The 50982-nt window shown below is 45.7% G+C and overlaps 1 protein-coding gene and 3 long non-coding RNA genes across 6 annotated transcripts; 1 reads left to right on the top strand and 3 right to left on the bottom strand.

The window, feature by feature from the left end:
* Positions 1 to 1693: 1693 nt before the first annotated feature.
* LOC116240229 (uncharacterized) lies at positions 1694 to 12317 on the bottom strand. Of its 2 annotated transcripts, XR_016463316.1 has the most exons (4): positions 11978 to 12317; positions 11192 to 11285; positions 4446 to 4574; positions 1694 to 2671 (listed from the first exon to the last, which is right to left on the bottom strand). It is a non-coding gene; the product is annotated as an uncharacterized LOC116240229 (long non-coding RNA). The 2 variants fall into 2 exon arrangements; XR_016463315.1 differs by having other exon boundaries at positions 11192 to 12317.
* Positions 12318 to 12418: 101 nt separating this feature from the next.
* LOC149911448 (uncharacterized) lies at positions 12419 to 17376 on the bottom strand. 2 transcript variants are annotated; one of them, XR_016463317.1, is made up of 3 exons: positions 16471 to 17376; positions 13924 to 14011; positions 12419 to 13071 (listed from the first exon to the last, which is right to left on the bottom strand). It is a non-coding gene; the product is annotated as an uncharacterized LOC149911448 (long non-coding RNA). The 2 variants fall into 2 exon arrangements; XR_016463318.1 differs by lacking the exon at positions 12419 to 13071 and adding an exon at positions 13407 to 13712.
* Positions 17377 to 23147: 5771 nt separating this feature from the next.
* Positions 23148 to 33216, top strand: LOC116241881 (maestro heat-like repeat-containing protein family member 2B). Its single transcript, XM_090133780.1, has 29 exons — positions 23148 to 23264; positions 23426 to 23591; positions 23727 to 23825; positions 23978 to 24129; positions 24470 to 24613; positions 25003 to 25095; positions 25380 to 25449; positions 25565 to 25678; positions 25764 to 25837; positions 26169 to 26288; positions 26432 to 26539; positions 26723 to 26882; positions 27010 to 27050; positions 27227 to 27368; positions 27759 to 27811; positions 28123 to 28230; positions 28506 to 28625; positions 28797 to 28919; positions 29043 to 29198; positions 29420 to 29545; positions 29851 to 29930; positions 30337 to 30472; positions 30588 to 30680; positions 31065 to 31160; positions 31334 to 31457; positions 31659 to 31768; positions 32234 to 32386; positions 32641 to 32795; positions 32939 to 33216. The coding sequence occupies exons 1-29, from the start codon at positions 23148 to 23150 to the stop codon at positions 32988 to 32990; spliced, it is 3285 nt and encodes a 1094-aa protein (XP_089989906.1). The 3' UTR covers positions 32991 to 33216.
* Positions 33217 to 38077: 4861 nt separating this feature from the next.
* On the bottom strand, positions 38078 to 44428 carry LOC149911449 (uncharacterized). The gene is made up of 3 exons (XR_016463319.1): positions 43722 to 44428; positions 42607 to 42670; positions 38078 to 38216 (listed from the first exon to the last, which is right to left on the bottom strand). It is a non-coding gene; the product is annotated as an uncharacterized LOC149911449 (long non-coding RNA).
* Between the last annotated feature and the right edge of the window lie 6554 nt (positions 44429 to 50982).

Genomic DNA, 50982 nt, shown 5'->3' on the forward strand with positions numbered 1-50982 from the left:
CTCACATAATTAGAGCCTATTAGATAACTGGAAGAAACCTCTTGTTTGCACACTCTAATAAATGCAAAAGAGACAACGCAGTCCAGCACAGTCAGAAACAATCCAGATTTCTGGAGTGCACTGATGATCCTGACACAGGTGATCAAAAGATCAAGTGTAGATATCCTGACTAAACTCAAATATGAGCAGCAACAGATGACCCAGGACAAACATAGAGTCATTATTCCAACCAAAGTCCATCTGGAGGTGAATCTGGTGAGTGACATAAAAGGCAACTGGAAAGACTTCTACAGGTACACAGGCAGGAATATGAAAACTAGGGAAAATAAGGGCTCAATGCTGAATGAAGAAGGAACCCTTTGCAGAACACTGAAAAGAATGAGGTATTCAGTGCCTTTCTTACCTCAGTCTTTCCTGGTAAGACTGGTCTTTAGGAATTCCTGACCCTTGAGAAAAGAGGGAAGGTCAGAAGCCAAATAAAGACCTATCCTGAGCAGAGGACAATCAGGTTAGGATGCATGTGAATAGGACGTGTGCCCAAGGAACTTGATGGAATGCACCTAGTGAAGGGAGCTGCTCATGGTAAGGCCTCTTAATTATCCTGGAAAAGTGGAGCAGGTTGCCCTGACATGTGTTGGCATCACTATGCAAATAATATGGCTATGATGGCTTTAGATACTCAAATGAACAAAGCCCTGAGCAACTTGGTCTGACCCCAAAGCTTGTCCTACGGTGGGACAGAGACTTCCTGAAGCCCCTTTCCAATCAGATTACTGAGAGGTAGTAGCATCTCATGGTCACTTGCTCTCCATAGTCACTGGCATCACCTGGATAAAGAAAGGCAGGCAGTTGCATGGCTTTCATGCTCTGCTTACCTACTTAGGTGTGGAATTTCCACCTATAGGCATCTTATCTTACAATAATCAGATATCATACAATATCTGATATTTTCTGTAATTTATTCAGCCTCTGTTCCATGAGCCTCTGTTCTCTGTCATTCCTATGTGATTTGTGCACTGTTAGTAGAGTCCTGAAAATTTCCCTTCCACCTACTTTCTAAGCTGTCCACAGTCTTTTTTAATCTTTATCCCACTTTATCTTATTCAAGTTCAATTCCTCAAAAAAAAAAAAAAAATCCATGTTTAAGCTCTAAGAAGTGATCCGTGTATTTCACAAGTGTCAAAGTAGCTCACTAATTTCCATATGAGCAGCTGACTGTTATTTCCATATGAGCAGCTATAGGAAACAAATTCTTCAGACACTTTGCTAGGGCTTTAGGCATTCATAGTTGTTAGAACAAAGAAGAGAATCCCAGTCTGGAAGCCAAGCTGTAAACTTGGCACACAAATGGTATTAAGGAGATGAGCTTTAAAAGCCATATGCCTCAAAACTAAATACTGCAAGCATGGATTGTAAGACCTGTAAGACGTTATGAAGCACTGTATAGTTTCTAGCTTTTAAAAAGGACACATGCAACATCACACTCCAAAAATAGTTTTGCTCATCTAGAAATAAGATGATTTGTAAGTAGTCAATAAATAGACAGTATTCAAATATTCCTATAAATGAAAAGGGTTAATTTTATCACTTTGAAAAAGGGTATAATTATACCCTTTGTTTTAAATTTTAAATATATTATGTACCTATATTTTTAATATATAGTACTTAACAACAGTGCTTGTATAAAGCTGGATTTTTTAGTAGGAACATAATTCTGAAAGAAAATTAGAGAAACATAGAAAATTACAGAAAAATAGGAAATATTTCAGTAGCAATTAGTGGCAATGCAGAATGCCTATGGGGTCCAGGAAAATGTGACAATAATGCTGATCAATATATTACTTCAATAACAAGCTGAACCAGATACCTCTAACTAAAAGCCTTCACCAAGATGTTTTTGGTTTGGTTTGGATCAGTTCTGTTGTGTGAATTCCTTTCATCATATAGCTGTGTTGCCTGACCTGTACTTAGTGTAGGAATTCCAGCCTGCTGTGATTTTTGGTTTTGCTTTTGTCTTTGCTTATTTGTTCACTGAGTGGAAAAATGTACACTCACAGGAACTAATGAGATAATTTGTAAACCTGCCAGCAAAAGACATCAGAATTAATCTAGTGGTGGTCTGGTAAAAGAGGAGAAGATAATCTCACATGAAACTTCCACATTTGCTCTGCCTATTTCCTCCTTTATGCCTCTTTGCCTGTAGCACTATGCAGTGTGTAAACTCTGAAGCACGTGTGGTATTCCATCTCCAGCACTCCTATTCTTTGCATGAGTGTCTGCTTCAGAGCAGAGAGACTTTAGGAGACTTCTCAAGGATACAGCTGATCCAAAACCCACAGGGGCGATACGATTCTTAGCAACAATAGCTACTCTATGAAATTGAGGTGAATGGGATGCTTGGATAGCTACTGTCTTATTTGTATTATGAGTTACCAGAAAATTAATGGCCTGTTATGATTAAGAGCAATCTACATCATTACTCTGTTAATTGGCACACCTTACTGGTATCTGCAGGGTTCCACACTGGATGATTCATCGGTGTGCACAACGACAGGCCTTCGGGATGGTAAGAGTTTTTTGCCTTGCACTGTTTGCAGGGCCCAGAGATGAGTGACCTTTGTTTCATCTTTTCTCGGGTCCTTCGTGTCTCGTGGTACAGCCATCATCTTTTCTAAAAAAAACAGAGAAAAACGAATATTTAGGAATCCTTACAGATACTGTACAGATGGCTGGTTTAGTGACAGCTGTTAGAAGAGACTTTAAGCCACTAGTTCTATGCCATGTTGTCATTTTCTCAATTCCTTGAAGACCGACAAAATAATAAAGATGAAAAAGAAAAATATTAATCATTAGGATTTAAAGAGAATCTTCACAACTGGCTTACACGATAGAGAGGAGAAAGCCTTGTAGGGAATAGGGCAGGAGAAGCCCATGGCATCATGCATACATATTACGTATGGATTACATAAATCCATTGACAGTAAGACAAAACATGGCTTAAACTGAAGTACAGAAGAATCCTAGCAGACATGAGGAAGAATAAACAGAGCTAATTAAACAATGAGATGTTTGTTGAACCAACAGTACAGGATCTACGTCATCTGAGAGTTTCAATAACAAGTTAGACAGTGGTAAAGAATGATATACCTCTGTGGTTGATCCTGTCTTTCTAGGCACTGATGGAGTAGATGGTATCTTAAGGCATATCCTGACATTTCATACTTCATAATATGTATCTTCAGCTTTAAGTACTGGAAGCATCTGAGCTCTTTTTAACAGAATGGACTCCTCTCGAACATTTGTGAGCTGATGAAAAGTACCTTATGAACTTTTTCCCCAAGAAAAGTTATTTAATTAATGTTGCATTACTGCATATTGTTATTTTGCTTTATTTTAACCAACATTTTGGTTTTCAAGGGTTGGGTTCCTTCCACGTGAGGACTCATTCCCCAGTAAGTAGTAAAGCTCCTAGAAAACTTTCTGTGTAAAATTCTGACAGTAAAAAGCAACCTGATGTAGGAACCTGCGTGAACATTTACATCTGAGATGTCACTGATAAGAAAGATTTAGAGACCTTGGAAGTTATATTTTTTGCCACAAAGATTTCAGCGAGGCCAGTGGCAATATAAGTTACTACCATATCATCCAGATGATTAAATGCCACTTAAATGTTTTAAGGACAAGGAATAGTTCTGCTGCTTTATCTATTCTGTTCATTATCCTTCTCCTTAGCTCGTAAAGCAATTGGATAACAATTTCATTTGTATGACAGTGATAATTGTCCAGCAGGAACAAGCCTGAGACCATCAATTCATTTCCCAAAAGCCATCCATTACTTAATCACAGCACGTTTAACACTGGGATTCAGGTGAGTCACATATATTAACCATGTTATGCTTTCCTAATTGGAGACTTTAGTAGATAGTGTTTACATTAAATGTACATGAAATTCTGTTAATGAGTTTCTGATTCTTCCTCATGTTTGATACTTATACAAACACTTTAAACGTGGGCAAATATTGCACAATGATATCTGTATGTCTGTAAATTCTCCTTCAACACATTGTTCATGTTCTTTTCATGTAAATTTGAAAGCACACTCTATGGCAGTTTGTAAGCAGAAAAAAAATTAAGATAGGACTACTTCTATTCTCTGAACATAGATTTGTGAACAGAAAGTTATACCAATGTACTCACATTTATAGTGAAAGCCATTTGTGGGATTAATGAATCTCTGAACCAAGGAAAAGATATCACACAGGTGATTTGGATTATTACACATTACAAATTAACAGAAAGGCTGACAGTCATAGTAATTAACTCAAAAGCAACTCACAGATCGAGCATACACTGTGGCAAAGCCCACTTCCAGATGATTCATAAATAGAAGAGAGCAAACTGATGAATCATTGTCCTGTGAAAAAAAGTTTGCCAAAGTCTCTTACTGTACTTCTTTTCAGCTCCATCATTCCCTTGCATCTCTATTCCCCTTTCTTCACAGCAAGGACCTCGGTTATCTCCAGTGCGTGGACCTGCAAGGAGGTACTCTTGGCTGTAGCTTAAATGCAGCTCATCTATGATAAATGAGAAAGAGTAAAGCTAAAAAGAAGCCTAAAGCTTGTGGTTATACTAACTTTGATGAGAACAGAGTATGGATGAAAGGTGATTGTGTGAAGGTCAGCAATTTCTGCAAAAGGAAAAGACAAAAACCATGAAAGACAGCACACCAGTATTGAGAAATCAGCCGTACAGAGTGATCAAAGGGAATGAGGGGAAATTGAGCATGAGACATATTTGTGACACACTGCAATATAACCAACAGAATGTATTACAAATTAAAAAGTCATTAATTTGAATCAAATATAGAAATTGACAATCATACAGTAAGAGAAGCATAAAAGGTCTCAAAAAATCACATATGTAAAGCAGTTTATGTAAAACAACTAAAAAGATGTAGAAGAAAAGAATACTACAGTAAAATACCTGTTCGTCTTTTCAAGAAAGTACAACAGTCACATTAAAATCTTCTAAAGTGAAAAAGATGACGTTGCTAAAGAGTGAATCCTTCAAAGATGTATTCATGTACATGAACAGTCCCACTTTAACACATGGAAACACTTACGTGAGTAAAACTCTCAGCAAATGTTTCAGGACAACTTTGTGTCTTCTAACTTCCCATTTTTTCTTACATCTATTCATTTACCTCCATCAGCATTAGCAGCAGTATTAATATTGGTTGATGTGCTGTAGTATCATTTACTCACAATTTCCATGTACTTCTATGGACAGCAGAGGAGTTACTGAACTCAGGTAGTCCCTAAGAGAATGCCCAGATCTTCCAGGAAGATCTTCCAGGTTGTGGATGCCCCATCCCTGGAGGTGTTCAAGGCCAGGTTGGATGGGGCCCTGGGCAGCCTGGTCTAGTACTAAATTTGGAGGAGGGTGGCCCTGCCCGTGGCATGAGGGTTGGAGCTTCATGATCCTTGAGGCCCCTTCCAACCCAGGCCAGTCTATGATTCCATATTCTGTGATTCCAAGCCATGGTAGCATAAGCTGCTTTTCAGGGACAAATAGAAGGCCAGCTGTCTGCTCAGTTCCACCATTCTTCCCACAAAAACTGCATACCCAAACTGACTGCTAGCAGACAGTCAGACATCATATATTCACCATTTTTTCGCTACTGAAATAGAGGTTCAGTGTGATCCCTGTTGAGCAGACAGCCAGGTGAGCTTTCTGACTGCCTCTCACCACTCATACCATGAAGCAGAGTTACACAAAGAAAATACTGCTGCCAACATCCTAAATACACCTGCAATTTGGGGCATCATCACATCCACTCTTACAGACAACACCCCCCAACTCCTTTTCACCTTTTCCCAGCAGATTCTCTTAGTACTTTTGCCCCAGTGTTTCCCTTGTGGAGGATTCTTACCCCACTAGTCTTGACAGAGAGTGGAAAAAATGTGATGAAGCAAGCATACTCACAGCGTTTGGTAGAAATCCATGGTGCTTTAGTCTGTAGGGGTAAAAATCAATGATGCTTTTTCACTTAGCAGAGGCATCTCACATGTGATATATGCAAATTTTTGGCTCAGTGTATGTGATCTGAACACTAAACTCTTCATTTCTTTCTCCTTTTCTCCACTGCATTACATTTAATTTTTCCTTAACTGAGCAACATTGTGCAGTTGCAGTTATTACAACTGTTCTCAGTCTAGATTTACCTTTGGAGGTCAATACTAATTATTCTCCATACATCCCCCATTTCAGAACTGCAAGCAGCTTTCATGTCTTCTCTATAGTTTTTCAGTTACTCCAGAAAAAGGTATTAACTCACCCTACAAATCTTGCTATGGGGCTGCTCTGCCATTCATACAAAGAAAACTATCTTTCTTCTCTGCAGAGTACAATGAATTTTTCATCTTCTCACCTAACAATTATATCTCTCAAAGAATAAAAGTAAATACAAAATTAGCGAGGATTCAGTAACAGTAGGTCAGCTATAAATACTCGTAAATGGGAAACATATAGTGAACATCTTTGGAATTACAACAGTACAGCATTCTGATTTTAGGAAAGTTACAATTAAGCTCCACTTCCATACAACCAGCTCTATATTACAAACTCAACAAAAACGTATGGTGGAGCAGAAGTCCTACTCAGTGCACCTCGTGCCTTTTACCCAGTTATTGAGATACAGCACTGTCACAGTTCTGGCCTGGTTCAACCTGGTTCCTTGACTAAATGGCACAGGGGGACCCTGTGATGGGTCTAAAAACAAAACAGCAGCAACGAGCTAAGGGAGAAAATTAATTCACTAAGTATTAGAGCACAATGTGAGAGAATGCAATAGAACACAATACGATTGGAATTGTAGCTAATACATTAAATAATCAAGAGACAGGCCTTACTCTAATGTTAAAGGTGAGACAGCTAGGGAGCATACACTGCAGAGCCAAGCAGAAAAAGAAGTCTCATGACTCCCAGTTTTCTCTTTCCCTTTAAACAGAAAATGGAAATGGAACAGTGAAGTATTCTGGGAGATACAGTTCATTCTTTCTCTTCTCTGAAATGTACCTGGAACTATCAACAGTCCATGGAACTGAAGCCTTAACTCTTTAACTCCCCGTGCATTACCTGATGTTATGATGTGGAATACCAATAGCAGAAATCTTGAAACCACAACAAGTATGCCAGAAGACAACATCAGGGCCAACATTGTCTATCTTCATTAATGACCTGAACGTCTGGACAAAGTGCACTCTCATCAAGTTTGTAGATGGTACAACATTGCTGCTGAGGCACTAGTTGAGTGTGCTGCCATTCAAAGGGAGCTGGATTGGCTGCAGTATTAGGCTGAAAAGAATCATGTGATATTCAACAAGAAGAAATGCAGTCCTGTGTCTGTCAAGGAATGACTCCCCAGTACATAACGACAGGATGAGGAGAAGAACTACAGAAAGGAATCTGGGTTCTGCAGGACAAAAAGCTGACCACAAGCCAACACTGTGCCTTCACAGCAGAGGAGGTCAGCGACCTCCAGAGTCACGTTAGGCAAGGCATTGACAGCAGGTCAGCAGAGGAATTCCCTCTCCTGAACTCAGTTCTGGTGCGATACATCTGGAGCTCTGGGCTTCCTGGTGTGAGACAGGAAGCTACTGCAGCAGGTGCAGTGAAGGGGCACAAAAATAACAAAGGAAGAGGATAATGTGACATGAAGAGAAGCTGAAAGAACTGAGACTGTTCAGCCTGGAAAAGAAGAGGCGTAGGGGGATCTTGTTGATGATATAAATTCTTGATAGGAAGGAATGATGAAGAGGGAGCCAGATTCTGTCCAGTGACAGGATAACAAGTGATGAACACAAAGTGAACACCTGTGAAAGTCTGTATAAATAGGAAAAACAAAACAAAAAAGCAATAGTTTTACTCCAGGAGAAGTCAAACACCGGAACAGATTGCCCAGAGAGGTGATGGAATTTCTGGAGATGCTCAAGCCCAACTGGACACGTCTGCGAGCAACACCCTGCCTGAGCAAGCAGTGGACTAGAACATCTCCAAAGGTGCCCTTCCAGAATCTGTGATTCCAATTGAAATTCTCTGAAATTACTCTTCTTGTACCTTTGGGTGCTCCCAGATGAAATCATTAGGAATCACACAACTTCTTTCCCTAATCGGATATAAGAATCTAACACCTAGAGAGCTGTATTTTTCAAGACTGTCGTGTTGTAAGCATTTACACAGCTTCATTTTTCATGTGAAGCTATATTCATTCAATCGGGAGTTTACTTAAGTAGTTTAGACCACACTTCAGAACTTCATCACATCAGTGGTTCCACCCTCACTCTAAAGGTAATGCTGCTTTTCCTGAATACTCTCTGATTTGGCCCTGAGAGCTCACAAGCTACACCTGCTCACTAACTGAAGATACAGCAGCTAAAATTATTTCCTGACTTGTTCCCTTGCTTCAGCCCAAGACATTTCCAAACCAAACCCTCCAGGTGGGCTGAGAGGGTATGGTCTATCTCCTCTGGTTCCTGACTATTGAGTCCCACCACGTCAGAAAGTACAGCACGTCAAAAAGTCTGTGCAGTGCTCAAAAGTGAGATGGAGAGAAGCTAGGTTGGCACGATGAGATATTCTGCACAGCCCTTACTAAGCTGATGCTCAGATAAATCCCTGCTGTCTAGTGTAAACTCCTTTACCTTTTACCTCCAGTTACCTCATCTAATGATCCTCTAGTAAGATGACGTATATCCATTATGCCCTATCCCCCATTCTTCAGGTGCCCTCTGTGCTCTGTCTGAAGTCAACTCAGGCTCTGCAGGTGGCAGTATGTCCTACCTGTTGCTAAGTCCACACGTTCTCCTTTCCCTACCATGACACTGCTACCCAAAGCTTGCACAGTCTTAGAAGAAAAACAAAAGGACAAAAATGTTCTCCAGAAAATAAGTCCCCTTCTGTTAGCCTGGGCTCATGTAAGGGCCAGTCACTGAAGGAAGTTGTCGTAGCTTGGCCAGGTTTGGTGATAGGGAGCTAAGGGATCTATGGACTGGGAAGACAAAAGGGTGGGGGAAGAGGCAAGAAAACCAGCAGCAGTGAACTAAGGGAAAATCTTAATTTACAAAATATAGTGGCACAATGTGAGATAATAGAATACAATGGGATTTGGAGTTAATAACTCAAATAAAACAGGAGAGAGTTTACAAAACTGCATTGCTTACTCTAATGCTATAGGAGAGGCAGCCAGGAGCACAGAGAGCAAAGAGAGGCAGTCTTGAGACTCCGCCAGTTTTATCTTTTTGTTCGAATGGAAATGGAACAATGAAGTCTTCTGGGAGTTGTAGCTCACTCTTTTCTTCTGAGACCAGGAAACCAGAAATGCTGACAAGCCACTGAGCCGCAGTACTAACCCTTTAATTCCCAGTACAGTGTGATGTTATGATGTGGAATGATTTTTGGTCAGTATAAGACCACAACAAGAGAGTATCTCTTGGAACTAGGCTGCTTCCTGGGAAGGAGTGCTGTGTGGCCATAGAGCCCCTTCACCAGCTGGGGGAGCACAATTTTTCTTGCTCTGATTACTGGTCTACCTGTGAATACTTTGCCTGGTATCTCCAAGAATCTGTCAGAAGCAATTTTGCTTCTTTGTGAGCAGGGCACCTACATTACCTTTATGTTGTGTGTTCAGACAGTGCTAGTCTGCAGCCATGCGCAAAGCCCTACGAAATCATTAGGGAAAAACTTGTGCCAAGACATCTGAAGGCACTTCTCCAGAAAATACAGGTGGGCAAAACACTGTGCACCTTCTCTCTGCCTTTGATCTCTTACTCTGATTCCCTGAGAAGGAAAGTGCAGAGGCTGGAAGGGAACCACAGGGCACTTCGACAGCCCGTCCACCAGTAGGGATGCATGCGGGACCGTGGCTATGCAACATGCCCACAGAGCCACTTGTCTTCAGCTCTGACAGCTACCTGCAAGTCTTGGACTTCAGTGACTCTGAATAGGGTGCTCACTCTTAACTACTGATACACTACAAAACATTTCAGATAGTTACATTTAGTACTGTTGGAGCAAAGGTTTACTCTAGCTTGAATACATGGAAAACAGAATTTGCTTCTAAGGCCTCCAAGGGTAGACATAATGACTGCAATAAAATAAATCAGTGATCTACATTTGCTGCTGTTTTCCATCCCAAACATTTCACTGTCGGAGGATAATCAGCTGAGACTACAGATGAGCCTTTAAGAAATTAGCTTAGGAGTTACTGTGCTGTGATCAAGTTACAGAACAACAAGAGGCTCTAATACTTGGATTCAAAGTGCATCAAATTGCTATTCAGTGTGAAGAATGATCATTTAATAAACCAACCTACTTGCCTTTCATCTGTCTTCACCACTTTCACCACAAGACTTACAGAAATGTCATTAGAAATTGACAGGCATCTCAGTTCATACACAGCCTCCTTCTGTAAGATAACAAATACTTAATTGCCACCCAGGGAGTAGGGATATATTTAAGTTTCCCCCACAGCCTTATGGAGTTTGCATCCAGGTCACCTACATTCCTATAGAGCATGCGAAGCACAAGGAACAGATGTAAAAGTATATACACACACTCAATTCACACCTCTCTACTTCTGTTCATTTTTTTCTCATGTGAACAAATGAAGAACCCATCTGGAGATCAAGGGGAAAACAAACAAACAAAAACTGCACATAAATAGAAGGCATTCCTGGAGCCTGTATGGATTGTAAGCCTCTGTAGCTACTTCTACTATAAACAGTAATTGAATAAATTGTTGATGCGGTTTTCAGACTAAGAATTAGAGCCACATTTAACTCTCTTTCAGGCAAAGTCCCTGATCACGAGGCTTTCAGCTCTGCTCTTGTTGATGTTTCCTCACTGAGGAGCAGGAGGCAACTCTATGCTGAGCAGCTCATCAGCAGGATCTGTCTGGGATGGAAGACCCTTTCCCAGTCCTGGGCCTGTTTGTAGCTGAATCTTATTTCTCCTCTCCAAAGTCTCAAGACAATACTGAATCCTGTGCTCCTGCACTGCCCTATACTGGTCAAGTGCTCTCATCACCTTATCCAACAGCATGGCCTTAAAAGTGCACAGTGTACTAAGGACAAGATAAGTAGAGCCATCTATATTGCTATATAAAAAGACGGGAATTTTAAGAAATACATACATCCATCTGGTACTGACGATCCATTATTTTGCTATGCCCTCAGTGCTCCACACAGTTCTGCTGGATTTTCTTCATCTTGTAATGAACAACCCACCTGTTGACTCAAGACCAGAGAAATTTATTGGCAAGGACTGGGAACCAAAAAAATCCATTTTTGACTAGCTATCTCTATAATATTATAGGGATGTTTTAAATTCTTGCTGTAACAGAGTGACTGAGTTACTGACCATTTTCTACTACCTGAGCATCTCCAAATATACTGCTATGCACACACAAGCATAAACAGAGATTATGCCAACCTCTTATTTAAATAAACTTGAATATAGGAACTCAAGAAAAATAATTTATGATTAGAGAAATGTGGAATTGTAAGTATTTACAGACTCCTTCTCTAGCTTACTTTTAGAACAGAAATTCTTAATGATGTTTTCATGATGTCCATTCTTACTTCTTGACTTCCATTTTGCCTTCTTGCTTTAAAGAAAACAAACGATAAAAATATATTATTAAGTGATTAGTTCTCTGCTTAGATGCCTCTGCTTGCAAGTTGTTCTCCTGCAGGATTTCTCTTTACTCCACAATGCTACAGTTTGCCAGGTTTTCGTGTTTGCCCTAGATAATTCCCAACTGCAGTGAACACATGCTAGAAAACCTTAGTTATACTGTACAATCAATGAATACACAGACATTATAATTACGAAACACAAGAGAGTTTGGCTAATACAAGAGAGTTTGGCTAAGCAGATTATTACATACACCAAAGAAAGAATGGATGCTTACGCTTACCTGGGCTTGCTGTAAAACCCCAAAGAAGGGATCTCCAGAAAAAGATCCTTCCCCACTGGTAGTCAGCTCTTAAATGGGCCTAGGAGAGGTGCAGCCAGGCTCCACTCCTTCCAGCAGCACAGCTGAGTTGCCTTCACCTGTGCTCCCAGGGCTGACTCATTGCTCGCCTCAGGTGATCAATCAGAGGTTCAGGCCATTCTTCCCATACATATATACACCATAAAAATCAAACTACAGCTTCAGAAATACATGTAAGCACACTGCTTACACATCCTTGCTTCTTGGCCAGGATGCTGGGTTTTACCCAACCTGAGCTATTGCTCCCCTCTACTCTGTCCTTGTGAGGCCCCATCTGGAGTACTACATCCCAGTACAGTAAGGATGTGGAGCTGCTGAAGCAGGTCCAGAGGTGGCCTTGGAGACGATGAGAGGGCTGGAGAACATTTCCTGTGAAGAAAGGCTGAGGGAGCTGGGCTTGTGTAGTTTGGAGAAGAGAAGGCTCTGGGCAGGCCTGATTGCAGCCTCCCAGTACTTGAAGGGAGCTTACAAGTTTTTACACAGTCTGCTAGCAATAGGACAGGGGGAAATGATTTTAAATTAAAAAGGGGGCAATTTAAGTTAGATGTTAGGAGGAAATGCTGTACCCAGGGGTTGGTGAGGCGCTGGCACAGCTGCCCAGAGAAGCTGTGGTGCCCCATCCCTGGAGGCGCTCGAGGCCAGGCTGGATGGGGCCCTGGGCAGCTGAGCTGGTGGGGGGCAGCCCTGCACATGGCAGGGGTTGGGGCTGGGGGGGCCTGTAAGGTCCTTTCCAATCTAAGCCATTATATGATTCTAGATCTTCCAAAGGTATGTGAAGGTTGACATATTTTTGCACCTTTTTAATCACTATAAATTAAACTATTTCACAATGTTAGATTAAGGATGATACTTACTACAATGGTTATGCAAGAAGTGCAGATATGAGATCAGCCAGGGGCTTTTATCCCTCACCAACTCTTGATTAAGGCAAATGCCAGGAAGTCCATGGAAAGCAGTGACTTCATAAGATGACAGCCAAAAGCTAGACCCTCAAATAGGAAGGATCTGCATAATTCCTTCAAAAGACACAACAGTCCAGCTGAAGTTTTGGCCCTGAAAGCATTGCCCCAGCAATCTTTGTATTCAGATCTGCAGCAGTGAATTATGGCTATATATTTTTATATATAGTTAAATTATTAAATTATAATTAATCAATTTAATTAAAAGTGATAGAATTTAGTGTGTTATCATGTACAAGTAAAAAATCCCAGTTGTTATATTCTTCCAGACAAATATTTTTCACATGCTTTGAACCATTAAAACAAGGACATCAGGGGTTCTAAGGACAGTAATAGCATACACTACTGAGGGATATTGAAGAAACTGTATAGGTTATTAAACCTTGTTCAAAGCATGCAATTAAACTTAGTGCTATTTTCTTTTCTACTCGGAACTTAATATTCAGATGAAAAACTAACTACCAAATCAAATTATTACATTTCTAGTATTTCTAATGAAGAAACAACTTTCTTTCAAACAACCAACACAGAAGACTGTTTTTATATATTATCACTCTGAGTTACATTATCCAGTTAAAAATACCCCAGATGTAAGGGAATCTATTCCTTTGAGCACAGAAAATAGGCAGTTATAACAATTCAAACAACAAAATGTTCCCTCATGTTACATAAGAAGACTTGAGAAACCAGCAGACCATCTGGCCAAAAAAAAAAAAGTGTACTCTACTAACTGTGAACTTGTGGAGGCTTTTTTTCTTAGCATAAAGCCAGCCAGCATTCCTTTACCCATTAACTATTTTGAACATGCACTGGAAATCAAGGGCTGGCACTGAAGATAAACATGTCATTTTTCTACAAGGGAGACATTACAAAGAAGTTGTTCTTACGTGGTAAATAATAGAAACTCACAGAAGAGCAGGATGAAATAGTGCAGTTCTTCCAGTACTTGGCTGTACAGCTGAATACGGACATCAATCTGCCAATCTTCTTTTAACTTCTGAAGAAAACACAATGGCTCAGCTGTGAAAAGTTTCCTGACTATCAAGTAACTGGAAGGGAAAAAAAAACAACAATGAAGACTGATAATGCTCTGTTTTACCTAACATAGTAATTATAACCTCATATGCTGTTTTATTCCCTCACAATTACTTGGCCCTGTGCAAATGTTTTCAATATATTGATATTACAGTGAAAAACAAGTAGATAAAACAAGGTTTTACCAACACACCTCTTTTAGAAGCCCTATTTATTAGTGTGCCATTTTCAAATTTAGTGATAACATTTTAAGCTAGGAAGAGAGTCATTATCATGCTAATATCTATTAATCATTGTAATTATGAAAAAACAATTAGATACATGTTGCATCACCTGACTGAATATCCCTATGCTGCATCTGTAGTTTACATCTACTGACTTTCTGATTAGCAAAAATAAACCAAATCAAGTAAGACCTCTCATCTGTGGCTTGGTTTCCAAATTATATTCAACACCTAGCACGTACATCTTCTGTTACTGCAGGTCTGTATTTGTGCTGTCTATTTTCATGTCACATCACCAAAACCTTTTTTCCTTGAGCCTGTTTTTTTAAGTGTTAAAGAAGAAGCCTCAGTTAGATGGAGAGCCAGCTCCAGGCACAAGAGATGTACCAGCAGAACCAGAGATACTAGGGTAGCAAAGTACAGGACCCAAACCTCCAGAGCACTGAATTCAGGCCATGCAGCACGCACACAAATGCTGAACAACCGAGTCAAATACTTAGTTTTTAATGACAGTAAATCTTCATGTAGGTGTTCTTCAAGGTACTGTGACACTCGTTTCAAAACTGACTTGTTTCTACCTAATTCAACTCTGTGGCTATTTGTCATTCTGGTTGTCACACTGCTGCAGCACTCTAGTCACAGGCCATAACCTCAGTGACTAAGGACTGAACAAACAGGACACAAAGCTGCCAGGTGGCCTAGAGAAAATGAGTTTACCTCTAGTCACAGCTAAATAGAGTGGATTGCTGAATGTTTGGAAGAGAGCACCAAAGAGAGAAAACCAAGTTTTAATCTGCTTCTCTGTCTCAGAATTTGGAAATTACTTAGTTTTCTGACAAAATTATCCACAGACAGTGTGGATAGAGACAAAAAATTTATCCAAAACCCATAGGAAGTTAAAGAATTGTCTGGTTCCTACCCCTCTCCCCCCAAAATGAAACTGGAAAAAAAAAAAATTGGAGAATAATGAGAGAAGCTCAGAGAGGATACAGTCCCTGAGGAAGGGCAAGAATTCAGTAAGAAAAGCCTGGTTAAATGTGAGGCAGGTGTCTGATAATTTGCAAAAGATAAGCATACTGATGTGGATCTGAGATTCAGCTGCAGTCATCAAAGGCTTTAGTGAGAGAAATTCTAGAGAGATGTCAAGGATGGATTGTTGCCATGATGAAATCAGAGGAGAGTTCAGAATACCAATAAGTTTAGGAATGGAATGCCTGGAAAGAAGTTAGAGGAGTGGGGGGAGGGAGGGGTCACAGGTGGGTTTCCTTTGTGTAGGAAACAAAGAAACTGAGTGCAAGAAAAGCATCGGAAGACACTAGAAGATTACATGGAAACAAAATAGAGAAAAGCAAATGAGATGTTTGTATTAGTGACAGGAGGAAAGGAAGAGTAAGTGCCAAGAGACAGAAATCAACGCCAAGAGAGTGTGTAGAGTGCCTTTTACCATAGAATCCTTAGGGTTGGAACAGACCTTTAGAAGTCATCTAGTCCAACTCCTCTGCAATGAACAGGGACATTTACATCTACATCAGGTTCCCCATGGTTTAATCCAGCACACTGCCTTGAAAGTCACTAGGGACACAGCATCCACCACATCTCTGGGCAATCTGTTCCACTGCCTTACCACCCTTACTGTAAAAAAACTTTTTCCTAATATCTAACCTAAATCCATCCTTTTTAAGCTTGAAACCATTTCCCCTGGTCCTATCACAACAGACCCTGATACAGAGTCTATCACCTTTGTTCCTGTAGCTCCCACTGAGATACTGAAATGCCACAATCACCTCAGAGCCTTCTCTTCTCCAGGCCGAGCAGCCCCAGCTCTTTCAGCCTGTCCTCATAGGAGAGGTGCTTCACCCCTTGGATAATTTTTATGGCCCTCCACTCAATACAATCCAACGGGTCTACGTCTCTCCTGTACCGAGGGCTCCACATCTGGACACAGGACTCCAGGTAAGGTCTCACCAGTGCAAAGTAGAGAGGTGCAAGACCTCGCACTTGAATTTGGTGAGGCTCTGCGTGTCTTTCACCGACACAACCCGCAGTTTCCATCTCCACAAGCCGCCCGGTCTGCCGGCGCCCAGCAGCACCCGGGGCTCCGCAGCTGCGGCGTCAGCCTTCCGCCGGGCGCGGCCGCGGCCACTCGGCGCCTCCGGAGCTGCGGCCGCCGGGCCGTCAACGGGAGCCGCGCACTCACCGCTCGCCCGGCGGCGCCGACGGCCGCCCTCGCCGCGCGGTCCCGCGTCCGAGCGGCTCGCGGCTTCTCCTCGTTAAAGCGGCCCGGGCGATCCTCGCGCCCCGCCGCCTCCGCTCCGCCCCCGAGGCTTTTTCCAGGCGAGCCCCGGCGACGTCCCCGCCGCGTCGGCCGCTCTCGCGAGAGCCGCCCGGCCGAGAGCCGCGCGGCCGCTCCGTCGCCTCGGGGAGCCGTGAGTGAGGGAAGCGGCCGGAACCGCGCCGCGCCTCGCGGGCCGTCGCTGCGCTTCTGGCGGGAACGGCTCCGAAGCGGCGAACCTCGGCGGTCGAGGCGTCCGCACTTCGCGGTGATGCCGGAGGACGTGCCGCAGTGTGGGAAGTCTCCACATAACGCTCTGGGACGGTGTCTCGGATAAAGCAGACGTTCTTCGCAGTTGCGGTGGCGGCCTCCTGCAAGCAGGAGAGCCCGAGAAAGCAGGGTTCCATCTTTCATCCCCTCTGCCCGACGCTGCTCTCTTTCTGCCCCGCTTCCTCACAAATACAGGCAAACACAGGAAAAATGTATTTCTGCAGAGTTTAATGTCGCTACAGAAGAAGGCAGTACGTGACAAGTGGTTCATTTGTTCACATCTCACTCTTTCACTAACACTGCAAAATCCAGTGCTTTGTTTTCCAACTGCCGACTGCTCAACCCTGCCAAATACAGAAATGATACACCGATCTGTAACATGAAACTTGGCTGGCAGTTATCCTGGTCAGCTTTTATCATTTCCACGTAGACTTCATGGGTTTCCTCATTGCTGCAGGTTAATCGTAGGCCTTGTCAGCAATCTGTGTCAGTGGCCGTACGTTCAGGTGTTGTGATGACAGATAATGATGAATGCCCGTGATATCAGAGGTGACTGTTGGTGGTACGGCAGCAGAGGCTGAACCTTCCTACAAATACTCCATTACGTTTTGTTGTCGTGCCAGCAGATGGCAGCAGAGCTGCAGTTGCCATCGAAATCAACAGCAGGCATTACTTTTGGAGCGACCTACATCGGAGTGTCCAAGTATCCGTATGCACTTGTGTACAGCAGTGAAAAAGTCATGGAAAAAGCCCCCTGCAAGGAATGCGGGGAGCATTGCCTTTGCCAACCCCTGAACAAAAGACTGCAGTGTTTTTCTCAGTAATGTCCCAGACGTTTCCAATGGGAGAGAAGGAATCTGTGGGACTGACGGTGGGAAATTCAGCCTCTTTTTTCATCCCCAACAGAGCTGAAATCTGGGCGACCAAAATTACCATGAGGTATCTTGGCAATATAGAAGCCAGTATCCTACACTAGGGTAACCCGTGAGTTCTGCCAAAACCCCAAAGCATTGACTGCAAAATGCTACAGTGGAGGACTGGAAAAGTGGAGGAAATCTTGTTCCTGTGTCCTGGGAAACTCTAGCAGCTTTGTGCCATGGTGAGAGGCCCTTCCTCTAGTAAGATAAGGGCACACCAATTTTGCTGGAGAAGTAAGATCGTGCTTTCTTGGCAAGTAGAAGAAATACAGAAATAAATTTAAAAATTCCTCAGAAATATTTTTGGCTGAGACTTTTTCAGTCCACATCTTTAACCTTTTGGAACACTTTTAATTCTTCTATTTTTGGTGTTGTTGTTGTTTTGACATGGCTTTTTTTTTTTTTTTCATTCCCATTCAGCATTTTGGTCTCTTATCTACTTATCTGTTGGTAAAACGTGTGAGTGTTTCAAAAACATGTCTAAAGACAGAATTAGTTATGCCAAGGATGAATACACAGCAAGAAAGCTGGCTAAATTCCCAGCAGAATTAACTTTCTGTTTCTAATGATCAGTGAGAAATTAGCCGGTAACACATCTGAGGAGCTGCCAATCTGGGTTTGTCCAGCTAGCTCAGCACAGGTGATACCAGCAAGCAAGCAAGCAATGACATAAAAATACTCAGCATGAAGTGCCTTTTGCAAAGAGTTGCCAGAGCATTTCAGATCAGCACAGACTGTTGGGAAGTTTCTATCAGCGCTGTACTATTTCATCAAGGATTAATGTAAGTGCAGTGCCATCATTGCCCTCCGTTTACTGAAGGTGCCTCCACACATTCTGGTTGTTGGCAGACACTCAAAGATGTGGAAGGTTTGATAGGTAAAAGAGCAGCTCCCTCCTTTTCTGTGACAGCTCTTTGTTCCTTAAACATTTGTATGTGATGTGTTATACTTTTCAGACAGTCAAGAGAAAGTCAAAAGGGTTTTTTTTCATTTTCAGAATATAGAGGTTGTTGGTGGTTTTTTTTGCTGTTTTGTTTTGCTTTGTTTTATTTTCCCATAACTGAATGTCTTAAAGAAACGCAAATAGTTTGAAGACCATTCTTCCCAGAATACATCTTCCAGTTGAGAGGAATAACACTTCTTACTTAGCCTGGAGCTTGAAAGGATGGATAAGGGAACTGGCAGCTCTACACTTTCTTATTTAAAAAAAAACATACAGCTGAAAGGAATCATGTAGTACGTAATGCAGCTATCAATATATCTGGGTGCTTTTTTTTTTTTTTTTTTTTTTTTTTTGGTCATTTATTGATCTTTCTTGTATTTCAGATTGATCTAGCAATCCACCAGCTTTGCAGAATTATGCCTACCCCGCAAGCCAGAAATGCTTCAAACCCATCAGAAGACATCTGTAAATACCTTGGCACAGCCCTTCTCCAGATCAGCCCAGTGAGGGCTGAAATAACTCATGATTCCAGCTGACAACGTGCTGCTTTCTAACAGACGTTTTGCAGGAAGGGTTCTTTCCTTTGTCATTTGGCACAAACCTTTTCCTGCAGAGAATTAAAAATAAATTTCACTGCCGGAAAGATGTGGAGATCATCAACACTGCGTTGCCTCTTGCTCCCAAAACATGCTGACATGACTAAAAGGTCACAGCACTTCTATGGTACATTGCTTCATCAACACACTCACATTCAGACTCAACATAAAATGAAAGAAGTTTGTGTCATGGTTCCCCAGAGTGCAGAATTCTGTACTTAGCTGCTAAAAATGAATGTCTCACAGCTGAATCTTGGCAGAAATCCATCAGGGGAAGAAGGGCCTTGAGGCTGTGCAGCAATGAGGAGGGCTGAGTTCCTCTCCAGTGTTGTTTTCCAAGCCAGAGTCCAAACCAAGAGAGCTTGCAGCACTGGAGAATGAGCTACAAACGGCCATTTGAAGCATCTCTTCAAGCACTTCTCATCTGCCCAGAACAGAAGGCCACAATCAGTGTTAATTCTTTTTCAGGCAGCATGGGATTTCTGTCTGCCTTGGTATGCAGCAAAGACACTGGACTTTGGTTTTTAATGTCTCACAGTGATTTTCCAATAAGAAAACAAAGGAAGAAGAAGTATAAAGGCTCCTTGTGCTGCTGGTATGTAAATCACCCAAGCAATCACAACTGCAGATGAGAATGGTGAAAGCTCACTGCTGATGTACCGAAATCTTCATGTGCTATATCAAACCTGCAAGGAATGCAATGGACAAATGACAAGCTCACGTCTCTCTTCTGACAAGGTTTTGGCTGCAGTGACAGCCTTCTTTCTGAGTCAAATCTTACCATCCTCCCAGCAACAAGCTCTACCTGCTGAATGGCATATTGCTGGGAGCATCCTTCCACAATCCAGTAATGGTCGGAACAGAACTGTGAGCTTGATTTCTTGGAAAATCAGGCTGTGTCTGAATGTATTCCAGCACAGAGCAGGAGAAGAGACGGTACTGAGCAGCATGGCAGCAGGTAAACAAGGCATCGTGTGCACTTTAGAAAGTAAAGCTTTCCTGTGACGGAGAAGGGAGCAAGATGGGGGAAGATGGAGAGAATCAAAGACTGCGGCCCTTGGTGGGAAGGGAAAAGCTAACTTCAGTGTGGGACACAAGCAATAAGGACAGGATTTGGAGAGTTTTCTGCTTTCTATTGAGGTGTTCAGCACCTCACCACTCTTAGAATTTTTCTCCTAGTATCGGATCTGACTGTGTGGGTTCCAAATGCCCCAGGCAGAGGAAGAACTCAGTTTGGATTCCTCTCACATGTAGTAGAAGAGGGCAAAGGAAAGGCAATCTGCAGACACCATCTCCTCCAGCAATTTGTAAACCTAGCAGATCTGCCCCATGCTTTATTTATGAGTGAGTGCAATAGAACATTTGGCCTTGTGTCAGCTGGAGGAGCTGACTGCTGCACTCAATGGAAGATTTCAGTTTTTCCTTTCAGCCACAGAGATAAGCAATCATGTTTTAATTTCAGTCTGAGTCAGGACACACTGCATAGCAGAGTACTTGTATTTGTACTGTATTAATTGTGACTTTCAGAGTTACAGTTAAACAGCTTGGGCCCTGATGACTTCAGCTGTTGAAAATAATGCAGCCTAGTCACCTCCTGGGACGGTGACAGCAGTGGAAATGTGAAATTGCTGCCTTCCCTTTTCGTTTTCATGGTTTAGACTCTAAGGTTAGTGTTGCTAGCTAGGTTTGTCATGTTTCTAATGTGATTAGAAATGTAGCAGCAGAGCTCCAGATAGACACCAAAAGAAGTGAAGCTTCTATCTTCATGTGGGCTGGACTCTTAACTGTACGCTTTTTAATAAAGGAGATTATTTTGTATGCCAGCATTTTCTACAATAGAGATTAGTGTGTGTAATACTTTCCACGTATCATCTTTCCTCCTTTCTCACATGAGTTGCTCCCCTAAACAGGAAAGTTTGATAAGGGCAAACTAAGAGTTACCTGAAAGCTGCAATAACTGATAAGAACACATCAGCAGAACCAAAGCGTGATTTCTCTTCTGGAGGTTTTATTTGAAATGCAAGTATTCTGCTGTTCAGATAGAAATTCCTTAATGAATCTCTGCTGTCAAATCATATTAGTACAAAAACTGAGATGGTAATGTCTCAGATTTTTTTTCCTTTAAAAAGCCAAACGGCTGAGCTCAATACAAATACCTGTAAGTGACAGAGATTTAATATTTAAGCCAGCAGTTAGTGAAGAAATGCTTAAGCAATTCAAATTCCATTATTTTAAAGTTATTCTCTCTACTCCTAACTAGCCTATTGAAATTGGTACAATAAGATTTGCAATACTTTCAAGAGGCTTATTTTCTTTATCCTCCCATGTATTTATCACTTTATTATCATTTCAATAAAATACTGATATATTTTGAAGCCTTCATGGAGTGATGACATCAGTGGGCATTGGGCAACTGCTGTCATCTCCCTGTACTTGTGGAAGGCTTTTGACATGTTCCCACATTGCGTCCTTATCTCTGAGTTGGAGAGAGATGGATTTGAAGGCTGAATCATTCTGTGGGTAAATAATTGGTCTGATGGTCACAGCCAGAGGTTGTTATCACTGGTTCTGAGTCCGGGTGGAGGCCAGTCGTGAGTGGTGTCCCCTAAGGGTCCATCCTGGGACTGGTGCTCTTCAGCATTTTCATCAATGTCATAGGCAGTGGAAACAACACACGGAGGGTGGTGAGGCACTGGAACAGGTTGCCCAAGGAGGCTGTGGATGCCCCATCCCTGCAGGCATGCAAGGCCAGGCTGGATGTGGCTCTGGGCAGCCTGGGCTGCTGGTTGTGACTGCACACAGCAGGGGGGTTAAAACTACGTGATCATGGTGTCCTTTTCAACCCAGGCCATTGCAAGATTCTATGATTCCATGACACAAGTGTACCCTCAGCAAATTTGCTGATGATACCCAGTGAGGTGGTACAGCTGGCAGAGTAGAAGGGAGGGATGCGATCCAGAGGGACCTCCCGGCATGGAGTCCCCAGTCACTGAGACAGTGCCGGGCAGCGGTGCCCAGCAGCTGCTCCCTGGCAGGGGCTCTCCCTCAGCTGAGGTCATTCCCTGCTTGGAATTCCGCATGGAACCGGAACCCCAGAGCCGAGTGCATCACAGAACATGCTGCGTTTGGGGGCCTGCAGGGCTGCCCTGCGTGCTGCCTGGTCCCCAGCCATTCCCTGTGAGGTGACACTGCGCTGTGATGTCACAGTGGTACCTCGTGCGCCCTCGTGGCAGCGGTGGGAGCGGTGGCTCAGTCCGCTTGTGGGACCCGCAGGAAGCGGAACCAGAGAGAGCGTTGCGTCTACCTGGAGATTTCCTGCTGTCATGGAGCGGCTGAGAGCCCTTCGAGGTGAGTCCCTCCACCTCTCCGCACGCCGTGACGCCGCCCGAGCGCACGTGTGCCTCCAGAGTCAGTTCAGGCCGCGCCGGCAGCACCGTCCTCGCTCTGCTGAGCGCAGCTGCCCGCCGTGGTTTCCCCGGCACCCCAGCAAGGGGAAAGCTCCCTCCCCCGTCCCCGCCAACCGTGGGGCTGGAGGAGCGTTCCTCCCAGAGCCGGCCGGATGCTCGGCCCTGGCTCCGAGCGACACCGGCGGCAGCTGCTCCGCTCTTTGCTTCCAGGTCTCTTTGCCTGTGTGGGCTGCGTGCCCAGACGTACGCGTCGCAGGGAGAGAAGCAGGGTGCCGAGCCCTGTCCCTGTCTCCGCTGTGACTGTGCTGCAACAGCGCCTGCAAGACCGGGAGGTGAGCTGGGGACGTCCGGCCGTGAATCCTTGCCGTGGCGCAGTGCCGTGGTCCTGTGGGTGCCGGGCCGCGGCACCACACCGGCACGGTGATGGGTGGCAGTGGGCGGCTCCCCGAGAGCAAGGGCAAAGCAAAGCATGACTGGTCCCTGTCCCCAGGGTGATCGAGCACAGGTGTACCGCGAGCTGGAGGGCGCCCTGTGGGAAGACGACAGCCGCCCGCCGTGCGGAGTGGTGAACCGGCTGCTGGCAGAGGTGTCCCGGGACCTGACGGCAGCCCAGGTGAGGAGTTACAGCCAAAGGCAAAGGGAGCCGCTGCCCGTGCTGGTGTTGTGCTGGTGGACGGCGGTGGCTCAGCCCTTCCCAGGGTCTCAGGCAGTCTCCTGGACGGTGTGTCACCAGTGACTCCTTTTCAGGGTGTCAGGGACAACGTGAGGACGGCTGCCAGCAACGTCCTGGTGGCTCTGGCCCGGATGCATTTCAGCTTGGTGATGGCTGAGCTCCAGGGCCAGCTGAAGGCCATCGGGGAGAGACCCAAGGATTTCGTGCTCATCACCCTCAGCAAACTGTTCGGCATCTACGGTAGAGTGCTCTCAGCCACCCTACACCTATGACAACTGGGGAAAGGGGTCTTTCCTCTCTGGGGGATGCAGGGCTTCGCCCCCTCCTCTGTTGCTGCCAGGGCTCTGACTGTGGACCTCTCCTTCTCCTCTGCAGCTCCACAGTGCATCCCCTTCACGTGGCTGATGCTGGCTGGCCTGCGCAGTGTGGTGGGCCAGGTGAGGAGCGGCCGGACCCTGCGCCTCGCTTGTGCTGGTGAGTGCTGGCTCCAGAGCAGGGGGCCTCGGGACAGCCCTTGCACCTCGCCCTGCTGCAGGCTCTCACAGGCTGCCTTTTCTCTCACTCTCTTTAGACACAGAAAATAATAATTACTATTCATATGTGTTTCTTTAATTTTGTTTTTTCAGTTGTGAAACAGTGGCTGGATGGAGTGAAGACTCACTTGTCCTCTGGATCCCAATGCCCCTGGCCTGCCATGGAGAAAGAGCAGATCTATGAGAACCTTCAGGAGCTGCTCTTCTCTGTGCTGAGGAACTGGCAGGACTGCCAGGAGGAGGAGGTGAGCCTTGCTGCGCCCCCAGCCCAGGGTGGCAGTGGGGGCACCCATGTGGCAGCTCTGTCTGCCCAGTGGGCTGGCAGCTGAGCAGTGATGGGAGGGAGTGGGCTGGCTCTGCAAAGGGCCCCGAAGTGGCTCTGTGGCAGGGAGCAGCTGCATGTCACAGCACTGTGGCAGGAAGAGCTGGGGATGAGGGTCTGGGGAAAACCTGCCTGCCCTCCAGAGCGAGCCCATCTCCTGCTGGGCGTGGGGGTTGGGGAAGGGGAAGGGAAAGAGAAAGCCTTCTCTGTAGGAAGGGCAGACCTTCGGTCTTTGATGACGGGCCTCTGCCATCCCTCTCCAGGACAAACAGGCCATGCTCGGGGCCGTGGCTGCCATGCTGGACGTTCTCCTGCAAGAGGAGCTGCACCAAGAGCACGTCTGGGAGCAGCTCCTCTGGCTTGTGCACCCGTGTCAGGAGATCCAAGACACCTGCAGGGTGGCCAAGGTGAGACGCTGTGCAGGGCTCAGGGTGGACGTGGGGCCAGTGCAAGTGCCACGAGGGGTCGGGGGGTGCAGGGAGGAGGTGGGGAGCCCTTGGAGAAAGGAGGAATGGGTGCCTGAGAGCCTGAGGAGCTCTGTGCTAGCAACTGGGGGGACCACATCCAGTTGCATCTGATGGGGGAGAAGAGGGCTGCTGGGTGGGAAATGCCTGCAAATGATGCCCAAACACGGCTCGACTGAGAGCAGAGAGACTCTCAGTGCTGCTGGGAGGTGGGGGATAAACCACCTGTTCAGGAGCTTCTCCCTGCGGAGAAACAACTGGGAGGCAATTTCTCCACTCCCAAGTGGCTAGATGTGGCTTCATCCCTTTCTTCTTCTCCTGGTCTCTTGCAGAGCCTCACTGTCTTCCTTGAGGCCTTACAGGGCATTAAGTCTGTCATCCAGAAGGACAGGTTTCTGGACATCACGAGTGCCGTGTTCTACCAGGTAAGGGGAGCCTATCCTTGTGCCCACAGCAGTTTCCCTCTTGCCTAAATCTCAGGAGGAGTGCAAAGGTCTGAGCCCCTGACTAATGCAGCTGAGCCTTGGCTCCTGCATGCTCATGGCTGTTCCAGAGCCGTGCCTGTCCCCCCGGGGATGCTGTGAGGCAGGCTGGGTTTTATCTGCCTGTCCTCTTCCTGAGAGTGCCAAGGGAGACGAGAGCAGCAGCACAGCGTCTTTTCCATCCTCAGTGCTGATGTGATTTTCTCATATGGACCTTGTTCCCACAGCTCTATGACAACACCAAGCAGCACAGCGAGGCTGATCGAGCGGAGCTGACCCACTGCATCCTGCTGCAGGGTAAGGAGAGGAGCTTTGGCAATGCTTGGTGGTGTCCTTGCGAAAACCCCTCTCACAAACCTCAGGAATGGGCATAAGTTTCTTGCTAACATAGCGTGGGATTTCCTCCCTGCAGCCCGGATCTGCCCAGAGGAAATGGTCCTGTTTCTGCAGTCACAGCTGGGCGAGGACTGGGAGGCTGGACGCGTGGCAGCACTGGGTCTGCTCGGTGCTCTGGCTCGCTCTGATGGTCAGTACCACAGGCTGGGACTTCCAGGGATCCCCTCTGCCATCGGGGTTGTGGCTCCGCTCATGCTTCTGTGCATCTCTTGCAGAGCCCATGATGATGGAGAAGCTGCCCCAAGTTGCTGAGGCTGTGCAGTGTCTGTGCAGCGACCTCAGGATCCGGGTGAGCTGCTTTGGGAAAAGAAAGCTCTTTTGGGGTGGTGATGCTGCTGCCAACACGGGCAGGGCTGGGGTGACTAGAGAGGTGCTGGGGCATTGACCACACGGTCGCGATGGCTCCTGTGGGAGAGCAGGCAGAGTGGAGCGGGCAGGTCCCTGTGCTGTGCTTGGAAAGTGCACAGCCTGGTGCTAAGGCCTGGCCCTCACCTCAGGAGCCAAGGCTTCTCCTCTGCTCCTGTTGTCTCTGCTCGTGCCCAAAGGGCTGCCCCGATGTGCAGGTGGCTTCCCTTTGCCTTCTGACCAGAAAAATCACGCCCACAATTGACCCCTGGCAGGTGAGGACAGCAGTTCTGCACTTCATCAAGGACCTGCTCAGTTCGAACACCCGGAGCTGCTCAGCCTGGGATGTGGTGGGGCACATCTTCACTGAGTTCAGCCGCACCGCTGGAAGAAGGGTAAGGACAGTGGGCAGCATCTTCTTTGGGAAGACCTGTGCTGCTCAGAGGGTGGCACAGAAGCACCGCTGGGGCCGCACCTGAGCCTCCTGAGAGGCTCCTGAGAACTGAGGTAACCGGGTTTCAACACCGTTGTTGTGCAGGCAGCTGGAGACCTTTCTCCCCGGGAAGCCCAGGAAGAAGGAGCTCTGCAGGAGCTGTGCATGGACATCCTGGGGTCTCTGGACGTCTCTGCGACAGGGATGTCCAAAGTAAGTCACATCTGCCCTGCTGCTGCTCCTCGCCTTCGCACCACCTGTTCCTCATCCCACCACCCCAGGTCTCTCCTCCAGCGTGCTCTGAAGCACGCAAGACTCAGGGAAATTCGCAGAGTCCTCTTCGTCTCTGAGCGGAGGCAGGAATGCTGACACGCTCAACTGCCTCGTTCCCGACAGCTCCTGTGGCCACGGCTGCTGCTGTTCGTGGTGCCAGCCCAGCACACCGGCATGCTGATCCCGGTCTCGCGCTGTGTCCGAGCCCTGGCCGAGAGAGAGGATCTGACAGGACGGCGAGTAGAGGAGCTGGATCCCCATTTCCTCAGCTCCATGTTTCAAGGTAGGAGCAGAAGCTCCGCCAGTGAGCTCTGCTGACCTGTGCTACCACCCAGAAGGGACAGCGGAGCTGCGCGTGGCTGGGCACGGAGCGTCTTGGAGTCTGACTCAGCACTTTTTTCTCCTCACAGGCCCACGACTGACTCCCCAGACACTGCTGGCGCGCCTGCTGGTGAGTAGATGCTCCAGAGCCCAGTGCCACCAGCCCCCGGGAGGAAGCAGCACGGCCACGGGCAGAGCTGTTGGCTGCTCCTTGCCCGCCAGGGCAGAGCCACGCTGCTTCCATCCTGGGGGGAAGCCGCTGCTCTTGCTGCAGAAGTGACCCTGCTTCTCCTTGCTCTCGCTCAGGTGCTGGCAGGGAGCCCTGTTGCAGGCAGCGAACTCCAGGCCGCTGCCTTGCAGCTGATGCAAAACCTCCACAGCAGGTTCCACAGAGCTGTGGGGGCCATGTGGGCCGCTGAGATCCCCCTGCTGCTGCAGTGTCTCCAAGGTAAAGTGCTGGTGGGGAGGGAGAGGCGGAGGCAGGGAAGGGCGGGAGTGAAAATGCAGCTCTCTCTGCAGGGTGGCAGAGGCGAAGCATTGCCTGCAGCCCAGTGCTTGCTCTGCTGCTGTTCCCATTCCAGGGAGACAGCGCTGAGGCCCGGGGATCTTTCCCCGCGGGGATCTGCCCCTTCCAGGACACGGATGGGCCCTTCACGTCCCCTCAGTTAGTTCTGTGTTCCTGCGGGGACAGTGTTTGTGGGGAGGGACAGGTCATGGTGGAGGGGGTGCGGGTCCCATCTTGGCAGTGTCAAGTGCCCAGGCCAAGCCAGGTTTGCAGCAGCTCTTCTTCTGTGCCTTGATCCCAAGTAAGGGTCTTTTTCTTCCTGTTGCTGTGCAGGGAAAGATGAGAGCTTCCTGGACACTGCAGAGTGGGAGCGCCGTCTGCTGAAGGTACAGCACTGCTGGGTGCAGAGAAGTGCTTGCCTGCCCCAAGTAGCCCCGCTCCCATATGAGCCACCACGGGACAGGAACAGCCTCTCCAGTGCTGCTGAGGAGCCTTTGAGGCGCTGCCTCTTCCGCTCTGTCCCAAGCCCAAGGGGGGTCTTAGGAGAAGAGCAGCAGGCACTTTAATGGAGGGAATGCTGGGGGAGCTGGGAGAGGAACGGTTCTTCCAGACACCTCTCCCCAGAGGGCTGCAGCAATTGGGAGTGAGGGAAGAGGCAAAGGGCGAGGGAACATCGTCTTCTCCTGTTCTCCAACAGTTCCTCGGGGCGTCAATGGACACCATACGGGATGAGGCCTGGATCGAGGCCCTGAGCTGTGAGCTGAGCCGGTGGCTGAGCAGCTCTGCCAGCAGCTCTGCAGAAAAGGTGAGTTCCCCCCGGCTCCACCCAGAGGTGCAGCTGCAGGTGTCCAACTGGGGCTGGGGCTGCGGCTGGTGCTCTGCCCACGCGGGATGCTGGTGCTGCTTCCCCAGCCTGTGCCCCCAGAGGGCCTTTCCCTGCAAGCTGCCCAGGGATGGATAAAGCTCGGCCCTGCAGCTGCTCTCAGCGACTCCCGGGGAGCGTGGCTCCTTCCACCTGGCCCTCCCCCAACAGGTTAAGCTGCTTCCACATCTCAGCTTCTTCCTTCCCTTCCCCTGCAGTCTTTCCTGTACAAGGCTCTGGGCACAGTGCTGGGAGCCTGTAAGGGAGTCCTCCACGTCCAGGAGAAGCTGCTGCAGCACCTGGAGGAAGCAAACGCGGAGGACCCATGTGAGGCCCAGGTGAGCCCTGCTCTCCTCCAGCTCCTGCGAGCATCCCCGCTCCGTCCCTGGGGCAGAGGGCTTCTCCTGGCCCTGCTCCGCGCCTTTCCATCTCCTCCCTGCTGCCCTTTTCCTCAGGAGAGGATCTGTAGATTCAGGCCTGTGCCAACTGCCCCTTGTTCCTTTGTGCAGGGAATGGTCTCTCTTCTGAGCCACGCGGCTGAGAGTAACTTCCAAGCAGTCCTGGCCACGCTCACCACGTTTGCGTCCAGGCTGTGCAAAGGCCGCAACGCGAGGATTTCCAGGCGCAAGAAGGTAAAGCGTTACGGGTTTCCATCTTGGCATTCTTCTGCCTTATTTTCTGCCTTGGAGCCCAGGTGCATCACGGGGCACTGGGGGCCGTTGAGCGAGTGTCTCATGGCATTTCTTCCCACACAGATGGAGCTGGACAGCACGAGAGCTCAGGCCACACGCAGCGCTCTCGTGCTCGCCCATGGCAGCTTGGCACTGCGTGCCTCCAAGGAACAGCTGCTCGCCCACCTGGAGGGAGACATCGTGGGCAACATCCTGATGCTCTACAGCTGCAGCTGCCGGGTGAGAGCTCAAAGCGTGCCAGGGTGTCTGAGCGCCCAGCTGCAGCCCCTCCACATGGGGGGATGCTGAGATGGGCCTTCCCTTTCCAACGGTCCCTCAGGGAATGGTTTGTGCCCAGATGAAGACCCAAGCCCTTCCCTTAGCGTTGTCCCCACGTGTCCCCCTTGCAGCCCTTGTCCCATCCCGCAGTTCAAAGAATGTTCTTCTCTCTTGGGCCTCAGGACCTGCAGAACAACCTCGCACTGGTGCAGAGCATCACCGACTTCAGCTCTGCCTTCCAAGCAGTCGTGGGTGATTCTGCATGCTTTAATCCCTCCTTGAAGGGAAAGCTTCTGGAGATCCTGATGGTGAGTGCCTAGAGGCAGGGCTGCCTGCAGAGTTCTGGGCTGCGCCACGCGGCCCACTTCCCTGGGGGCATACAGGTCTCCATCAGCCACACGTCTCCAGCTGGTGGGGACTTTGGGTGCTGGATGCAGCAGCTGGGCAGCGGGCTAGGTGCACCAGCTGTCGAGCTGCTGCATCCTGCAGTGCTTCCATGGGAAACATGGGAGTGATGGGGCTGGTGTGTGGCAGTTGTGCCTGTCTCGGGGCTGGGTGAAAAGGTCTCATGTGCCCCCTGCCCACCTTGACAGTGTCTCTCTGGGACTTGCAGGACCTGCTGAAGAAATATTATTCAGGCATCCCTGTCTCCCCAGTGCCCCTCAAGGTGGTTCTGGCCCTGGAGCAGCTGAGGTAAGGTCTGAGGTTGCAAAGCAGGATGGTGGTCCCCATTTTGGGTAGCTCCTGAAGGCCTGGAGGAGGTTGGGGGCGAAGAGACGCATCTATAGGAGTGAAGGCTGGGCTGTTGTGCCCGGCGGAGCTGAGGTTCTGGGCAGGGAGAAAGGCCCTGGTGCTCCTGTCCCCTGGCAGGGAAGAGAAGGGAGAGTTGGGGTCTCCTTCCCTTCAGAGCGGGAGGTGGTTCAGTGCTGCCGGGGAGGAGGTGGGCGCTGCTGGAACTGAAGACAGTGCTCAGCAGCAGGAGCTGGGGGTATTGGCTTGGTAGCTGTCGATTAGGAGAAAGTCAGATGCTGTCTGAACCAGTCTGGAGAGCACTGCTAAAGGCCCTTTCTGATTTCTCTTCCTTTCTTCCTCCTGTCAGCAAGCTGAAGCCCTGTTTTGAAAGCAAGGACATGCGGGAGATGTTGGTCCTGTGCTGCAAGAACATCGTGACGCACCCTTCAGCAGAGATGATGCTGAAGATCAGGAAGTCACAGCACGCAGCGCAGTACCTGCAGGTAACCTGCCGTAACTTTCCCGGCCACCTCTCGGTCAAACCCGACCTCAGCACACACAGCCTATGCTCTGGCAGCAGCCGTGATGCCACACCTCACTGCCCTCTTCTGCTTTCAGCTTCAGCAAACGTCCCTGAAAGCTCTGGGCCGGCTCATGGCGGTTCTGCTCCAGACAGAGCCCAGCGGCGGCTTCTTTCAGAACATAGTGCATGTGAGTATGTGTGGGGCAAGGGAGAAAGCATGGTGCCTGTCGGTAGTGGGGGCAGATCTGGGGACTGAGAGGGTGATCAGAGGGGAGCAATCTCCTGCTGACGTGCCAGCTCACTGCGAGCTCAGAAATGGGCAGAGCGATGGGCCCTGCAGGGGAAAGGCAGGAGCCAGCCCCTGGCAGGCCACAGCCGAGGAAAAGCTCCCGGGTTGGCAGGCAGGATGACTGCAGAGAGCGGGGGCAGCAGTGCCGGTGCTCAGTGAGGCTGGAGGCCACGTGGAGCCACAGGGCAGCCTTGGGGGAAAGTGCTGGGGAAGGAGGAACAGGGAGAGGGGCGGCAGGAGGGAAAGCAAAGACGTCCTCAGTGAGACAGATGCTCTACCCCAGGTCCTGCAGAAATGCATGGTCTCAGAGAACGTGTGGGAGCGCAAGAGGGCCCTGCAGACCTGCTCCCAGCTGCTGGCTGCTTGCGAAGAGCTTCGAGTGAGTAAAGAGCCCCACCGCATGCCCCCTGCTCCCTCCCCAGAGCCCCTGAGCTGGAAGGCGAGCTCTGCCCAGCTGTGCATGCTGTGCCACGGCGTGAGGAAGGCACAGGCGGAGAAGCCAGGGAGAGCCGGGGCTGCCTACAGCTTTCTTCCTGCCTCTCACCCCTGCAGAGAGCAGATGCCTGCGAGCACTTTGGCTCCCTGGTGGGATTGCTGGCGCCTCTGACGTGCGACCCCATGCCCGCATCCCGCCAGTTGGCTGCCTCCTGTCTGAGCTCCCTTCTCCGAATCCAAGGTGAGCAGAGCAGGTTGCACCAGCCCTCTGCCCTCCTCCGTAGCACTGCCAGAGCCCCACGGGCTGGGCCCTGTTTGCAGGAGGGAGAGGCACCGTGCACAGCTCTCTTCTCGTCCCCACCCTGTCCTCTGTCTCTCCCCCATGAAGAGCGGTTCCATTTCCAGAAGCATGACTTCCCTTTTCTCCCTGGGCTCTTTCCAGCCAAAGCAGCCAACGGAGTCATGGAGCCAGGAGACATCGGGAGCCTGTCTGAGGGACTGCATGCCTGCAGCACTGTCTCTCAGCTCCAGACCACGTCCAAAATGGCCATGGTAAGTGGACCCAGAAAGGGGTGGTGGGATCTCTGTGTGGAGGCTTCTGCACGACTCTGTGCTGCTCCCAGCCTTTCACACCGTTTCCAAAATGAGCTGTCACCCTGAGACCGCTGTTCTCAGCAAGCAGCAGGAGGCTCTGAGCTATGGCTGGCCTTCAGGCACGCAGTGCAAGGGGCTGACTCCATGATGTGTGTGTGTGTGTGTGTGTGTGTGTGTGTGCACTTGCGTGCATGTGTGACTGTGGCTGCTGGGAGGTAGGCTTTGCATGTCAGCAGACACCATGGGGGCAGAAGCTGAGCGAAGGCTCAGCCGCCTTCCGTGTAAATAGCAGGGTACGGACAGCAGGAGCGTTGTGAATGGCCGGCAAGCCACTGAGCTAAGAATGCCCTCCAGCCTGCTTTGTGCTCTGAAGAGCTGCGCAGAGCAGTGATGGGATCTCTCCTGCTTCTCATCTCTCTGCAGATCGTGTGCAGAAACTTCCCCGTCGAACGCACCGTCGACTTCATGATGGCCACCAAGGAGACCATCCGGAAAGCCACAGGAGTGCGCGTGCGTGCTGCTGGGAAGTGGGTGACCACCTTTCTGCAGATGCACGGGAAGGACATCTGTTGGAACGTAAGAGACTTTCTTCCACGTGTCTTGGTTTGTTTCTGGCTGTTGCACCATGCCCTGTGCCGTCTGCTCTGGTACTAAAGCAGCACAGCCTGAGCGCAGAGCCAGGGCTTGGACAGGGGGGCTGGTTTGAAATTTAGGCTTAGGCGTTGCAGCATGTCAAGGGAGCAGGCACTGCTCACGCGCTGAGTGTCCATGGTCAGGCCCTGCAGAGTCCAGGATGCAGCAAGTCCTTCCTTCTCCCCTTCTTCTTCCAGGTGCCACCCATCCTCTACATCCTGCGCAGCTGCGCGTCATCTACGCAGCAGAGCACGTTCGTGCCCTTCCTGTGCCAGGCGGTGGTCATCCTCACCCGCTGTCACACTGAGGCCGTGATGAACAACTTCTCCCGGCCGCCTGGACCCACAGACAGGTACTGGCACTCCTGCCTTTGCTGTAGCTGTAGCTTGCCTCTGCCAGAGGGATCCAGGGAGGAGGCAGCTTTTCTTTTTTCCTCTCAAAGTCTGTGTGAGGTGGAAATTACTCAGTCACAACTTGAGACTCTCCATTTTCTAGTGAGACGTGGAAGAGAATAAGAGAGTTCTGCCTTCAACGGTGGAGCCAGTAGAAGAAAAAGGAAGAAAAAGAAAAGGAAACGAAAGGAAAAAGAGAAAACAAAAGGAGAGAAGAGAAAAAAGAAAAAAAAGAGAAGAAGGAGAGAAGGGGAGTAGAAGGGAGAGGAGGGAAAAGGGAAAGGAGAGGGAATGAGGAGGAATGAGAGGAAAGGGGAGGGAAGAAAAAGGGAATGAAAAAGAGAAATTTAAAATGAGGAGAGGAGAGGAGAGGAGAGGAGAGGAGAGGAGAGGAGAGGAGAGGAGAGGAGAGGAGAGGAGAGGAGAGGAGAGGAGAGGAGAGGAGAGGAGAGGAGAGGAGAGGAGAAAGAGAAGGAAAAAGAGAAGGAAAAAGGGAAGGAAAAAGGGAAGGAAAAAGGGAAGGAAAAAGGGAAGGAGGGGAAAGGAGGAGAGAAAAGAGAAGACGAGAGGAGAGGAGAGGAAAAAGCGAAGGAAAAAGGGAAGGAGGGGAAAGGTGGCGAGAAGAAGAGAAGAGAAGAGAAGAGAAGAGAAGAGAAGAGAAGAGAAGAGAAGAGAAGAGAAGAGAAGAGAAGAGAAGAGAAGAGAAGAGAAGAGAAGAGAAGAGAAGAGAAGAGAAGAGAAGAGAAGAGAAGAGAAGAGAAGAGAAGAGAAGAGAAGAGAAGAGAAGAGAAGAGAAGAGAAGAGAAGAAAGAGAAAAGAGAAGATTGTATCATTTATTAAAAATAAATAAATGCGAGAATCCTGGCTGAGATGTGAAAAGGGTATGTGTCATAATATGTTGGCAGACAGTGCTTGGTGGCAGGCTTTAATTTTAACAGTCTTTCAGACCAGAAGCTGTGTAGCTCAGCTCTAGATTCAGACACTTACATTTAGACACTCAAATGTAGTTGCTGCAGACGCCTTAAATTTGGAGGCTCCTCAGTTGTGCAGTCAGACATGAGTACCACTGAGAGAATCTGGTCCATGTTGGAGCTGTGGGTGGTTCCTCACTGAGTGGCTGACGCTCCTTCAAAGCTCAGCAATGTCTCTTGGCAACTCAGATGCCAAAGAGGTATTTATCTGCTAGCTCTGCTTATCTTGGCAGCAAATCTGGAAATATTCACACAATAATTTGCATTATTTTGGCAACAGCACGAAATGTGAACCAACAGTAATAGAAGCCACTCTCAGCAGTGGCAGATGGGCTGCACAGCTAAGGGTGGAATTAGGCTGCAAGTTCACACATCTCTCACAACTACGCTGTGCTCCTAGTTAGATTCAGTGGGTTTACAGACTTCCAGAAGCAAAAGCAGCTGTCAGCCACGCTTAATCAGACAGGTTGGCAGATGTTTGGCCTCACTAGAACATCGTGAGGACACAGAACAAACTCAAAGATAGCCAGCAATAGCATTTCTCACACTGGAGAAGAGTAAGGAGGCTGTGGATGCCCATCCCTGGAGGTATTCGAGGCCAGGCTGGATGTGGCTCTGGGCAGCCTGGTTGAGTGCTTGGTGCCCTGCACACAGCAGGGGCGTTGAAACTGTGTGATCATTGTTCCTTTCAACCCAGGCTATCCTGTGATTCTATGATTCTCTGATACATTTTATTCACAGACAAAGGTCGCATGTCTTAAAGCATCATAAAACTATGTTTTAATTTATGCACTAAAAGAAACACTACAACAGCAAAAATGAACAACTTGGTTTTGATTTATATTTTTTTTTTTTCTCTCCCTCTCCTTTTTAACCTTAGAATATCATATAGGGAAGAACCACTGGTGTCCCCACACAATATGACATAACCCCACTGACACAGCAGTACTGGTTAATGTCTTTTTTTTAAGGCTGCCAAATATGCAAACAGAAACAGGCTAAGCTTCTAATGTGGCCGAATATTTCCCTTTCCAGGTAACAACTCCATTAATCACGTACCTTCATCTACCTGTCCAGCAGTTCATTGTTTTTCTGCTGAAAGAGACTTTGCAATTAAAATCGTACTGAAATGAGAGCCATAGTTTTCCAGAATGAAGACTCAGAATGCCCTCAGTGAAAAACAACCTATTTCTTTTAAAAAAGATTTCTCATTTGCACCATGGCTTATTATACATGTAGAAGTATGTTCATTTTGTGTGTGTCTCAAGTTTACCACCAACATGCAGCATAAAAAATGCACACATTTTTTATTCTAAATGAAGTTGAAACAAATTATTTTCAAAGATTTCTTAATACAATCCTTGTGAAATGTTCTGTATTTACGAATCTCTATTTTCTCACTGAAGGTGGTTCCATAGTGCTGCTCACTGGACAAGAGGAATAATTTACTGCATTATTTGGTGGCTGTTTTTCACAGCCTGATGTTAAAACAGCTGGTTTTGTCCTACTGCCTCTTCCTCCCTGAAAAGCAAACTAAACAAATCAACAAATAAATAAAAGGGAATGTACAGACAGAAACTTAATCCACACCATTAGCTTATCCAGCTATCAAACTGCATTCAGACGAGGTGATTTTAAGAGTAGTTCCTCCCATGAACTACAACTCTGACTCTCAACAGAAATTATTTCTGTTTTCAACAATTTCAGTGCCTGTAAGTGCAGCCTTGCCTTACCTTACTACAGAGTTCTAATGAAATCTTAGGAAAACTTGCCTCCCTCACTTTCAGGATCTCCAATCTTTAAGTCCGTGTCAGCATTCACTTTTTGCTACCGCCTATTCAGTGACAGAAAGCCAGCATGCATGTTTCAGTTTGTTTTCCAAGCTTGCCCTTTGACAACAGAATGATGAAAAGACACCACGTTTCTCCAGCCGGTTGCTGATTTGAACACAAGCTGAAGTGCTGTGAGCGGTTTCCCATGAAGTAACTTGGCAGTTTAATTATCAAATGCATTAGTTGTGTTTTCTAGTTTCACTTAGTAGGGGAGAGAAAGCTGAAACTTCAAGTAAGCTTCATGTGCTGCTAAGAAAGACCCTGGATAACGGTGCTTCTCATTAGTACAAGGTGTCACCGCCTGGGAGTTAAGTTTTTGTGTAGCAAAACCACCAGCAGAAAAGTCAGTCTGCCCTTCATATTCATTTCCTTTATTGCCACATTCCAGCATTTTTTCCTGTAAATACCACGGCCAAAAGAATATTTAGGGCAGTTTCGGCATATGTGGGGAGATTCAAGTCATCGTTCCATCAATCAGTGTCTCTTATTCTGCCAGCATCTGACAGGTGACAAACTGGTCTTCTGTTTTTCTAGGGTAGACATCACTGAGCAATGATAAAGAGGAATCAATCCTATACAATTAAGGAGGAAATTATGAAGAAATTAAGAAGAAAAGAATTGAGAAGAAAGATGTATGAGATCTGCTCATTCTGGGAGTGAAGCAAGTCTTGTGGTCAGTAGACGAAAAGATGATTCAGAAACATGGAAGATATATTTTTAAAGCAAGTAAGGTCTGTATATCAGGAGTATAATTAACAGGAAGATACATGAGTTAAGTGACAGGTAACCATAATTTCAGTGTTAAAATGTCCGTTTGGATCGTTGTTAATTTGTTTAATGTACTTAGCAGTGTATTAGCAGAAGATATTTTAGGGTACATATTTTAGTGTCTCTGTGGCAGATGCTTGGTTTTCATAAACCACACATATATTTTACTTTTAAAATAAAAGCAGGGTGCCTCATCCAGAGACTAATTATACTGCAAAGCAAAACCAGCATGTTGCTCTACACAGGTTACCAAAGCCATCCTCCTTCAGCTAGATCTGGCTGCTTAATAGCTTTCATTAGCTGGGAACAGTTTCCAAAGCACTCCGTAAAAGCCATTTCCAAACCATTCTGTCCTAAATCAGGAAGAAAAATTAGCACATGTCCAAACAAAAATTGCTACAACTTTTTTGTTCCCAAAAGAGAAATGAAATGGACAAGTTTGTATTTTCTCATTCCTGACATGAGAATACAGTACAGCTAAAGAGAACAGGTAGTCAGAGCTTCACTGACCATAAACCATTCTGTAATGAATAAGTCCTTTATTTTTTTGTTCTGTCAGATAGCAAACCCCAGAATAACAACTGTCCCACTGACTCTGTGTCAATGTGAGGATTAGAGGGAAGAGTGGAGAAAAGTGGTTTAATTGTATTTGTATGAATGAAGAAGAATAAATCATTTCATCAGTATTTGTAACACAGTTTACTTGCTTTCAGGTAACATAAGCAATCTCCATTTTAAGCAGTACCTCTTGACCCGGGGAAAGAACATCCAGCAGTTCTGGAGGCTAACATACACTATATAAGTACTCTCACAAAAAGTACTGGTGCTGTGATGAGCTCAACCTTCCCCTCTTTCACGTCACCAGTGCTGTAGAGCAAGGGGCAAGTTCTCAGAGCAAACACGGTAAGAACAATCCATGCACTGAAAGGCACACTCATACAGTGCTATACAGTGCAAAATAGTTTTCTTACTAACAGTGATGGTGAAGATAAGAGCCAACTTACCTACAATCTACAGAACATTTCTACCAACACATCCATGTGAACCTCCCTTCTCCACTCTTTGCCCTCTCCTTTCAGACACAGGACACTCACCTGAGACGCAGTGTAGACAGGAATCTTTCAAATAAGCACAGGACATCTAACACCAATTAAGCCTCCCCAGCTTTTCTCTTGGCCTGTAACTTTCTCTCCACACGGATACAGATCTTCTGTAGGATCCATGGCATGTCTGCAGGCTTCTGAATGTTTCAGGTGTCCCAAGGCATCTAAAATAGTTGTAGCCATTCATGCATAAGCACCTGAATTCTACTCAGCGATCTGCAAGGTGAAAATCTCAAGAGTAACATGAGCGTACTTTGTTTGCAAGAACATCATCTGCAGGTTTCTGTTCCTTCCGTTACTGTTTCCTACTTTCACACTGCCAAGAAAAAGCACAGCAACAGAAAAAGGGCACAGGAATATACATCCTTCATTTCTAAGCCCTTGGTGAACTGAATTTCCCACACTGTCTGGAGATGCCTCGGCAAACTTCTTTCTAAATCACACCCAGCTGCACAGTGCCAAAGGACTGCCGTCCTGTAACCAAGTGCTGTCAGAACATGGAAGCATGACTTTCTACATCTACTACATGTACTTTCTTTCCATTGAGCCAGAAATGTCGTACCTTCCAAATCATGATGCTGGTAGAGACCACAGACAGTGCCAACAGCTACCAGGAGAAGCCATGTAACAGCAACTTCAATCAAGGAGTAAGAATTACAAGAGAAAGGAAGTGCAGCTGATGGTTCCCTCATACAGTAAATAAATCCCTAGAAATGGGAACAAAACACAGCTTTTAGCAGTATTAGATGTCGCACAAGGAAAACTGTATTGAAATGTTTTTCAGAATTTGCTCTACAAGTTTTGCTCCTTGCAAAATCTGCAGATAGGACAACTGTTGTGCTGCCATTTTTTTTCCTGCAGATGAAGCTGCTAAAGAGAGAATTGATATATGCAGGAATTGCAGTCAGAGGTACATAAAAGTGTGAATAAATGATAGCCCAGAATCCACAAAACAGCATAATATCTTTTCAACACTGAAAAAAAAAAAAAAAAGGAAAATATTTTTTAAACTTAAATAGACATTTTATGTAAAATGCGTGCTCCAGTGACAACTGTAACATGCAATCTTACCTGTATCCTTCAATAAGCCAAAATGTAACAAAAGAAATGGACTATGTTTCTAGAGAACTGATTTTCTAGGTCACACCTGCACTATGTTCATCCTGAAATATTGAATTATGAAAACATTTAGCTTTGTACTTTGAAACTCATTTGCTCAAACTGTGTACTGCTATGAATGCACATAATATCAGTCAAGTATCCATGAAGCAGCAGACTGTCAAGAAAGAGGTAATCACAGTGTTTTTTGCTAAACATACTCCTATGATTTCATCACAGTTTTCAAATTACGCTGGCTTTGAAATTTGGAGTATTTGCTGGTTTTGAGTCATCAGTGTCAGAGCTCTCTTTCTTTCTATTTCATGCTGCTTTGTCAATTCTACCGTATCATTCTCTTTGGATTTGTTTGCCATCAGTAGGAAAATAATGTCCTTTGTTCAGCCTTCTTTAATGGTTAACTCAGGTGAGAAGCAGAACATGCTGAAAGGCCAGCTAAGTTGTTTAGAAGTATGTTCTCTAAGAACATGGAGTGCACTACACTGGTAAGAGTAACCAGGGGCTTTGATGAGCAGTACTAAAATACCCTGTAGTCTGGAATAAAGTCCTGGCCCCAACTTTCATATACCCATGTTGTGAGGGCTGGTGGATCAAGTCGGACAGTCTGAAGATTCCTGCTTAAAGGCATGACTGAAAGGTCATTTCTCAAAATGCTTCTGGGCAGTGGGAAAATTGAGCAACGTTCAGTTCGGACTGGGAATTCCACCTGACACAGCCTGACCCTTCACACTGCACTTTGCACACTGTGCATGTGACACGGCAGAACAAACTTCCACAGCAGCTTAAAATATAGAACTAATGGGCATTTGCAGAGGTTGAGTGCTCGCTCTCAAAGATCTAGCAGAAGGAATATTTTAATGATAGGTTTCAACTGTTCAGCCCAGAGAAGGCAATAAGATTCAGCCCAGGAGACACAAAAACTGAATAAAAAACAACAACCTGAACCAACAAAATAGAAGATGTTGGAAAAAGCAACTGTTTGTAAGATATTTCTTAGGGGTCGTCATCTATAATTATTTACATATTACATTAGAAGAAGTATTTTCCCATTCATACGTAAGGGCAGCCCATATTTCTGTCTACAGACTATTCCTGTGTCTCCTGTGTTCCCTTGAATTTCTTTCTTTCTTGAAAGTTGGCCTTTTTGTCAACATATTCACAAGTGCAAACACAACTTTGCTGTGAAGTATGGTTCTATGTTCTGTTGTTTTGAAAGATTCATCTCTAAGGTTCACGCTTGGGCAAGAAACACAGCTTGGATGCAGAAAGTAAGAAACAAACAAAAGCTGAAAACAACAACAATTTTTTTAAAAGGATGGAAGAGTTCTCAGCCACTCAGTGACACAGCATGGGAAGATGGGCCAGGGGCACCCTGTAAGACAAGAGTGCTGGGGGTCCCCATGGGGAGTTCAGGGCAGGCCCTGGCAACCTGATCCCATCCTATGTTCCCAAGCACAGGAAGGCGGTCAGGGACAGTGGTGCAGACCTTGGGTGTGGAGTCTCCTTGGGGGGGGACAGGCCCACAAGCTGGGGTGGGTTTGGGCCACAGGTGGGCTCAGCTGGGCAAAGGGCTGACCTGGCAGGGCTGTGAAGGGCCGAAGCCCAGCCTGCTGTTGTCTTGCTGGGAAAGGGACCAGCAGCCCCAGGATGGTGTGGGGGCCTGGGCTTGGGCAAGGGAAGGCCCAGGGGTGGGCATGGACAGGCAGAGTTGAATGAACACAGTGGATATTTGCTGTACATTTTACAGATGTTACACAGGGAATGGGTAGATGTGCTGAAGGTGAGGTTGAGAGGTGTGGCTGACAAAGAGGCATTAGATAGTGGGGCATTACTGACCATGATGTAAATGGCATGGAAAAAGGGGCAGAGATTGAACTGAGTCCAGCTAGGGTGGAGTTCGTAATAGCTTCTTTGGGGCTTTACTTTAGATTGGTGGCCAAGAGAGTGGTGATAACAAACTGGTGTTCCAGCTTTTGCTGAGCAGCACTTGCACGGTATATAGGCCTTGTCTTTTTTTCCCTTTCTGGGCCCACTGAAAGTAGGCTGGAGAGAAGGGAAGGGTTGGGAGGTGTCCTGGTCTCAGGTAGCACAGAGTTATTATAGCAGTTGGAGTGGTTCTGTGTTCTGAATTTGGGATGAAAATAATGTTGATAGCACAGCAGTGTTTTGATTGCTGCTGAGCAGTGCATACACCAAGTCATGGACTTTCAGCTTCCCATACTGCCCTGCCAGTGAGGATGCTGTGGCTGCAAAAGAAGCTGGGAGGGACAGCTGACTCCAGCTGAACAAAATTCCATATCATATGACATCAAGCTCAACCATAAAAGCTGGGGATACAGACACTGTCTTTGTCTTGAACCATAATCTGTTCTTACTCTTGCTCTTCCAATTTTTTCTCCCAAGTACTGCAGGTAAGGAGTGAGAAACTGAGTGGGGACTTAGCTGCCACTTGGAGTCAACCCAACATAGCCATAAATTTAAAGGCTGTAAACAGAGTAAAAAAATATATATTAAAAAAAAAAAAAAAAGAAAAATACCATCCTTCTTGTGATGTTTCTTGTGGTATTTAAATAATTGTCACAAATTTGAAGGGAGGAGCTGTGAGGCTCTTGTTTGCCTGTGTGATGTTAAAGATGCAGTGTACTGAAGAAATATTTCAACACTCTGCCATGTTGAAAAGAAACTGTATTGGACAACAAGAGCCAATAACACCAGATCTGAACGTTCAAAACCCACTTGAGTCAGTAACAATGCCATCAGGTCAAGTTACGCAACTTCCTCTGGATAGACCACTGTTTGAGTAACCTTGTAAAGCTGTTCTTGGTAATCAGGACAAAAAGTAACCACCCTGAAGAATGCAATCTGCTCGAACGTCCCCAGGAAAGCATGGAAGGACAGCTCTCTGATCTGCAGGGACTGCTGTGTGCTTCAGAGGTGCCGCACAGGACACGTCAGAAGGCACCAGGGGATGTCTGGGGAGAAGTGTTCTGCCTCCCACTCAGCAAAGAGGGAGCAGAAAGAGAAGTGCATGAAGCCTTTCCCTGCTGGTTCCAGCAGGAAAATCTATGGTGGGTGCTCCCCCTGCTCCCTGCCCCAGGCTTCTCGCTTTCTCTAACTGAGGTTTCCCTTTTCTACTCTCAGCCAAGTATCACCATTTCCTAGGGATGGCAACTGACAGAGGTTTTAGTAAGAGTGTCTGCATCAAATAGTAAAAGTTCCAGCAGTCACAAAATAGCAGAAAAAGAATTGACAGTCAGATCTGTTTCCCATCTTTACAGCGACTGCATTCAGGAAACAGCCACTGCACTGGCAAGAGCCCTTCACACCGGGTCTCACTGTGGCAGCATATCTTCCCTGACACAACTCAAAAGCAGCACAAGTGTGGCAGTGGAGCAGCATTATTCCATCCTTTCCATCGGCCAAAATATGGCATAGAAAAAGCTTTACAACAATCTGTTTTCACTTGAACCCAGTCATCCTTTCCATGGAAAAGACCAATTGGAACAGTGAACATCTACACAGAAATACGTACTTTGCTGAAGACCAAGATTTGGGCCATGTACAACAGAAAATGCAGTGATCCTTTGGATTAGAGCAGGGAGAATGCTTGGTAGAGTAAGTATAAGGGAGGGGAGTAAGGTATTGCTAGCAAGTTAAGGAAAATGTCAGACATAGTGCCAAAGACCAGAGCTATGTCCCCCCATCAGAATGTATTACTAAACTGTTTGTTCAAAAAGTGTTGCAGAAGGCAAGTATGAACTAGCAAGACATTGACTGAGGCTCTCCTAAAACAGAATATCCAAGAATAGTTTAACTGGTGGTAGGTGAATGGTTGGACCAGATGATCTTAGTGGTCTTTTCCAACCTTTTAACGATTATATGTTTCTATGATTCAGGCATAGCTCTTATCTTGCACAACTGCTTTTATATGCACTGATGTGAATGTAGTGGAAAATCAGACAGTCTGGGGGTGATCCTTACCTTTAACCTGAAAAGAGTTGCAATGCAGTTAGCATTCAGATCCCAGTGCAGTCCCCACAGCTTCCTAGAGTTCAAACAGAATGAAAGGACTTACTGCTGGCACATATTCTTTTTGTTTATTCCTATATGATACTGATTTTCTCCCTCACTGTTACACAGCTTTTTGCTTCAGTGTAAGTGAGCACAGCACTCTCTACCTTTTTGTGACCGTGCTCCCTACAATGAAATTTTGCCTCTTGCAGATTGTTTTAGCAAATCAGATTTTGTATCTGATTTTATCACTTCAGTCCAGCAACTCCTTTTCTCTTTCACTGACTTTGATTAACATGCTTGTGCTAGACTTAATAAACCAGTACTGCAGTTTCATGTCTTGTCAGTCTGGATCACCACCATGCCTGCATTTTCTCTGCTCCTGAAACAGGATTTGTGGCTGAGATTACTATTTAGAGTATTTATCCCCAGCTTGACTCCGTTCTCATTTCTCAGGAATCATTTTCTTCCCACTGTGTTTACAAGCTTGAAAACCAGTTGAGGACTTTTAGGTCACCAAGCAAATTTGAATTTAATTGTTTCATGAAATAGAGCTACTCTCTTGAGAAAACCTGGCTGAAAAACACTGCCTATGACATTAAACAAGGATTTGGTTGGAAGATTCAGAAACACGACTGCAGTATCATCTCAGTATTAATATAAATAATTGTTAGGCAAAGGAGGAAAGATTGCACTAACATCAAAGCCCAACCATTAAGCATGAGATGAGGTGAACTGTGTGTATGAAACCCTCTTTCATCAGCTGTCTGGAATTATCCATTTCTGAGTTGAGAATTCTTGCTTAAATTCCCCATTAATTCGCCTCATATGTTTTGCAGCCACCACTTTGAGCTGTACCACAGACCAAACTCAGCATCATTACAAGCAGCACTGCATGCGTTTTGTAAGACTCCTCACCCAGCTCTCCCTGTCCGGATGCTGTCCTTGGCACCACATCTAATTGTGAATGCTTCACCCACTGAGGAAGGAAATGTGATCCTTCCAGCTGTGAAGCATGCTGCACGCTTTCCTTTGCAGTGAAATCACTGTGTTTCACATAGTTTGAGAGGCCTCCCCATACATACCTGGATTATTTCCTGAAAGGTAAAGGGGTCCAGAAAAGCTGGTCCCTCCTCAAGAAGGAAGTCTGGAAGGTGCAAAAGCAGCCCATCCCCCTGAGCTGCAAGATGAGCCTGTGGGGGAGAGCACCGGCGTGGATGAACAGGGAGCTTTTCCTGAAGCTCCAAGAGAAAAGAAGAACCTTATTCCTGTGGAAGAAGGGATGGGAAATTCAGGGAGAGTACAGAGAAGTTCTTAGGATATGCAGGGAGAAAATTAGAAGGGTGAAAACCCAGCCTGAACTCAACTTGACCTCAGGGTAGACCCAGTGGCACAGGTGTCAACTGAATTGAAGGCTAGTAGGAGGGATGAGCTGTCTTTTGTTATAGCCTCTAGCTTTTGTAGCTACAAAAGCTTTTCCAAGAGAATAAAAGATAACTTGATTTGTGATCAGTATTCATCCTTCACCTTAAAGGCCACTGTCAAGCACTTTGAAATTTTTGTTCTCTGGTTATTGTTAAAGCTGACTTCAGGGTTACTGCTTTAAACGTTTCTTGCTGGAAAATCTCCCGCTTCCTCATCTCCTGACATTTCCACTGTGGTCTCCATTGATGAAGTGAATGCTTAATTAACGGAATCCTGAATTAACAGAAGTAGCTTTACTGGACTGAGCAACACGTTTCTTGACAGCTAAAGATTTCATGATTAGCTGGGTTTTCCACAAAACATTATTTAAAGCTGGATCTTTTTGTGCAGTAACAGAAGTATCTTAGAAGCTTTACTTTGTGGGAAAAATGATACAATGAATCTTATGTATATACATATACAGGTAAGAAAGACTAATATGAAATATAAGCCAGTAGCTGAGGAAGTTAGCTAGATAAGTAAAAAAAGTTAAAAATCTACTGACGTGCACTTAATCTCACTGAGAAGAAAGAAATCTGACCCAAGAGAAGAGAAGTCAACAGGAAAGGGAAAATCATTAGTGACTGTGTGCAGAAAAGAAGACAGAAGAGCAAAGCAGGAATTTGGAGAAGAACTGCACGGGATACAACAAACCCAATGAAACTTTCTAGGTATTACAGAAGCAGGAAGTCAGAAGTGAATTAGTTATCTCCAAGCCCAAGACGACCACGAACTAAAAGACAACAAAAATGCAAATAAACTTAAAGAATTCTTTGAATAATCCCTTCCCACCATGTCACAACAAAAGTATTCATTCACCCATCCAGGATCAGTAATTTCAAGTAATGAAGATGGGCCTCAAACAGAGACTGAAGATGAAAAGTACAGCAAACGAGGCTGGCACAAACTGGCAAACAACAACTCACTAGGACTAGCTGGTACCTCTCCAAAGCTCTGCGGATGCTGAAGACAGAAAGGATTTAACAGCTATCAAAATATTCAATCTCTGGTTAAAATCAGCAGCTCCACTGGAGACCTGCAGGGTAACAACTGTTCCAGCTATTAAAAAAAAAGAAAGGAAAAAAGAAAAGGTAGGGAACTGGAGAAACACAGATCATAGAGTTTTATTTCAGTATAAGTTAATCTTGTAAAATTTAAATAAAAATAGTCTTTTAAAACATCTCAGGGAACATGATAGGACCAACGTCTGATAGAACCCCATGTGTTTTGTATGAGTACAATCACTGAGAAAAAAAATGTGAACAGTGAGTCAGTCAATTAATTTTGCAGATGGTTGAAAATTATTTCATTTGGCAAGATCAGAGAAGACTGCAAGGGATTCTGAAGGAACCTAATAAAGATGTGTCAGTGAGAAGTAGAACATCTAAAAATTGGTACTGGCTCATATTCAGGAACAACAATCGACAGGAACAGTTTCAGACCCATGAATTTGCTAACCCAGTTTACTCTTAGAGCCAAGAAATCTGCAGCATTTTTTATTTAATGGAAGTCTAGATACACTATCTATGAGGTTTGTAAGTTCTTACCTATAAAGAATACAGTAACTGTTAACCACAGGAGCCTCAGGGCAAGAACATTTCAGCAGGTCTTCATCCAGCTTCAGGAATTGCAGGCGTAAGGATCCAGGTCACTTAAAGGCTGGTCAGTCTCAGTTCAGTCCCTGCGAAAACAACATAGCAAAATGTTGTGATCAGCGGTGCAAAGTCCAACTGGCAGCCAGAAACTACAGCACCCTTCAGGGGCTGACACTGAAGTTCATACTGTTTAATGTCCTCATTATTAACCCCAATGGCAGGACAATATGCATTCTCAGCAAGTCTGCAGACAACACTAGATTAGGAGGAACAACCAAGTTGGTACCTGAACAGAAGACTCAGAGCAGGTGGAGCCAGGCTGAGCAAAATTCTTAATAGATGTGCAGAACAGCAGGGGGAAAAAAAGGCTGTGGGCAGAGTTTGGAACACAGGAAATTCCAATTAGATATAAGGAAAATATTTTCATTATAAGGATAGTCAAACACTGGAACGTGTTCAGACAGCTTTTGGGATCTCCAGCCTTGGAGTTGTTGCACTCAATTAGAAACCTCCCTGAGCAAACTGATATAACCAGACCCTCTCTGAGCAACAGATTGGATTAGATGGCATCCAAAGGTCTCCTTCAACCTAAATAATTCAATGATTCTATGATTCTAATTGATTTCAAAATTCTTCACCATTAGTATAGCCAGGAATCCTCCTTTGAAGCATCTAACCCCCAACTGCATAACAGATGGGATACCAACTGCTTTACACATCTTTAGATCCCAAAGCCTGTTCTAAATGAGTGAGCAGAGCAGGACCCAGAGGCATGCTCGGAGTTTGCCTGCATGTCCCTGAAAGACTGATGTGTGATTGATGTGCCTGTGGCTGAGCGTGAGTGAGTCCATGTGGCATAGCACACTGGCTGTAAGGCTGCTTTAAGGCTTACCTCAAAAGACAATAAAGACTTAACCCTAAGGCATCTTCTGTCCAATCCAGTATGGCTGTTCCTGTCTGTTCAACAGAAAAACTCTTCTAGTGGGATTTTTAAACAAACAGCAAGGTATCTTGAAAAACAGGGAAAAGAAGTAACCATGCACAAAGAAATGCAGTCATTCACTGTTTTGTCTGGATATCATTTGATGGCCCTTCTTAGGTCAATGTTCTCTTTTTACAGTCTCTTAATCTGAAAAGGTATTCATCATACTACAGAAAACCACCTACACTTTCTCAAAAGTATTCAGAGCAAAGACAGAAATGGCTGATCTTATTAACATAGTTTTATATATACGTGTATGCATATAGTAGAAGTTCTTTGAAGATGGTGTCTGCATATGCACTGACATTTTAAGTGGGATATAGCTGCATCAATCTGGAGAGGACATGTAATGCTTTAACATTAATTCCTAACTTCTTGGTAATATTTCCTCACACTTCTTTGAGCTCATTTCTACTGATATTCTCAATCTATATTGTAGGACACAGCTCAAAAAGTTTCCCTCTCTAAGAATACAGGTTAATAGTTTATTTGAAGAGTGAAATGTACTGCAGTTTGTTTTGCATGGAATGGCAGGTTAGAGCAGTAATGACTCAGTGAAGGGCTATAAGCAGAGAGGAGCAATGCTGGCAGGATGTCACGATAGACCAGCACAGTGCAGAGGGATGATCTTGTTGAGTACAAGAAGGACTGCCCAGTTGACTTCTTCCATAACTTGATGAAAGAGTCAATAGTGTGCTGCAAGTTCTATTCAACTAGAAAAGATTGTAGTCTCTAATGAAATAGAGGGAAAAGGAATCCAGAAGATTGAGAAATGGAAAAAAAAAAAAAAAAAGAGGTTAGATTTTAAATATGTAGACTGATGTCTCTGGGGAGAATAACTCAGAAATATCATTTGTTTGGAATATTTTAAAATATGTAGGGTAAAAATATTCCAATTTGTGCCTGAAGATCAAAATAGCTATCTGCTTGCAGTGCAACACTGATACATAAAGCACTGTGACTGTGGGAACCTGGAAGATATGAACACATACCAGGAGACATGAAAATCTGTATTCCATTGGGCTGCGCTGTGGCTGAAGAGCCCTTCTCTTTCCTACAGACTTTTAACAAATGAAAAATGAAACCTGCACTCAACACATATTAACATTTTTAGTGTCAAGGATACAAGTTAATATATGTTAAGGATATTTCTGATCTAATATTGGGTAGCCCATCAATGACCTTTCTCCCTTCTACCACATATTTCCCAAATCCCTTTCTTTTATTTTTTATGCCATTGTCTACAGAACATGTGGGAGAGGTTGACAGAACTGTGTTTGTTCAGTGTTGGGATGTGGAAGGGGGACAGACCATATCTTCAACTGGCTAGTGGGAGGCTAGCAGAACAAGACTCATCACTTCTTGAAGATTCATAGAGGAAAAGACAAAGGACAAGAGACACTGCTTGCAAGAAGAGGAATTATGATTGGATGTTAGAAAAAAAATCTTGTAACAAAAATTGTAGTCAAAATCTAGAACAGGTTCTTTCATAAAGGTTGTGAGACCTCCATCCTTGAAGATACTCACAGCTTGACTGGTTAAGCCTTCAGCACCCAGATCTAGCCTGTACCTGATTTTGAACAGGACATTAAATGACCTCCAGAGGTCCTTTACATCCTATATAATTTTGTGGTTCTAATAGACACCTGGAGGAGAAACCCACACATCTGATAGCTTTCCTAAACGAACAGTGCCCACAAGATGAAAATAGGAGACATATCTGGGGCCTAGTTCTGCAGGCAATTACATTAATCACTGCACGTAGTCATCAGATTCTGTTTTTTCCATAGCTTTCTCATGGCTAACAGTATTTGAAAATCAAAAGCTGAACTATCTCCACTGGAAAAGAAGAGTACTCTTCTTGCTGTTTGTCTTCAGGCTTATTTTGACTATTTTTCATAAAAACTTTTGAACATAGGGGAAAAAAAACCTAGTAATTTGCCAAATGTATGGTCTGTTTTCCTAGTGAGAAAAATTCCTATAATCTTGTAGAACTTGCCTAAGAATATCCCTTTCTGATATTTCCTTTTATCTCCTACTGACCAACTTTGGATTTGCAAGGGCTCAGAGGCAAGAAAGTCTTATTAATAAGAATGCACAATGAACATCTAAAGTACTTTTGCTCAGTTGAAGCAGTGTATGACACTAGCAATAGCAAATTAGGAAATTTTACTCAGGCGTAATAAACCTGCCATACAATCATAAAATTGGTATTTTCTGCCTAGGGCTCTCACTGCTATCAGGTTGAATTCAGCACAATGCTAAAAGAAAATGTAAGTATCAAACTAGCAGCAAGTGTACCTCTCAAAAATAAATTTAACAAAGAGCAAGAAAAATCACAGAGCTCCTTCAGTCGAGGACAAGTTATTATACTCACAAACATAAATACAAACCCCTATATTAAAACAAGGGCAAGGTTGATTCAGGTCCACAGGGATATTTATTTTATACTGTAGGGGGATCATAAGTCATAAAGCAGTAAAAAATAAACGTGACATTCATCTGGCACAGAAATAGCTTTGTTGTTGTTTTTTTCTTGGTTTACCTTATGCAGCTATAACAGCTACATCCCTTGTTCCCATCGCTGCTGGCATACAGACAGGAATTTTGCTGCATGCTCTGCCAAATCCAGTCTCCCAGTCCCATGGTTGCAGGAGAGGGAGCCTGGAAACCCTGGGCACATGTGACAAGAGCTTATAATCACAGAATAGACAGAGGAAGTTCTGCTGTTACACTTCCACTACTGGAAATCCCTGAATAGTAGAGATGTGAGCTGGAATTACAGAATCACTGAATGGTTTGGGTTGCAGGAGACCTCAAAGCCCACCCAGCCCCAACCCCTGCCGTGGGCAGGGCTGCCCCCCCAGCTCAGGCTGTGCAGGGCCCCATCTATTGCTCAGTTTCATCTTGATAACATCCTCAGTTTAATCTCCAGTTAGACCTTGTTCCTCAGGTGATGTTTCAAGCTGTATCACTACTCTTCTCTATAGGTTAGAGACTCAGAGGTAGGAAAATGATGGCATAGAGACTTTCTGTTAGTTGCTGATATTCTGACAGCAGATAAATTTGGATTGCTTCCTTTTCCTTCGTGGATTCTTCAAATACTTAGAAATTCTTCCTGTACTCTTACATGTATTAAGAGCTAGACTATGGATAAAAGGCAACATTTTTCTATTTCCCCTTTGGAACCAGACTAACTCCATTGAGGCTTATGCAGAGCTCATTCCCAGAGAAGATACAAAAAGATAGAAGAAGTCTCTCTGGAAAAGGAAACCCTACCAAAACTGCACAGACTGTCAGATACCCTTATTACTCCTACCACGTCCAAACACCTGCTATTAAATGACAAATTTTGATACCACCCTATGGATCTGGGCTGGGTCACTTTATGGTGACTTGAGTTTAGTCTGGTGGTGCATGACTAAATAACATTTCTGCATCTCCAAATCCCCACAGTATTGGCATATAAGAAGCAAGGATACAATTACAAGAGGCAGGGATCCTAGTCACTGGTCAAGAAAGACTCTGTAGACAACACTTCTGAAAGACACTAAGTCAGCAATGTCAGACTGTATTCTGTGTGACAGAAATCACTTCTGTTCCCTTTAGTAATTGTTCTGTTACAGAGCATTCACCCATGGACTGGAATGTGTATATACAAATTAAGAAGGTACTGCCCTGGCTCCCTGCAGCTCAAAGTTCAGGACAACCAAGAGATAAAGACTGGTTCCTTCCCAATAGTATCAAAAGAAACAATAAATAGGAAGTCTACACAACTGGTGACATAAAAAAATAGCTGAAATACAATTTCAGTGCTTTTGAAAACTTACTATCACACAAAGTTTGGTTTCCTAGAATAAAGATGTAATGAATTATGCCTCTTATTTAAATAAATTGGCAGTATTTTTTCCATCTGTGCGATCATAACATAGCCAATCTGGCTCCCCAGAGTCCTCATACCCTGTATAAGACAGCAATATCTGTAAGATTCAGCACAGTTTTGGATATAAACAGAACAGGTGCAATTCAGACAGAGACAAAGCCATAGAATGAACTTCCCACTCCTTTATCAGCTTCTTAGGGATTGGTGGCTTTTGTCCTTGACAAATTGCACGTGTGAAGTTGTTTGAGAACTCCGTGCAGCCTTCCACTTTGCAGAACAGGTACAGATTCATTCTGAAGGCAGAACATAGCAAGGCCATGAGGCTTTTTTGGACAAGAATACTTGCTGAATACCTGAACACCCTACGTTGCCTGCTGCCAACAAGCATCTGAAGACAATCAGTTCTTCACAGAGACAAGTCT

Source organism: Phasianus colchicus, unplaced genomic scaffold (genome assembly GCF_987193195.1).
Source record: "Phasianus colchicus unplaced genomic scaffold, bPhaCol1.hap1.1 HAP1_SCAFFOLD_111, whole genome shotgun sequence".
Classification (NCBI taxonomy): domain Eukaryota; kingdom Metazoa; phylum Chordata; class Aves; order Galliformes; family Phasianidae; genus Phasianus; species Phasianus colchicus.

What these genes read in the sequence shown, in the direction of transcription:
- LOC116241881 (XM_090133780.1), top strand. Translation starts at nt 23,148, where the DNA reads ATGACTGGTCCCTGTCCCCAGGGTGATCGAGCACAGGTGTACCGCGAG. An exon ending in CTGCTTGCGAAGAGCTTCGA is followed by an intron (nt 31,161 to 31,333) that starts GTGAGTAAAGAG and finishes TCACCCCTGCAG; the next exon opens with AGAGCAGATGCCTGCGAGCA. An exon ending in GGAAGGACATCTGTTGGAAC is followed by an intron (nt 32,387 to 32,640) that starts GTAAGAGACTTT and finishes TTCTTCTTCCAG; the next exon opens with GTGCCACCCATCCTCTACAT.